The 72,089-nt window shown below is 37.6% G+C and overlaps 2 protein-coding genes and 1 pseudogene across 2 annotated transcripts; 1 reads left to right on the forward strand and 2 right to left on the reverse strand.

The window, feature by feature from the left end:
- The first annotated feature begins 23,584 nt into the window (after window positions 1-23,584).
- Window positions 23,585-36,182, forward strand: LOC110912394 (annotated as a pseudogene).
- Window positions 36,183-48,819: 12,637 nt separating this feature from the next.
- LOC110910285 (myb-related protein 305) lies at window positions 48,820-50,091 on the reverse strand. The gene is made up of 3 exons (XM_022154978.2): window positions 49,956-50,091; window positions 49,343-49,472; window positions 48,820-49,241 (listed from the first exon to the last, which is right to left on the reverse strand). The coding sequence occupies exons 1-3, from the start codon at window positions 50,089-50,091 to the stop codon at window positions 48,824-48,826; spliced, it is 684 nt and encodes a 227-aa protein (XP_022010670.1). The 3' UTR covers window positions 48,820-48,823.
- Window positions 50,092-69,065: 18,974 nt separating this feature from the next.
- On the reverse strand, window positions 69,066-70,906 carry LOC110914153. Its single transcript, XM_022158967.1, has 3 exons — window positions 70,292-70,906; window positions 69,998-70,115; window positions 69,066-69,856 (listed from the first exon to the last, which is right to left on the reverse strand). The coding sequence occupies exons 1-3, from the start codon at window positions 70,904-70,906 to the stop codon at window positions 69,066-69,068; spliced, it is 1,524 nt and encodes a 507-aa protein (XP_022014659.1).
- Window positions 70,907-72,089: the final 1,183 nt, after the last annotated feature.

Consider the following 72,089-nt stretch of genomic DNA (forward strand, 5'->3'; position numbering starts at 1 on the left):
AATCACCTCCAATCACCTTCTAACTCATTCATTATAAATACCCACCTTCCCCAACCCATTTGACACTTTCACAACTCTCTAATCTTCACAAAATCACTCTCAATCTGCAGTAAATCTGAGTTTTTGGACAGATTCTTGTACCTTCACTAAAGTGAGTGTAACTTGCTTATTTCTTAGCTAAATCACTTGATTCTTCTTCCTATTGCTTTGTTATGTCCTTGGGTTTGAATCCTTGGTTTTTCCTTGGAAGAATCATGCTTGGATTTGCCCTAAAATGGACTAAAACTTTCTGTTTTGTTATTTATTAATCAACAACTTGTTACTTCTTATCCAACTTGTGTCTAACACATCTCACACCAATGTCCTAATGCTTACAACCTCTCCTATGGTTGGGTAAGCTTAAAAACATGGTTGAGACATTCAAATATCAGAGGATTAAACCTCATAACATTGTGTTTTGTCTAGGGTTTCAACCCACAAATCGTGTCAAACATAGTTTTGATATATGAGTGATTATGGAACAACTTGGGTTGTTCCAAACATAAAATCCTCACATGGTTTGATGATTTCTAATAGATAGTTTACTTTACTTACTTGTAATGACCTTAGTTCATGACCCTCCTTGGTTGTTTTACATCAAGTGTAGTGGTGAACATCTAAGGGGTCCCTAAACGGAAGCATGTTCTTCCTACCCCGTACATGACATTCATGAATGACTCGAGGTGCCTAAACGAAGATTTTAATCTTCTACCTCCTACTTGAATTATTGGACTTAATAATATGTAATACTTAAATATATATACACACCCATTCGAACCTTTAATATTAAACTTGTGTTTATATGTTAAAGTAGTAGAATGACATCTAAGACTTAACACTCCAAGTATGATTCTAATGGGCTTACTACCCATGAAATACAATATAACCCTAGTGGTTACGTAGTGTCATATAAGAGTATAAGTCAAGGATGATTATTTTGATACCCTACTTTATGCTATTTTTAACTCCAATTTATAATCTTCCGTAAACGCCAAACTCACACACCTACGTTTCCTCGTGTAGAAGGACTAGGTGCTCCAAGCTAAATCATCCACCAAACTTACTCTCGGAACTTCCAAGTCAAGACTTGTAAACCGTGAGTATACTCGTACTTCCCCCTTTTTACTTTTACCACTTTTGGGGTGTAACATGTTTACCTATTGAAAAACTTACACATGAACACTTTGTTAAACACATGAACGTTCCTATAACATGCTTGTATACGTGATGGCTTGATACTTTAAACTTGGGTTATTCTTATGTGTTGAACTTATCATTAACTTCGTACGAGCCAAACCTTGACATATGTAGCGCTATAGGATTAACGACCCGCCCGTAAACTTGAGGTTATGTCTTGAGCATATTGCGTTTTCTTGGTTTGATATGTTAGACACATGCCATATTTAATGTTTATCTTGAATCATATGCTTGCCATGAGGAATTGTTCACACTTTTTATCTTATGCTATGTACGTACCAAACTTGTATACTCGCCTTTGCTTTTGCATTGAATTGTATTTTTAAACATGTTACAGGTTGATGATGATGAAATGAAAACGGATTGCAAAGATGCCTAGATACTCACTTAGACGTTTAGGTTTAAAGTGTTGTATCAATTTTGTTTATGTTATGTTGAACAATGTTGTTATTTGCTTTTCTTGTAATATTTTGACAATTTATTTTGGAAATGAAATTTGGATTATTAAATTATTGTCACAAATAGCGTTATGATGTCTCGAGCAATCTTCACACTTCGTCTCATCCCGATGTTTCCGCCATTGGTTGGGGTGTGACAGATTGGTATCAGAGCCATAACTATAGGGAATTAGGAAAATTGCCATGCTTTTGCCCTAGTCTATAGTTTTAGGAACTTTGTCTCTTATTTGTTGTTTAAAACATTTGTGCTCTATCTTACATGCTTCCTAGCTACACTTCTTGTTAATAAATTTATGTGCCTTTCCTAAGGCTAACACGAATACACTTATGCTATTTTATACTCTTGTAACATCAACGAGACAACTTTACCAAAATAGGCGTGAAACCCACAATTTGGTAAACGACTCTCACTCTACCTTTAATCTATTTTTGCACGAAATTTCACCATTAAGCTAGGAGTGACATCCACAACTTAATGGTAATTTCCATTTCAACTCTAGTGGACCCTTGTCAAAGTATCAAAATTTTATTTTGGCCGACAAGTACCAACCACCTGTAGGGTACGAAATCGTCAAGTTAGGGGTGAAACCCACATCTTGTCGATTAAGTCCCATTCCTTGATTTTCATTCTCGCCAAAGTCCCGAATGTTCCAATCATTTAGAGATGTGTAGTAACCGGAAGGGTAAGATACCGTTAATCGCTTCTCGACGAGAGTATCTTACTTATAGGCCAAAGCACAATATCTCTAAATCGAAAGGACTTTCGACCCACTTTGGAATTGTCGACGTTCCTCTACCCGGAACACTCCTATGTTTTATTGAGCCTCTCTTTTATGTAACTCAATTTATATGTGATTTTATACTTGAACGTTCTTTCATTTCGAAATGTCGTATTAATCATTTCGCACGTTATCGCAATCACAAACAATAATAATTCCTCGTGAACAAACTAAATTTACGATGCTTTCGTTTATTCATGATATACTATGTGACTATGCTATATGAAACGTTTAAACTTTTATGCCATGTAAATCAAATTGAACCTTTTATGCTATGTAAGTCAAGTTGAACTTTTATACTATGCAAATCAACTTGAATCTTTACACTATGTGACCCTTTATGCCATGTGATCAATTTCAATTTCTTAAACAAACATTATGACCAAGTCTCATCTACTCCCTCTTTTCAAATTCGAATTATTTTTTTTGAAATTTCATTTCCTACGCATATATCGTATAAATACTTTATCATACATTTATACATTATTTACATGCATGATTTCACATAATCTTATTTATACCCCTTGAAACAATAAATGGAGACATATCATCAAGGTGGGAGTGATTTCCTTACCTTGACGATTAACTCCGTTTCTTTTCTCATCTTACAACGACCTCGCCAAAGTATTAGGGGTGATTCCCTTACTTAGGTGATCGTTACCAATATTTTCCTTAATAGACTATATTACGTAAACATGATCACGTTTATATCTAAATCGTTTATCATTAGGCAAAATCTCTATTTATTTCAGCATGCATTGTTTATATGAACGAATTCCTTATCCTACGATATATATATATTTTTTTTATATAGCTCACACACACGAAATTCTTAACCTTTACCATAAACGCTTATTTCTCGATTTTCAAAATTTACAACCTAGTTGGTTTAACAAACCATTGCCCACGAAATTTTGTATTCAACGTAACTATTGAAAAAGGCTCATCTTATATCCTTAAACTAGAGATCTTCTATTTTCAATTTGGAATCAAACCAACTTTTCCCGGCACACCTATAAAATACTACCAATGTTATTCAATCATTTACTAAAATTTCTTTCAAAATCAGTGAAATGTCTTATTAAAAACGCTTTTTCAACAATCACTAAGATCGTATACCAAAATCCTTCTCTTACGAATCAACGTTGTCACAAAAATGTCAAATTCGAATTTCTTCTTTAATACAAGATCATTTAAAACGATGCAAACTTATTTACTTCTAGAACCTTTTCAACCATTATTCAATACGTCAATTTAAAATGTGTGGGCAAGGAAACTTCATAAGAACCAACCATCTTCAACGAATATAAATCCTTTTTAAAGCAAGAGTAGCATTCCCTTTTCTTTCACAAAGTATAACACGCATAACCAATAAATGTTTTATGCTCTCTTTACATTTACGAACTAGATTCTATATGTCATGTCAACTCAATCTATTTTGATTTTAATTAAACGTCACGCTTTGCTCAAAACAACTATATATGTATATCATTTTATGTGCTTAGGTTTATATCTCGTGACAATTACACTTATACCCCCATTTTTACCTTCATACTCAAAACTTCTTGGCCTTTCTTTTCATGTTTAAATTCGTATATTACGATTCATATCATAAACAAAATCATTACGTATTACACTCATATCCATATTCGTATTTCTACACCTTATGTCTACACCTATATTTATATTTTCACCTTTATGCTTATTTTCATAATCATATACATATTCATACGTTTTATATTATACTTGTGTTCCCAAATCATACATTTACGCTATACTTATATCCAAGTTTATATTCATGTAATACAATTATACTTACACTCACAATTACGTTGCGCTAATATTCATATTCGTGTTTATACTCATATATCCTACTTGTACCTGTACCTATACAACTATGCTTAAACTTATATTCACATCCATATATTTTCCTCATACCAATACAATTATGTTTGTACTTAAATAAATAGTTATACTTGCATTTATACAATTTATGATAGACTCATACTTATATATATACTCTCATTTATACGATTTACGTTTATGCTCACGCTCATTCGTTTATGCTCAAAATTGTACTCGCATATATACTCATACTTTTACTCATACTCCTGGCATGCGTTTTATTTAAACTTATACTAGACTCATGCTTTTACACAAAATTTATACCTTCGCACTATACGCGGGCGAAACCCGAGGGATTCGCTTACGTTATTATACTATTTGAAACACAAGCGTGCTTATATGCCATGCCTCTATGCACGCAATCTTATTTTTAGAATTTATTTATACCTTAATTCATACGCAACTAGTACAAGTTATGCGGATCATGTGACGATCAATGTAATCACGGGTGCACACGGGATTATAGTGATAGTCGTATGAGAACCATAGAGTGTACTATTGTGTATGGTAAGACACGGAACGTAACATGACACCGAATACGAAACGGACGTCACATGGTCAAGACATGGTGGATACGCCGCTGGTACTTCCTATATATAAGTGTTTTCACCATGTTACCAAACTCTCGTAAAACGTGCCATGAGAAATTCAGTGTTTTGAAGACCCTTTTTGGACCTTATTACCAAAACTTTTTCAAACCTTCCGTCTTCCTAAATTTCGGGACGAAATTTCCTAAAGGAGGGGAGACTGTAACGCCCTGCGTTTTCATAATTTCCCTATTTAGAAACCATTGCTTGGATTTCTATTTTTGGAAACTTTGTATTCTTGTAATCGTTCCTTTCTTGGTAATCATTATCAAACCGAGACTTGGATCATTAATGAAGCTTGTATTTTGTTACATTTATGTTAAACACACTCTATGTATGCTCGTATGTTCGATTTGGTGAATCAATCGATGTTTAATCGTTATTCTTGGAAACTATGTGCGAAACTTGTAATTAATCTAAACTTATGCATTGAACGCCTTTTGAACGAGAACGATACTTGGTTATGACATTTATACGCTTAAACATACTTTGGTTATGATCATCATGCTTAACTACACCTTATACTATGCTTTTATATCAAAACAAGTCCCCAAACTCTCAAGTTTGCACCTAAAAGCATCAAACTCAAAACTTCAGGGGCTAAATTGTAATAAAACGAAAGTCTGGAGATCAAGGGCGCCGCGTGACGCGAGGCTCCTTGGCGTCACGCGAGCCCCTGTTTTCGGCAGACTTGTGTTTCTTTCAAATTTTGCACGAAATCCCAAGTTCTAATCTCACCCAATCACCTTTAATCCACCTCTAATCACCTCCAATCACCTTCTAACTCATTCATTATAAATACCCACCTTCCCCAACCCATTTGACACTTTCACAACTCTCTAATCTTCACAAAATCACTCTCAATCTGCAGTAAATCTGAGTTTTTGGACAGATTCTTGTACCTTCACTAAAGTGAGTGTAACTTGCTTATTTCTTAGCTAAATCACTTGATTCTTCTTCCTATTGCTTTGTTATGTCCTTGGGTTTGAATCCTTGGTTTTTCCTTGGAAGAATCATGCTTGGATTTGCCCTAAAATGGACTAAAACTTTCTGTTTTGTTATTTATTAATCAACAACTTGTTACTTCTTATCCAACTTGTGTCTAACACATCTCACACCAATGTCCTAATGCTTACAACCTCTCCTATGGTTGGGTAAGCTTAAAAACATGGTTGAGACATTCAAATATCAGAGGATTAAACCTCATAACATTGTGTTTTGTCTAGGGTTTCAACCCACAAATCGTGTCAAACATAGTTTTGATATATGAGTGATTATGGAACAACTTGGGTTGTTCCAAACATAAAATCCTCACATGGTTTGATGATTTCTAATAGATAGTTTACTTTACTTACTTGTAATGACCTTAGTTCATGACCCTCCTTGGTTGTTTTACATCAAGTGTAGTGGTGAACATCTAAGGGGTCCCTAAACGGAAGCATGTTCTTCCTACCCCGTACATGACATTCATGAATGACTCGAGGTGCCTAAACGAAGATTTTAATCTTCTACCTCCTACTTGAATTATTGGACTTAATAATATGTAATACTTAAATATATATACACACCCATTCGAACCTTTAATATTAAACTTCTGTTTATATGTTAAAGTAGTAGAATGACATCTAAGACTTAACACTCCAAGTATGATTCTAATGGGCTTACTACCCATGAAATACAATATAACCCTAGTGGTTACGTAGTGTCATATAAGAGTATAAGTCAAGGATGATTATTTTGATACCCTACTTTATGCTATTTTTAACTCCAATTTATAATCTTCCGTAAACGCCAAACTCACACACCTACGTTTCCTCGTGTAGAAGGACTAGGTGCTCCAAGCTAAATCATCCACCAAACTTACTCTCGGAACTTCCAAGTCAAGACTTGTAAACCGTGAGTATACTCGTACTTCCCCCTTTTTACTTTTACCACTTTTGGGGTGTAACATGTTTACCTATTGAAAAACTTACACATGAACACTTTGTTAAACACATGAACGTTCCTATAACATGCTTGTATACGTGATGGCTTGATACTTTAAACTTGGGTTATTCTTATGTGTTGAACTTATCATTAACTTCGTACGAGCCAAACCTTGACATATGTAGCGCTATAGGATTAACGACCCGCCCGTAAACTTGAGGTTATGTCTTGAGCATATTGCGTTTTCTTGGTTTGATATGTTAGACACATGCCATATTTAATGTTTATCTTGAATCATATGCTTGCCATGAGGAATTGTTCACACTTTTTATCTTATGCTATGTACGTACCAAACTTGTATACTCGCCTTTGCTTTTGCATTGAATTGTATTTTTAAACATGTTACAGGTTGATGATGATGAAATGAAAACGGATAGCAAAGATGCCTAGATACTCACTTAGACGTTTAGGTTTAAAGTGTTGTATCAATTTTGTTTATGTTATGTTGAACAATGTTGTTATTTGCTTTTCTTGTAATATTTTGACAATTTATTTTGGAAATGAAATTTGGATTATTAAATTATTGTTACAAATAGCGTTATGATGTCTCGAGCAATCTTCACACTTCGTCTCATCCCGATGTTTCCGCCATTGGTTGGGGTGTGACACCGAGCTTCTGTTCAGGCTATAAATAGAGGTGCTTGGCTCATTTGCAAACCATCCCTTGGCACACCACCTCTCTCACACTTCACCCACACTCCACCACCACCACCACCACCACCACAACACCATCATCCATCATAGAGTGTGTGAGTAGTCTCGGGATCCAAGATTGATCATAAGAGTTCTTGACAATCAAAGGCTATGTTTGCCTAAGTCTCTTACATCACTTGGTGAAGACAAGCATTTAGTGTAATACTTTTTATTTTTAATCTTTTCGCACTTTTTATTTGTTTATGTATTAATGACTTTAATAACTAGTTTCTTATGTTGAAGGTGAATCTTCCTTATCATTTGTCCGTGGTGTCTTGGCATTATTTTACTGTCTATATAAAATAAAAGATTTTCACCATTCATATCTCCACGGTCTATATGGAGATATGTTGGCTACCTGGTCGGGGGTTAAGGGAATGGTTTGGTAAGAGTCTTGCCTTGTTCAGTGTATAGATCCTACAAGGACCTGGGTCAAATTTAGTAGGACCTCCTTCAATACCCAATGGTATTGGATGGCGGGGGTCCAAACTCTTTGATCCCCTCATATGTAAGCTACTATTAAAACTTTAACCCGACTACTTAGGACTGTATCCCTGCTGACTCAGACTACTTAGCCGAGGGTAACGTCACCTTCAAAAGAGGGGCCTACCATATTACGCATTAATAACTTAATTAATTATCTTTCAATAATCTGACCCTTTAGGATTGTATCCTTGCTGACTCAAACTACTGGGTTGAGGGTAACGTCACCTTCAAAAGAGGGGCCTACTACAATAACTAAGATAATCTCTTAAAAAGTGCAAAAGTGCGGAAATTGTTGGTGCAGTTGTCTGTCGACTTCATCTTAGTTCGAGTCTTAGTTTAGAACTGATTGTACAGTGCACGTAAAACGAAAAAGAGTGAATTAGAAGTGATTCCGCTTGAAATGACACTAGGTCATGTTCAAGCGAAATCACATAAGTTTCTAATTCCGCTCCAAATGCTTTGTTCTGATTTCGCTCGAAACAAATGTTGAGATTCCGCTTGAAGTGAACATGTCATGTTCAAGTGGAATCAGACTTTATATATATAGGATAGTCCGAGCGGAATCAAGTAATTAGTTCAGTTGTTGTTTTCCGACGCCGAGGTGCTGTCGAGGTGTCTCCGAGTCTGTAAAAGCTTTCTGATCAATACAAGAGACAATTAATAGTGAAATCAAGCTAAACAAAGACGGAATCAATGAATTCCGCCTCTGATTCTGTCTGACCACTCTTCGGGTCGACTCGTTAGGTCGTTTCACGATCCTACAGAAATAATCAAAGGTTACACTAAAGGCGAGTCGGATCCAAGTGATTCATCTTGTCTATCTGTTTTTGTTTTTATTTTCAACATTTTAGTTTTTATTTTCTAGTTTAAAACCTTTTTTCCAAATTTTTGGTTTAATTAGACGTCGAGGATAAACTGGTATTAAAAGCTCTTGTGTCCTTGGACGACCTCGGTATCTTACCAACACTATACTACGCTCACGATGGGTGCACTTGCCCATATGTGTGTTTGGTGTTAGTAAATATCGTGTTTTATAAATTTAAAATTTGACTAAAGTGGTTAAAAAAAGCTAAAAATATATATAAAAATATAGCACACCACACACGCATCAACACTCCTTGTGGGTAAAACCCTTCTTAAAACAAAATGTTTGTGAGGTTTTAACCTCTGATTAATCATTTCTCAGCCTTGTTTTTAAGCCCAACTAACCATTCAATTGATTATGAGCATTAGGGCATAGGTTTGAGATGAGTTAGACTCAAGTTCAACTAAGATTAACAAGTTTAAATGAAAAAAGAAACAAACAGTCCACTTTGGAGCCTTTTTGTAACACCCCAAAAACGAGTTTGGTAATCAAGCCACGTTAATAGTGACGACGGGTAAAATACCGTTAGTGGTAAAAATTAACCCGGTAAATATTAGGTTTTTAAATAAATTATCCTAATATTAAATAAAAGTTATACAAAGGCTTATGGATAAATAAAGTGTTTAAAAGGCCCGAGTTGACGGGACCTAAAATAAACTTAATCATAAATATTCCCGAACCCGCTAAGCTAACTAGGAATGTTTGACCCGGTTAATAAGAGGGAATATGGATTGTAAATAAGTAGGTTATAACCTACTTAATAATTAACGAAACAAGAGGGACCAAAGTTAGATATTTGGAAAAGTTTAGTTAATTAAAACAAATAATAAAACACAACACACACACTAAGAGTGTGTGTGTGTGCGTACGACCAGGGGAAGCTCCCCATGGAGCCAAACCCTAACCTTCAATAAATCTACCAAATTGAAGGTCAATCCAAGACCCAAATCGATGCATGAACGCGTAGAAACGATCACCAAGTCATGGGGATCACAAGGTATGTCATAAAACCTAGATTGGTTGAAGTTGAAATTCGAGACAAGTAGGTTACTTGCAAATAAATTCATGGATTATGATCCAATGATGAAATTAGGAATGATTTTATGTCTAGGAGTAAACCCTAGACATTTACTTGTTAAATTGAGGTTCACAATTGTGAATTTCATGATATTCCATTTATGTGTTAAATGGGTTTTGTAGAAGTAAGATGAACCCTAGAATTATGACTATTAAAATGGTGTTAATTGATTTCCATGAGATGAATCTGAGAATGGTATGCATGCTAGACATAATAGAAATGAAATTATGTTTATGTTTATGTTTAGTAGAAATAACTAGTTATGAACTAGTTGTAAAATGTGTAAAAACAATGTATGCACATTAGGTGTTTGTTAAAATGCCTAAATGAAAACTAAAGTGTTGAAATTAGAGTGAAAATGTGCAATGAATAAGTTGATAAGTCGATTGACTTTAAAAAGTCAAATCGACCAAGTGTATGATCGGATGGTAAATTCGATATAAGAAGAGTAGGATGGAATAGTCGTAAATGATTATGACTAACCTAACCATCTTACAATTAAAATGATAGTTTGACGCTTGGCAAGCTAGGTGAAGGCTTGGGGAAGGAAGCGGGTCAAACGAAGCAAGAATGACGGAAAAGCATAATTCGGATGCAAGGTAAGTGTAGCTTACACTAGTCTTATATTTCAGAATATTCTCTTATCGTATTAGTTACGAATAAGATAAATACAAAATCGAGGTATGATGTTCCGGCGTGTAGATGTACGGAACAAGATAGTCGAGCATAATAAGAAACCATGTTGATGGTTTAAAAGGAGTTAAATCGGTAATTCGATCTTTTTATGACAAATGGAAAAAAATGAACTTTTGGAATGGTTACCTTACAGGGTAAACCAAAACAAACAATAAGGGTAAAACGGTAAACTGGTCATGCGTTGACCATAACTATTGGTTTTGAAAGACACGGTAGGACGTAAGCCATGATAGACTAAAAATCGTTAAGAAACGATTAATAAGTGAAATGACCGCACGGTGTAAACCAGAGCGAGTCATGTAGATGAGATGGTAATAAATATCATCTCGCCAACAAAATCGGTCACTTAGACCAAATGGGTCAAAAGGTGAAGGTATCACCTTTTGACAATAACGACTAATGATTATTGTCGAGTTATATTATTTCAGGAGTAAATGTCAAATGGATATTCGCAACGCGAAGAATTTGCAATTATAAAAGCAAGGTATTAAAAACGGGTCAATATATTGGTCCGCGCCAGGTACGTGAAATAGTGTAACACTCATTTAGAACATGTGGTTCAATGAGTGTTAAAAGTAGTCAACATAGACATTTGGTTACTTGATAAGTAAACCGAATGTTTTGTTATAATGAACATTGCGTTTGGAAAGCTTAATGACTTTTCAAACAATATCATAAGTTAAAAGAGGGTTTATGGGTCAAATATACTTTCAAAAGTCCTTCATCGTAAATGATTGGCTAAATGGACTAAAACGCCCTTATAAGCTAATTTCGACAAACGACCTTTAAAGGTAGTTTTGAAACGAGTTTTATGATCAAATAAATAATTGGAATAAGTGTAAGAAGCGAAAGATGTAAATCTTCGGTCAAATGACTCTATATGAATCTTTGTCGTAAATTAGCAATCCGACGAGAAAAAAAAAACTCGGATTATATAGATCACCTCATTAAGTCCACCACAAATATAGTTGTGGTGGAAGATTACTTGATAAGAAATGTTGTATAATAACGCTAGAAACGAATGAAAGCGTTTCATGCTCAAAATATGTCTAAATACCCTTAACGGGTCAAAATACGCAAATGAGCATAAACGGGTTTATGATACGTAAGAGACCCGTGACTTAAACCTAATATGATAGGAATTATTGAAATTATGAATATCATGAGAATAAGGATCAAATAAACATGTTTGTTTGATAAAATCGCGAACGGGTCAAAATTTGGTAAAAATGGTAATAAGCCGAAGACTTAAAAGTCTTAAATTTTGTTAATCCGGATGTTGGATTTTGACTCCATATAATGAAGGGTCAAATTACAATCATATAGGAAGAAACGGTGGGTCAAACGGATAAGCGGATTGAAAGATACGAAAGTTTTCGTGTCAATAAACGGCAAAATGGAAAGCTGAAATGCAGAGGCTACCGTAACTTACGGTGCCACCGTAAGTTACGGTGGAGCTGGAAAGTTTTAGGGCAGCCCCCTACTGGTTTACGGTAGGGGCATGTCAAACCAGGAGCCACCATAACTTACGGTGCCACCGTAAGTTACGGTGGAGGCCAGTTGGAAATCTTTGTTTTTAGATCAAGAGTTTAACGTTGGGATTCTTTTTCCTTCCACTATCATTACCGGATTTGTTTAGACACATTTTAAATCCCCGTATGACTAAAGCATTTCATGTTTATGAAATGTAGGTACATTTAGAATGCCGGAAGACGACCAAGCTCATCGAAGAACCGAACACGATATAGATTCATGCTTCCGCACTTGGTCACGTTGTAAATTTTTAAACGACGAATTTGCTCACGTTATGTTGAATGACTTATGATTGTAAAAGTTTTAATAAACCCGTATTTCCAAATGTTTATGTAATCGTAATTACATGATTGTTTTTCGTAAAATATACGTTAAACCTTGAATAATAAGAACGGGTGTTACAAGTTGGTATCAGAGCCTTGGTTTAAGAGATTCGAGTATGGTGGGGAGGAACCATGCTTGGACTTAAACCTTATGCTCTTGACAAGTAATAGTGTTCGGTTCGAGGCTTGATCGCAAATCCGGTAAGTGCATGTATGCTAATGGTCTAGCGTATTAAAGTGTTGTAGACAACAAATAGGGTTACCGTGTAATACACGTTACCCCAATTAAATGATTGATATAGTTAACAAAAATACGCGTGTTGACGTGTATAGTAGAAAAAGCCTTGTATTATAATACAGGCGATTATTGAAGTTGATATTACTGACTTTTATGAATATCTTGATTGAAGGACACTTGCATTTAAAGATGACAAGAGTTGAACAAATTAAGGATATGATAGAGGAACGGTCCGAAGTATGACGATAGGAGCATGCTCACTAAGGACTAAATCGCGTAACGACCGCGAACAAGGTTAATGGCAAGAAACACCCGTCGGGGCAAGCATTACCAGGTGCGTGTTTTTAAATATAATCGCACAATTAGCAATATGCAACAAACATGTAGAGAATGATCGTTGCATAGGTAAATTAGAAACTTGGAAAAACCTGAACAAAAATACATATCCAGGATATAATTTCCAAGAAAAATGAATAGAGGCGTTACTTACATAGGGCGTGATGTGAAAACTATAAAAAGGTCGTGTATGTCATGTGTTAAATCGCTTACTCTGGCCAAGTAAGTAGTGGCATATGATACCACGAGTTTCTTATAGCGGACACATTTACATTCGATGTAGTAAGGGCGGAGTGAATGGGACTAATTAAAAAGTACCCAAATGAATCAGATAAGCAAAATGTTTGATAATAATGTAAACGCACAACCGAGTGACGGAAGCGTATTACATCAGGATAATGAGCCCGAATGAAGGGACAAAGAAGCATGTAAAATGATTTAGACAAGTATTGGGAGGGAGTGTACTTACACTCGAACCCAGAAAACGCAAGCATGTAAAATGATTTAGACAAGTATTGGGAGGGAGTGTACTTACACTCGAACCCAGAAAACGCAAGCATGTAAAATGATTTAGACAAGTATTGGGAGGGAGTGTACTTACACTCGAACCCAGAAAACACAAGCATGAAAAGTGATTTAGACAAGTATTGGGAGGGAGTGTACTTACACTCGAACCCAGAAAACGCAAGCATGTAAAATGATTTAGACAAGCATTGGGAGGGAGTGTACTTACACTCGAACCCGGAAAATGCAAATATGTCCCTTAACGGGTCGTTTTTGTAAAACGTCAAACTTAAAGACAAAGTCGGAATATAAAAATGAAGCGAGGTCTTAATGCATACGGGGAGGGTTGCAATAATAACGACTTCGGTAAAACACCCGGTGGATGGGTAAGAATTAAACACATGCGTAAACCAAGAGACGTGAACGCGGGTTGAAAAAATAAAAGTCACTTGGATTACGAGTTATGACTATAAAATCTCGTATATAGAAATTGCGAGTAAATATGTTCAACTATTCGAAGTCGAATGGGTTGAATAAAGTATAAAGTTGATTGTTTGTAAGTGATGGATTTCACATTAATAGGTCAAACATGTTGAATACAATATAACGCCGAATGGCACAAATGAGCGCTAGCCAGATGAAGGTAGCGTTAAATGCAGGAGAATAATGAGCCCGGTAATGGGATATAACCAAATAAGAATAAATTATGGACTGTCAATATCCTGGTATGGATAATTGACAAAAGTTAAAGAGAAGATCCTAAAACTAAAACTTCGGTTTTAGTAAGAAATAATGTTTTTACCAACATAAATTCTGATAGGAATTTAAATAGTAAGCATGAAAGATACAAGTCTTGACACTGATAGGCGCAAGACGATATATTCGAAAAGTGATATTTTAGAAAATGAAATTTTGATATAAATTAAACATGATGTAACACAATCACGGTCAAGAAATGTAATATGAAGTAGAATCACATTATAACCAAGCAAGCGGTAAAAGTAACTGGACTAATAAGTCTAATTAGTGAGACCCGTCAAGGTCATTTAAATAAATTTGGTTTGCTTGTAAGCGGTGGATTCGGTATAAATGAACCGAATAAATAAAATTGAAAACAAAAGAAATCGTTGCGAAAAGTGACAAATTTCATTAAAGACCTTAAATGGGCCAAAGTAACGGATTCATAAAGCATTCGAGAATATATGAAAGCGATGGGAATCGCTAATTTAACTAAACTAGTGGAAATAACGAGATTACGTTGTTTCGAGGTGCACTATGATGTATGAGATACGTATACAATTAGTAACCAGAAAGATGTTACCATATTTTTCTGGTAATACTAACAACCAGTTAAAGTCGGAGTAATGCTTAAAAGATTACTCAGGTCAAATGCATTGAGTTTAAAACTCGATGAGCTAGGTAAGAAAGGTTTCGAGGACGAAACCTCTTTAAGGGGGGTAGACTTGTAACACCCCAAAAACGAGTTTGGTAATCAAGCCACGTTAATAGTGACGACGGGTAAAATACCGTTAGTGGTAAAAATTAACCCGGTAAATATTAGGTTTTTAAATAAATTATCCTAATATTAAATAAAAGTTATACAAAGGCTTATGGATAAATAAAGTGTTTAAAAGGCCCGAGTTGACGGGACCTAAAATAAACTTAATCATAAATATTCCCGAACCCGCTAAGCTAACTAGGAATGTTTGACCCGGTTAATAAGAGGGAATATGGATTGTAAATAAGTAGGTTATAACCTACTTAATAATTAACGAAACAAGAGGGACCAAAGTTAGATATTTGGAAAAGTTTAGTTAAGTAAAACAAATAATAAAACACAACACACACACTAAGAGTGTGTGTGTGTGCGTACGACCAGGGGAAGCTCCCCATGGAGCCAAACCCTAACCTTCAACAAATCTACCAAATTGAAGGTCAATCCAAGACCCAAATCGATGCATGAACGCGTAGAAACGATCACCAAGTCATGGGGATCACAAGGTCTGTCATAAAACCTAGATTGGTTGAAGTTGAAATTCGAGACAAGTAGGTTACTTGCAAATAAATTCATGGATTATGATCCAATGATGAAATTAGGAATGATTTTATGTCTAGGAGTAAACCCTAGACATTTACTTGTTGAATTGAGGTTCACAATTGTGAATTTCATGATATTCCATTTATGTGTTAAATGGGTTTTGTAGAAGTAAGATGAACCCTAGAATTATGACTATTAAAATGGTGTTAATTGATTTCCATGAGATGAATCTGAGAATGGTATGCATGCTAGACATAATAGAATTGAAATTATGTTTATGTTTATGTTTAGTAGAAATAACTAGTTATGAACTAGTTGTAAAATGTGTAAAAACAATGTATGCACATTAGGTGTTTGTTAAAATGCCTAAATGAAAACTAAAGTGTTGAAATTAGAGTGAAAATGTGCAATGAATAAGTTGATAAGTCGATTGACTTTAAAAAGTCAAATCAACCAAGTGTATGATCGGATGGTAAATTCGATATAAGAAGAGTAGGATGGAATAGTCGTAAATGATTATGACTAACCTAACCATCTTACAATTAAAATGATAGTTTGACGCTTGGCAAGCTAGGTGAAGGCTTGGGGAAGGATACGGGTCAAACGAAGCAAGAATGACGGAAAAGCATAATTCGGATGCAAGGTAAGTGTAGCTTACACTAGTCTTATATTTCAGAATATTCTTTTATCGTATTAGTTACGAATAAGATAAATACAAAATCGAGGTATGATGTTCCGGCGTGTAGACGTACGGAACAAGATAGTCGAGCATAATAAGAAACCATGTTGATGGTTTAAAAGGAGTTAAATCGGTAATTCGATCTTTTTATGACAAATGGAAAAAAATGAACTTTTGGAATGGTTACCTTATAGGGTAAACCAAAACAAACAATAAGGGTAAAACGGTAAATTGGTCATGCGTTGACCATAACTATTGGTTTTGAAAGACAAGGTAGGACGTAAGCCATGATAGACTAAAAATCGTTAAGAAACGATTAATAAGTGAAATGACCGCACGGTGTAAACCAGAGCGAGTCATGTAGATGAGATGGTAATAAATATCATCTCGCCAACAAAATCGGTCACTTAGACCAAATGGGTCAAAAGGTGAAGGTATCACCTTTTGACAATAACGACTAATGATTATTGTCGAGTTATATTATTTCAGGAGTAAATGTCAAATAGATATTCGCAACGCTAAGAATTTGCAATTATAAAAGCAAGGTATTAAAAACGGGTCAATATATTGGTCCGCGCCAGGTACGTGAAATAGTGTAACACTCATTTAGAACATGTGGTTCAAGGAGTGTTAAAAGTAGTCAACACAGACATTTGGTTACTTGATAAGTAAACCGAATGTTTTGTTATAATGAACATTGCGTTTGGAAAGCTTAATGACTTTTCAAACAATATCATAAGTTAAAAGAGGGTTTATGGGTCAAATATACTTTCAAAAGTCCTTCATCGTAAATGATTGGCTAAATGGACTAAAACGCCCTTATAAGCTAATTTCGACAAACGACCTTTAAAGGTAGTTTTGAAACGAGTTTTATGATCAAATAAATAATTGGAATAAGTGTAAGAAGCGAAAGATGTAAATCTTCGGTCAAATGACTCTATATGAATCTTTGTCGTAAATTAGCAATCCGACGAGAAAAAAAAATCGGATTATATAGATCACCTCATTAAGTCCACCACAAATATAGTTGTGGTGGAAGATTACTTGATAAGAAATGTTGTATAATAACGCTAGAAACGAATGAGAGCGTTTCATGCTCAAAATATGTCTAAATACCCTTAACGGGTTAAAATACGCAAATGAGCATAAATGGGTTTATGATACGTAAGAGACCCGTGACTTAAACCTAATATGATAGGAATTATTGAAATTATGAATATCATGAGAATAAGGATCAAATAAACATGTTTGTTTGATAAAATCGCGAACGGGTCAAAATTTGGTAAAAATGGTAATAAGCCGAAGACTTAAAAGTCTTAAATTTTGTTAATCCGGATGTTGGATTTTGACTCCATATAATGAAGGGTCAAATTTCAATCATGTAGGAAGAAACGGTGGGTCAAACGGATAAGCGGATTGAAAGATACGAAAGTTTTCGTGTCAATAAACGGCAAAATGGAAAGCTGGAATGCAGAGTCCACCGGCCACCGTAAGTTACGGTGGAGCTGGAAAGTTTTACGGCAGCCCCCTACTGGTTTACGGTAGGGGCATGTCAAACCAGGAGCCACCGTAACTTACGGTGCCACCGTAAGTTACGGTGGAGGCCAGTTGGAAATCTTTGTTTTTAGATCAAGAGTTTAACGTTGGGATTCTTTTTCCTTCCACTATCATTACCGGATTTGTTTAGACACATTTTAAATCCCCGTATGACTAAAGCATTTCATGTTTATGAAATGTAGGTACATTTAGAATGCCGGAAGACGACCAAGCTCATCGAAGAACCGAACACGATATAGATTCATGCTTCCGCACTTGGTCACGTTGTAAATTTTTGAACGAAGAATTTGCTCACGTTATGTTGAATGACTTATGATTGTAAAAGTTTTAATAAACCCGTATTTCCAAATGTTTATGTAATCGTAATTACATGATTGTTTTTCGTAAAATATACGTTAAACCTTGAATAATAAGAACGGGTGTTACACTTTTTGGTGACATTCCAGAGCTTGTTTTCCATGGAAAACCTCTGGAAATGTTCCTAAGGTTGTTCCAAGCAAGTGGGAAGAAGAATGGATGAAAAGCGTTAAGTATTGAGTGAGTTATGCTCACTTTTGTAAGAAGGTATGAATCTGTTCGAACTTCAGATTAGCAGCAAGATATGAACTGATTTGAGAGTGTTTTAGACAAGTTGCAAAGTGGAAAATGTGAGGATTAGGTGTGGGATTTATAGGAGTGTTGGGTTAGGTTATGGTTGGGTATTTAATGGCAAAAATGAGTTTAAAACTCAAATAACACACCAAATTGCGCCAAAAATCGCGTCTGATCAATGGATTTCAAGTTGGGCTGCTCTCGCGGGCCGCGAAGCCCAAACCCATTTCTCTCGCGGGTCATGACTCTCCCCAGGTGGGCTGAAGTTTATTTTTTACAATTTAGCCCCTTAACTTCCAAGTTACGAAGTTTTGAGTGTATTTTAGGGTATTTTAGGTACAAGAAACATGTCTAAGGGTATGGAATGTAATTGTTTCATAACACTAACATAAAACGAGCATAAACACGTACATTGTCGTAAATAAGTATCGAAATTGTATAAGTTTAGCATATGGTTTACAAGTTTGCACGTTTGACATGTTTAGCACCAAGTATGAATAAAGTGTCACATGAATAATGTTTTTGAACATATGAACATGTACAAGATGTATATAACACAAATGTAACGAAAATACTAATTTCATTATGATTCAAGTCTCGGATTTTACATCGATTACAACGAACGAACGATTACAAGAATACAAAGTTACCAAAAATAGAATAACAAACGAAGGTACGAAATAGCAGGGCGTTACACCCTCCCTACTACTCCACCTTCCCTGACATACCTGGTACAACCCCCACGGCCACCCCAACCCACATAGCCACAACCACACCCCAGTTGAACCCATGTCTTCACCCACCTCCCAACCTCCATCTCCTCCACCCAGCCCTTGTCCATCCAACCTTCGCCAAAATCCAAAACCTACAACCCGCTATGATCCTTCAGCCTACCACACTTCTACTCATCCTTCTGAACCTTTGGAACCGTCCTCTTTTACTATTGCCAACAGATCTCCGAAGTGGCGTTAAGCCATGGCTGAAGAGTTTGATGCACTTGTTAAAAATGGAACATGGTCTCTTGTGCCTTAGGTTCCCAATACTAATATTATTGATTCAAAGTGGGTTTACAGGATTAAAAAGGATGCAAATGGGCAGGTTACTAGGTACAAAGCACGTCTTGTTGCAAAGAGATTCAATCAAAAACCAGATATCAATTATCAAGAAACATTTAGCCCGGTTGTCAAGGCTACTACTATTCGGGTACTTTTGTCTCTTGCAGTTACAAATCAATGGCCAATTCGACGGTTAGACGTTCAAAATGCCTTTCTCCATGGTGATTTAAAAGAAACTGTCTATCTTCGCCAACCACATGGTTTTGTTGATACATCCAGACCTGATCATGTTTGTTTACTACACAAGTCACTATATGGTCTCAAACAGGCACCACGAGCATGGTTTGAACGCATCTCTACCATGTTACATCATCTCGGTTTTATTGGCTCTAAAACTGGCCCATCTTTATTTATCCTCAAGAAACCGGGTACCTTGGTGTATGTTCTTGTTTATGTGGACGATATTATTGTTACAGGAAATAATCCAGCAACCATTACTGACATCATCAGCAGGTTGGGAACTGCGTTTACAGTTAAAGACCTCGACACTTTGCATTATTTTTTGGGAATTGAAATTATACCTACTGAGAAGAATCTCATTCTTTCTCAGCGAAAGTATATTTGTGATTTAATCAACACAGCAGGTTTAGCTGAATGCAAACCTGTTCCATCTCCTATGAGTAGCTCATAATCCGTGGCTATTTTTGACAGCCCTTTGCTTGTTGATCCTACCAAATATCACCAATCTGTCGGTGCTCTTCAATATGCCACTCTTTCCTGACCCGGCATAACCTTTGCAGTCAATAAAGTGTGTCAGTTCATGCACTCTCCCACAGAAAATCACTGGTCAGCTGTCAAATGAATCTTACGATATCTTCAAGGTACATCTAACTACGGTCTTTTCATTCGCCAGAACTCTGATTCTACTCTTTAGGCATTTACTGATGTCAACTGGCAAACTACCTTGTAAGCTTATTCTGATGCTGACTGGGCCGACTGTCCTAATGACCGTCGGTCCATGGGGGGATTTGCCATCTACCTAGGTTCCAATCTTATCTCGTGGAATGCTTGCAAACAAAGAACGGTCTCACGGTCTTCAATCGAATCAGAGTATAAAGCACTGGCTGAAAAAGTTGCAGAAATAACTTGGCTACAAGCTCTCTTAAATGAACTTGGTGTTATCTCCAAAGTCTCTCCTACACTTTGGTGTGATAATCTAGGTGCAACATATCTCTCTACCAATCCTATTTTTCATGCCCGCACTAAACATGTTGAAGTCGATTATCACTTTGTTCGCGAACAAGTTACCCAAGGGAAATTGGCAGTCCGGTTTATCTCTATACATGATCAGATTGCAGATATTTTTACAAAGCCTCTGCCATCACAAAGGTTCCTGCTGTTAAGGTCCAAGTTGCAGGTCGTTCCCTGCCCTCAACTTGCGGGGGGATGTTAGACAATATATTTTAGATTTTATTTTTATATTTACTATTCTTAAGGGTATCTAAGTGTAATATCTTTTCCTATATATAGGACACCTTGTAATTGTTTTATTTAATAATAACAAACATTATTCTGTGTTAATACACCGATATGCCATTTTGCTTGAACTCATTAGCTTTGACATGGAAATCGAATGTTTGTAGCTTGTCTTTGCCACTTCTATAGGTGACAACCAGAGCCTCCCACAGGGCTATGGCCGTAGGTAACTCAGTTAGATTGCTTGAAATGGCCGGTTCGATATTCTGAATCAGCCATGAGAACACGATGAGATCATCCTGTTCCCATTGATCATATTTGTCATCGGCCGGATCTGGTGGTTCCGCGTAGGGCTATTCACGAGCCGAACCGAACTGATCAGACCTTTGCTCGTGCTTTGTTCGTTTACAAACCGATCCGAACCGAGCATTTTTTCAACCGACCCAAAGTCGAGCGAGCGTCTTTCGATCCGAGCATTTTTGAACGAACGTCAAGCGAGTATCGAGCGCCACAGAATAAACAAGGAAAGTGACGATGGGAGTGCTAGTTATTAGAATAAAGTGCAGTTTTCGTCCCTGATGTTTCGTCCAATAGAACACAAGTAACAATTTAACAAATAACAAGGAATACAAAAACACTCAACTAGTTCTATCGAGATTAACTAAGCGGGAAGATAAATCATCGACCGATTGAAACAAACCCTTGTTATATCAGAAGTTTGAAACTGAATGAATCAATTGAAACAAAACCCTAGCGAGTTAGCGTCTTGGCGAGTGGCGATGGAGAAATCGAATAACGATGGCCAATGGGGGTTTTTGATTAGGGTCTTGCACTTCTGAATCAAATGGTGGGTTGAGACTTGACTATTGAACGCTTCACATTTTAGTATTTGAATTTTTGACTCAGTTACTCAAATGGACATTTAAGTATTGGATAATGAACTATTGGTATTGGATTTCAATTCTAAGTACTTAAATGAGCTCTATTTGGATCTTGAACCAAACATTGTTAATGTTGGTCTCTAGTCATTTCATTAAAAATGATATACACACAAACACAAATATATATATATATATATGTGTGTAGGGTAGGGTTCCAGCGTGAACAACCTCCCAAGAGTGAACTGCGTGAACAAATATGGACCTTGATTTCCTTTTTAGTTGCTAAGGGTAGGATAGTAATTATATAAAAAATTAGATTTAAATCATTATTTTAATAATTGAATTAAGTTACATCTTTCCTAATTTAAGTTCATTATCCACATTATGTTTATTTATTAATAAGATAATTATCAAAACAAACAACAAATCACAAGATTTCAATTTTAATTTTTATTTCAGATTTCATCACCATAATTCAAATTTTGATTTTTAAGATTCACGTAACCTTCATATTTCAACGGTACACACATGTGTACTTGGATATAAATAGAACAGTACACATGTGTACTCAGCATCGTACATATGTGTACAGTAATTCACAGGTGTACATCAATATTCAATACAAAAAAAATTCTGAGATATCACAAAAACAGACGATATACACATGTGTACATCGCATTAAAAAGAGGGCAAAATCAAAATACACATGTGTACATCGCATTTAAACAAATAATTATTTTAATAATTGAATTAAGTTACATCTTTCCTAATCCTTGATTTGATTTGTGAGAGATTTATGCAATCAATTTATAAGGATAATTGATTACTTGATTTGTGAGAGATTTATGCAATCAATTTAAGATTGAAATTACACATATACCCTTTTTGTATTTAATTAAATGGAAAAAATTAACCAAATAATTACCATCATGCCACTCACTCTAATATCAAGATTATAAAAATCAAGGGCCCAGATCAGTTCATGCAGTTCACTCTTGGGATGTTGTTCACGTTTGAACCTAATCCTGTGTGTGTGTGTATATATATATATATATATATATATATATATATATATATATTAAAAAATAAATCGAGCCAACCGAGTCGAACCAAACTGAGCGGACCTTTGCTCGTGCTCGATTCGTTTACAAACCGAACCGATCCGAACCGAGCATTTTTTTAATCGAGCTGAATCGAACGAGCAAATTCCGAGCATTTTCCGAGTGAGCATTGAACGAGCGTCGAGCGCTGAGAAATTTGAACAGCCCTAGTTCCACGATTAAGTGGTTTAGCAAAGCTTTTGATTTTCCGCCTATGGCGACTCGTATCATGCGAGCCCACAGGGCGTAGTTATGACTGTTGAGGTTTAAGCTGAGTTTAAGGCTATCGGAAAGGTTTTGTTTGGAATTTTTGGTTTGAGAATTGATAAATTCTTGAAAAGATTGGTTATTTGGATAGAAAGATCATTACCGTCTTCACCAGACATAGTAAAATGATCCAAGATAAAATGTGAGCAGCACAAAGGATTGATCAGTGCTTTGATACCATATTATCCGAGAGAGTAAGACAAAAAAAAAGAGAGAGGATTCTTGTTGACCCTTAACTTGCTCTCCAAGTTATCCCCCTTTCTAACAATTACAACTGTATGGTCTTCGGACACAACCAGGCTCCTGAGGCTGGGTTCCCACCAGAAAATTTCTTCCCAAGCTTGTGCTTGCTGGGGAAAATAACCCTAACAATTTGCATTACTCTAGAATTCATTTTACAGAAAATCTTACATAACGGTGAAGATGAACGGCGACATCGAAGAACTGAGCCGTATCGCCACCGAACAACACCGTGAGTTCATGGCTGCACTAGCCGTCGTCTCCGACCAGGAACTAGCGTACCGTCTTCAACTCGTAGAAGCCATGGTTGCATCTATTGCTTCTCAATCTCCACAACCAACACCTACGACCTCCATTAACGACAGTGGCGTAAACCTCCAAACCCTAGAGATTGAGAAACTCGAAACGCAATTCAAAGACACCCTCATTATTGAAACCGAAACGAAGCGTCCGTACGGCGAGGGTTCTTCAGCTTCTTCTAAGAGTGAAGATGATTCAGAGGTATTTAGGGTTTACATTAAGGGTTTGTTGAGTGAGGAGAGGGTTTTTGGTCCTAGTTCTTCGAATAATTCTTCGTATAAAACAGTGACAGTGCCTGGGATTGGTGCGGCGATATGCGATTCGAAGGATGAGATTATTTATGAGATGAAGATGCCTTTGGAGTTGATTGATAGGGTTAGAACAGATTTAGAGGAAAAGAAGCTAAAGAGAAAGATAATTTCACCAAATCTGTTACTATTATTCCTTCATACGTTTAACATAAATAGATATGCAAGTTACAATCATACCCCTTGCATAATAGAAAATAACAAAAATACCCACAAACTAGAAATCAAAGTTTAGATATTAAAAACATAAAGAAATAACGTAACAATACTCCCTCCTTAACCCACTTTTTGTCCTCAAAAAGTGATTCAAGGAACCTTGTCTTCATCCTCTTCCGTTGCTTGTTTTTCATCATCTACCACTTCAAGTATGTAGAGTTGTTTTTCTTACACTTGTGCCCCGGAACGAACGTTTCGGTACACCAGAAACATTCCCCCCTTGCCCTTTTTTGCTCAAGTTCATCACTCGTCAAACGCCTCGATCTAAGGATTCCTGGTGTAGAACTTGATGGCTCGGTTGTTGGACTTGGCAGCAAGGGTAGTTTTGAACCATTAACGGGAGGTGTTATTTTGACATCTTCGGGTTGCAGCCCATCCTCCACAGCGTTGAAACGCTTCATCAAGCATGTGTTGTTCATAGTTTGAATTCTTGCTAACCCATACGCCTCACGTAGTGTTTGAGGCTTGAACATCTTTACCGGCCCTTTTATTTCCGGCTTCAAACCCTTCAAATATAGGCTAACAGCATAAGGTTCGCTAACGGTAACCTTGTTAAGCAAGCGATCAAAACCTGAATTATATTCTTGTAGACCCTTGGCGTTATCAGTAAGTTGAACGAGAGATGCAATCTCTTCCATAGGGTCTTCAAACATTGCATCAGAAAAACGGGCAGAGATCGAACGAACATAGTTCGCCCATGGGGCCTCGGCAACCGTGGCATTACGGGTCTTCAAGTAGGCACGGTGCCATTGGAGGGCATCACCTTCTAAGTGAACCGCAACACAACGTAATTTCGAGTCATCAGGAGTGTCATCCATCGAAAAAAAATGTTCGCAGCGATAGACCCACCCCTCAACATCGTCCCCCGAAAATTTAGGGAAGTCGATCTTACCGATTCGGAATGGTTTGGATGTTCGTGAGTCACCATCTGGGCCGGAGAAGGACTCGAAGGAACTGCCTGATGATTGAACTCCCTTGTCATGGACAGCCTTCAAGATTTCTTCCTGTTGCTTCGATGATTGCTCCTGTTGTTTCATCAAAGCGGCTAAGGCAGTTTGGATATCAGCGATCTCCTTATCGTGGGATTTGAGGGTGTTGTCGACTTCTTGGTTGCGGGTCATGGCGGCGGCGGCAAGGTGTTCCGATCAGGAGTCGGAACCGCTCTGATACCCTTGATAGGGTTAGAACAGATTTAGAGGAAAAGAAGCTAAAGAGAAAGATAATTTCACCAAATCTGTTACTATTATTCCTTCATACGTTTAACATAAATAGATATGCAAGTTACAATCATACCCCTTGCATAATAGAAAATAACAAAAATACCCTCAAACTAGAAATCAAAGTTTAGATACTAAAAACATAAATAAATAACGTAACATTGATTGAAGGTGAGCGGATTTGCAGGCAGCGTGTGGAGGGGCAGGCGTTGATTGAGGCTTTGAAGACTGCAGCCGATTTGGAACTCAAGAGAATTGTAGTGTTTTGTGATTATTATCCGCTGTATCAGTTTGTGAGTTGATTCTTCCTTCTATTACATAATAATGTTAATTGTACCAAATGTGATCATCATACATTGCATTTATATGTGAAAATTGATTCTCCCCAGTATTAGATAATCAATTTTAACGTTATTTCGTGAAATTAATGTTAAAAGAGGGGATGATTAATCGGCAGTTGTCTCAATTGCCAAGTGTTATGTGCCTTATGTCCAAGGCTTGATGCAAAACTACTATCGAGCCGGGGGTTTCACTGGAAGCAGCCTCTCTATTCCTACGGGGTAGAGGTAAGGCTGTCTACATCTTACCCTCCACAGACCCTACCTTAGCTTTGCTATTGGTGTGATTTACTGAGTATGATGATGATGATGATGATGATGATGATGATGATGATGATGATGATGATGACAATATGTGACCATCATACAATGCAAATTTATTATTATCCGCTCCATCAATTTGTGAGTTGATTCTCTCCTCTATTAGGTGTTTAGATAATCATGTCGTTCGTACTATATGTGATCATCATACAATGCATTAATATGTGAGTTGTTTTTATAGTTAAATGTCTATATCAACTGTGTGTTGGCATGTTCAGGTTAGTGGGCGGTGGCCGCCAAAACAACAAAAGACTATAGACATTTTGCATCATGTGAATCTCCTTTGGAATAGTTTCACATACTGTAGGCTCTACCTTGTTGATCGTAAGGATATCAATTTTGCGTTTAAGCTTGCGAGAGAAGCAATAAGTTCTCAGATAAGCAAGGTGGTCTCAACTCAAGAAAAGCTTGAAAAATGTGTAATATGCTTAGATGATAAATCTATCGACCAATTCTTGTCAACTGAAGGTTGTACACACCGATGCTGCTATTCTTAGTGAAGCGACACGTAGAGGTGAAATTGCTTAATGGTGTGTTACCAAAATGCCCTCATGAAGGTTGCGGGTGTTGGTGCACTTGTGTCTGTACTTTGTCTGTATTCAGTCACGATGTAAACGATGTTCCTTAGTCTTGTAAGTTTGACCAAGTCAACCGTCCTCCTGGTTTGACTTGGCCAAACAGTTAGTATATGGTTGTATTTTGTCTGTCTCGAAGGATAAGACATCGAAGGATGATATAGATCCTTCGATGTGCTCGAAAGTTAACCTTCGATAGTTAACTTTCAATAGATGCTGTTGGACCTCGAAGGATATACCATCCTTCGAGGTATATGTGTATCCTTCGAGAGCTGGATGCTCGAAAGATGATCTATCGAGCAGTCCACTTGATCTTTCGGACAGACCTGTTGGGTTTGGGTATAAATACCCATGCAATGTGTTCACTTAGTCAGACTTGAGAGACTTGCACAGAAGGAGAGCTTTCTGTGAACACACACACACTTTGAGAGTTTGCAATACAGATTTGTAAACATTGAGCTTGTAACCGAACCCTTCATTCGTATTAATACAAGTAGTGTTAATCGGTGAACCTTGTGTGTTGTGCTTTATACTTGTCTCATCCCGGTTTGCTTACTAGCTTGGATTCCGCACTCGCTAGTAGGTTTGTATAACAAGGTTTAGGTTCGTCATCCTCCGACAAGGGACCTACAAGTGGTATCAGAGCTAAGGCTCTTTACCTTGTTTAAAACCGGGTTTTTGTTCAAGTTTTGGGTTAGTTTTCGTCAAATCTGGAAAACTAACAGTCGCTGTGTTCTTGATGATCTTATCGTCTTCATATTTCGAAAGATAAAGTTCATCTTTTTCTTCATACTTCGAAGGATCATTAAGAACCTCGAAAGATCAAAATAGTATTTCGAAGGATCATCTTTTCCAGTCAACTGTTTCGAAAGGTCAAACCTGATTTCGAAAGGTCATCCTTTTATTATTCGAAAGATCATTCTTTTTCGAAAGGTCATTTGTTTGAATAGAAAGGTCAACTTGTTGTTTTCGAAAGATCAAGATATTTTGTAGGAAACCTCTACAAATCTCGAAAGATCAGATATTTATTCTTTTTCTTTTCGAAGGGTCATAACAACAATTTCGAAAGATAAATCAAAATTTTCGAAGGATCATCTAACAACAGCTTCGAAGGATCCGATAGATCAACATTATCCTTATAACTTCGAAAGATAAAGATATTTTGTTGATTGTTAGGCACCGCCCCAATAGACCAATAAATTTTGTTGGTTGTTGTTTGTGATCACCACCCAAGGCACCGCCCACGTTCACAGATCAGATTGAAAGATATTTTGTTGATTGTTAGGCACCACCCCAAGTGACCAATAAGCTTGGTTGTTTGTTGTTGGTATTCACGGCCCAAGGCACCGCCCCCACTAAGAATATAAAGTTTCCAACAGATTATTGTGCTTCAATTAAAATCATGTGCCCAAAGCACCGACATTTTGTTGTTTTGTTGTGCACCGCCTAACTGTAACACGTGTAACCGCCATTTTGTTGGTTGTTGTGCACCGCCCAAGAAAATAAAGGGACCTACAAGTGGTAGTATAACAAGGGAACAAATCAGATTATTTTGCTCGCCAGCACACCGATCTTTCGAGACCAGTTTGGTGTTTGTCTTTCGTGTGATCCTTCGGTTGATCCTTCGATAATTTAATCCTTCGTCAATCATCTTTGAAGCTATTGATATAAAATTTATTTTTCTTATCAAAGATGAATCCGAGTTGGTGGGGAACTCCGGCTCCAGACAGTGGAAAATATACAAGTTCGGGTTCCACTCCCTCATGGTGGGGTACACCGGCTCCAGACGATGGAAAATACACGAATACAAGTTTATCTCCATCATGGGCCGAATCTCCCACACCACCTCGAATTACTGCAGAAATGTGGGCATCAGTTACCAATCAAAGGCAAAGTGAACCGAAAATAACAACAGATTGGTTTGGCAATCCAATACAAGTTCCTGTAAAGCTGGCTCCGACCACAGACTTGTATGGAAATCCATTACCCCCAGTTGGTTTACAACACCATCGTTCTACTGTAGAACCATCATCTCTTGATCCAAAGAACAGTTGTCAGACAAAATCGGCGTTGTATACTGAAATTGTCAAAGATGCAAGCAATGGTGAATCCTCGGGAAATGATAACAGTTCTGAACGTGATAGAAGTTCAGATGAAGATGTTTCAACTTCAGTTAAGGGTGATACAACTTCAAGTTCGAGCGAGGATGGATCTAAATGTGAATCATCAAGGGAGGTTATTAATTCTGATGCAGAAAGGCCAACACCTGAGAGTGATTCCAGTCAGGTATGTGCCGATAAACCCACTGTTGTAGATTGTGATAATTGTGCTAGATTAAGGGTTAAGTGTGCTGATCTAGAAGCAAACATGTCTGAGTTGCAAGGCAAACATGATGCTTTACAAGCTAGTTTGTTTGACTTGCAAGACAAACATGTTTCATTGAATGCCAAGTGGTGTGAATTGCAAAGTAAGCACGAGGCTTTGCAAGAAAAGTATGATGTGACATTTATTCACAACCAGAAGTTGACCGTGGATCTTTCAAAGTGCACTGAAGCCAACATGTTTTATGAGAACCATGAAAAAGAGTTTAAATCGGTAATTGAGAACCTGAAGAAAGATAAAACCGAATTAACAAAAATGGTTTCCAGAAAACAAACTGATATTAACTTGTATATATCTCGGCTTGAGATAATGCAAAAGGAGATGGCTTGTGTCAAAACTGAAAGTGATGCGATCCAGCTTAAGCTAGACAGTTATTTGAGCTCTAGCTATGTGTTGGATCACATCATTGACGTTCAGAAAGAAAAACGGGATGTCACATGCATAGGTTACAAAAAATGTCCACCACCTGTGAGACACAATTATGATGCATTGCCTGACGAGGAGGATAGAGTGTTCTTTGAACCATCTGTTCCTCTAGATGTAAAGGAGTTTGCAGCAGGACTCGGATACAAGAAAGATGTATCACCAGATTCAGATACTTCAGCAGATACATGTGTGTCTTCTGCTGAACTGAATCAGGATCCTCCAGTCATCATTGAGGATGTTGATTCTTCTGATGATGAATCTGATGATACCATCCCAGCAAAGTCTGATGCGGAAGTCAAAGATGGGGACATACCTCTCGAGAATTACATTCTATGTGATCCTCCTGCAAAACCCGCTAAGACTGTTGCAATCGAGTCCTCGTCTGCACAAGAGTCGGAGGGTGTGAACTTGCTGTACACTCTTGTTGGTGATGATAAAATCTACTCTGACAAAGATTTTCCGATTAAGAATGTTAATCAATCATTAATCAATGAAGTCTCTCAAAATTCGACAAGTAAGTTTTTGGGAAAGACAGGATCACGTGTTACAGTTACACAGTGTCCTCCTATTCCAAAAGCTGAAATTCGAAAACAATATGGCAATCAGAAATTACCAACAGAGAAGAGGCAGCCAAATCACACCAAACCTAAAGGAAAAGCACCGACTCAGGGTCAGAAGAAACAGACCCAAAAGAAAAACAAGAATGTGAACTTTGTGAAATCTAAGGGAACGGACAAAATCGAGACTTTTGAGAACAAATCTAACTTAGATTTTGTTAAACAAGCAACAGTGTTGAAAAGAAATGATCCAAACTTTTCAAAACCTAGTACCTCGAGATCACAAAGTTCATCATCGTCGGCAAGACGATCACATGATGCTTCGGGGATTGTTGAACGAAGATATTATTTTGAGTGTGGAACAATTGGACATATCATTCGAAATTGTCCATATCTTCATAAGTTGAAAGCAAAGGTTGATGATCCCCGTGAACAAAATCATACCGCCCAAGAGAATAGAAAAGGCAAACAGGGCGAAAACAAGAAAAAGGATCGGAAGATAAACTTCGTGAAATCAAGAGGGACTGATAAAATTGATACTTTCAAAAACAAATCCAACAAGGATTCTGTTAAACAAAGTAAAATTTTGAAAAGAAACAGTCAAAACAACTATACACAACACACAAACGGTTGTGATGTAGGACCAAGTACCTCAAGATCACGAAGTTCATCATCCGGCTATTGCAGTTATGATACTCCGAGGTTTGTTGAGCGGAGATCATGCTTTGAATGCTGTGAGTATGGACACATCATTAAGAATTGTCCATATCTCACCAAGAGAAAGTCAAAAATTGATGCCCCCCATGGTAACAATTACCATAAAAGATCTGTTTCACCAAAACAGGACCCTCGTCTTGTTAAACAACGAGAAAAGAAACAGAAAAAGAAACAAAGAAAAGAAGTTGAAAAGGTTTTAAAACCGGAGGTCATCCAAACAAAATCTGTTAAATCAGATGTTAAACATGAAAAACAGAAACAAATTTGGATACCAAAACCGGTAATTGTTTCAGGGGGAGCTACATCAATTCCGAATCATCGGGAAATGGATGTTACAATTCTCGATGATGACGGACGACCCAAGTCTGTGAAGGCTTGGGTCCCCCTCTCCAACTAATCTCTGAATGAGTGTGCAGGATGTTCCAGGAGGAACTATTGATAGTCTTAGGATTGTTGATAGTGGAGCGTCCATGCACAAGATTGGCGACATAAGGCTCCGAAATATTGTTATATCTAGGAGAATGTTGTTGTCATTGATGGAGAGGAAGGAAAAAGAAAAGAAGACAAAAATGTCTGATGAAAGAATGTGGTTGAATGAAGCTGCAAAATTCGATCAAATGAAGAACGTGCCAAAATTTGGTTGTTATGGTTCTTGATCGGGTACTCAGGAAAGATTCGAATAAAATGTACGCACTAGAAGCACGTCTGAAGTTCACAATCAGCAAGATAAACGTGCAGTGTACATTTCTTCGCGGTGTGATTGAAGAAAATGTGTTTGTTGAACGAACTACACCGGATGTGCAAATGTCTTGGCGTGGATTGAACAACCACACACTACTTCTCAAGAGGAAGACAAAGACCTTCGCTGGTGCAATGTGGAAGACCAGCCGGAACCAAAGGTTTTTGATCATGTTGCTGTGAAGAGATTCTCCAGTAGCTACAAAATCGACTTTGAAATCCACACCGGGTGGATATCCAGTTTGGGAGAGTGCTCAAATTCCTTGCAATGCACGAAACAGTTGCAGGATACGGTTTTTAAAATTTCTAATCTCTCCTATGCTTGTCGATATTTAAGCTGCTTTATGAATTATTATCATCTCATACAGCACTCTTTGGCCTGACACGTTGATCTCGAATATCACCTCACACGTGATTGTTTCTTTATGAAACTCGTCAATGTTGTCATGGTCCACACCGATGACCAACGTGCCGACCTTTTTACCAAAGCATTTGACAAATCAAGATTTGACTTTTTATTATTGGTAAACGACATTAAGGTCAAGCAAGAGTAAAACCAACATCGGAAAATCATTTTTGTAAATATCTTTGTGTGTTTTAAATTTGTCTTAGTTTATTGATTTTAGGGGGAGTAAATCCAAAAATCTGAAAATCCAAAAACATCGCAAAATTTCAAAAACACAAAAACAATAGAAAATCAAAAATGAGTTTCCTGGCAAGCAAAAGAGAAAATGATAGTACATCAGTGGTCTATCCAAACCTCTTTAAACCTTAAATGAAAAACGATAAGCAGCTCTATATAAGATGTATCGGTAGGCTCACAATCTTTTTAAAGTGTGCAGGATGATATAAATCTTAAATCGACTGAAGACCAGGTGGGAACCATTCATTGGCATATGGTCTTAGTACCGAAATTTCGTTTGATAGATTGCCGAGGTTCTGAGATATTCGGTCTTTATGCTGCTTATCATCTGGGTATCATGGTTGTATCTTTTACCGAAAAATAACGGGGACGCAAGTCTAGATCTTCCATGATACTATACATACGTGTACATATTACATACTGCATTCGACCTCAAATAAGTGATAAAATATCACATTTATCCGGGTGTCAAGTTCGTCTCTCTGCTGTACGGAAGTACTGACCTGTTCACGGACTTGCACCTGTGCCCTCATGCATATGAAAATCAAGTTCCTCATCAATAAGTGATTTTATCACATAGGGCTTGTTTTCAAATCAAAATAAGTGAGTATCTCACAATTTATACGGTCAAACAGATGATAATCGGTATACTCACCGGTAAGATGAACTCTCGTGCATACCTTGATACGGGAATGTGTCGTGATGTGGATGAACACCGGTCGGTAAGTATAAATCATACCTTAACGTATCCCCTCGCCATGATTACATCTGATAAGTTGAGCTTAGTTGGACAACAATACCGATAATTGTTATAGGATGCTTATCTTAATGTTAATTAATTGAACAACAAGAGTGTTTTGGCATGACCGTACACTGATATGATTCTCTTACCCTCGAAACTCGCAAAAAGAATGTTTGTATATATTTATTTATTTACTGCTTAACTTTTATTGTTTTCTTTTAAACAGTTTCGTCGTTTGGTGCATATCAGCACGACATTAGCGGTGATGTCGTTTGATAACACTCAAAGGATTTTAAATTGTTGTCTTTTAATTTCAAAAATACCAAAAACATTTTAGGTGAGTTTTAATAGAAACTTTATAAAAGCCAAAAAGATTTTATTTCTACTTTATTTTCAATCGTACGATGTTGGAGCTCGAGTCTTCGTTACCTGAAACCTGACTGAAAACCGAATTGACTAAATCTTCATAAACGGTCAAAATTTGCAGATTTTGAAAGTTAGAATTTAAAATTGATAAATTTATTAAACTTTCAAACTGTCGGACGGTGTTTGATAGTGACATGGTCATCAGTGTGTCATTTGTTTATGTTAACTATATTCCAAGCAGTGTTCTCATTATGCGTTTAGATTTCTTGCATGTGCAGATTCTAAAGGCTGGGAGAACATGGTCGATGACAAAGCTTTGGAACGAAGACACGACATGAAGGCACTCAAAAGATGAAGATGATCGAGTTGCCGCTGGCCATCATCAACACCACAAGGATCTCACTTCATAAAGATCAAGTTTTTCACGAGCATAACTCAAGAGGGAGCTTATGTTAAGGGGGAGTTTGTCAACACACTTCCTACATGATAAGGGTAGTTTGTTGATACACTCTCTGCTTTCAATACGTGAAGACTTTGAAGATCCTCCGACATTGAAGACTTGAAAGGACATCAGAGTTTTGAGAACTCGAAGACCAAAGACCATCGAAGTTCGAGACGAGTCTACAACTATAGAAGATAAAGACAAAGCTACAGCCAAGGGGGAGTTTGTTGGTGCACTTGTGTCTGTACTTTGTCTGTATTCAGTCACGATGTAAACGATGTTCCTTAGTCTTGTAAGTTTGACCAAGTCAACCGTCCTCCTGGTTTGACTTGGCCAAACAGTTAGTATATGGTTGTATTTTGTCTGTCTCGAAGGATAAGACATCGAAGGATGATATAGATCCTTCGATGTGCTCGAAAGTTAACCTTCGATAGTTAACTTTCAATAGATGCTGTTGGACCTCGAAGGATATACCATCCTTCGAGGTATATGTGTATCCTTCGAGAGCTGGATGCTCGAAAGATGATCTATCGAGCAGTCCACTTGATCTTTCGGACAGACCTGCTGGGTTTGGGTATAAATACCCATGCAATGTGTTCACTTAGTCAGACTTGAGAGACTTGCACAGAAGGAGAGCTTTCTGTGAACACACACACACTTTGAGAGTTTGCAATACAGATTTGTAAACATTGAGCTTGTAACCGAACCCTTCATTCGTATTAATACAAGTAGTGTTAATCGGTGAACCTTGTGTGTTGTGCTTTATACTTGTCTCATCCCGGTTTGCTTACTAGCTTGGATTCCGCACTCGCTAGTAGGTTTGTATAACAAGGTTTAGGTTCGTCATCCTCCGACAAGGGACCTACAGCGGGACTGAATTGAGAATTGAAAGTTGTGAGAAGTTTTTGACCCCGAAGTTTACTGAGATGATGAGACAACGGATGAAAGAAGATTCAATTCCAGTGACAGAAAAAGTTTATTGTCCTTATCCTAAATGTTCTACATTGATGTCAACAACTGAAGCTCATAAGCATCCTAGATTGGTTAATGGATTCGGAGCTAGAACATGTTACAAATGTCATGGTAATTTCTGCGTTTATTGCAGGGTTCCGTGGCATGAAAATATGACATGTGAAGAGTACAAAAGAAGAAACCTAACATCACTTGTGGAAGATCCAAAGCTTAAAAATCTGGCAGCAAGGAATTTGTGGCGGCAGTGTATAAAATGCAAACATATGATAGAATTAGCAGCTGGTTGCTATCACATGACATGCAGGTACATTATTTTCACCAGTTTTACTGTAATTTACGTGGTTTTGCTGTAATTTCTGGTAAAGTTACATGAAATAATATTGACTGGTATATTAAATCGAACAAAGAGCGACGAAAATTTGTATAGTACTAGAGATTTAACCATTCTCAGCATTCATTAAGTGTGGCTCTCTTGTAATGTCCTGCCTTCATGGTTGTGTTTTTCAGACTTATACATAATTATAACTCGAGTCTAATAACAGACTATTAAACCTTGTTTAATATGTCACATGTCGGGTATTCGCTACATGCTACCCATCACCCATCAGGTTTGCGGGTATACCTTGCATAATAAACAGATTTGAAAGATGTTTGTGGGTAATTAAATTGTTTTTGAATAATCAGGTTATACTCCAATCTACATAAACATAACGGAATTCTGACGTCAGTCAGTGAGTTAACGTGTTACCTGACGAGTGAACATTGAGGACCATAGTTTTATTTATGAGAAGTTGGCCCGAAATTTAATTTACTCTTATTTTTACATGAGGGAAATATAAATTTGTGTATCCTCTGCTTTTTTTAATCAAATTTTGAATTATTTATTTATTTTTTCCAAACAGTAAAATTGTTAGTTTTCAAATTAACAATATATTTTCTTATTTCCAGATATTATTATTATTATTAACTGCTTTAGGTTTGTTTATTTTGCAGATGTGGATATGAATTTTGCTACACGTGTGGAGCAAAATGGAAGAACAAGAAGGCAACATGCAAGTGTCCTCTTTGGGATGAAGAAAACATCATAGATATTGAGGAAGAAGATGACGTTTTTGATCATTTAGAGGTGGAGTATATCGAGCATGAAACTTTTCTTTGGAATGAGTATGATAGGTATTGGTAAATTGACTCGTTAATTCAAGGGTGTTTTGTTTATAATTTTGTTAAACCAATTAACAACTCATCATTTTGATTGGAAGTGGATGGTACATCTATCTAGTTGAAAACAAAAATACTCTTCTTAAAAATATCTTACAGGATGACATATTGTGTGGAGTGATTTCCCATTTTTGGGTGCATATTCTCATCCCTTATTTCGCTTATCCTACTATTAAACACCATGCATATACCATAAAAATAAAATACACTTCACCCCTGAAAACATATCCCCACCATTCATGGGGGGCTTTGATGGTGTGTGGAGAGGACCTTCGCACAAGGTCTGCGATTTCGAGTGGCATGCGATTTAAAAAAAATTCCGATACGTATATGTTATTTTTTTCTAAATAGTAAACACATACCACTTCCATCATAGGCCTATTTACAAATCATATTTTATGGTTTAGAATTTAACCCACTTGGAATTAGGTTTATTGAACTCAATACTATTTTTTTTAAATAATAACAAAAAATATAACGGAATGACACATTTTTTCAAGGTCGAACAGGGTATGTGAATTCGTAGAGACCTCTCTGCCACCATTCACCTCACCCCTGCAACCCCAACCCCTGACGCCGTACAACCTCCTCGGTTCATAACCATCAACCATCCCCTACGATGACAAGTCTTACCCACTTGCAATTTAACCCTCACTGCACTACTCAACCGTTCTCAGCCATCCTTAACCTTTAACCATCATTGAACCTTCATAACCACAATCCTCCGTCGAAACCCTAACCCACTGTTCTCCACCACTCAAAACCCCCATCTCCATCGTTTGATTTTAGAAAACCCACCATTCTCTCTCTCAAGAACACTATAGGTGCCCCCATCTCCACCCACACCACCGGATCTGTAATCCAACCACTAATTTGGGTTTTTGGTTTGTTTTGCTTTGAATCAACGTTTTAGGATTTTTATTTGGGGGTGTTTAAGAGTATCTGAATGCTACTGTTCCCGAGTTTCATTAAATAAAAGAAAAGATTTGGAAGGAAATAATTTTTAGTTGTGTTCCAAAGTTTCATTAAAGGAGAGAAAAGAAGAGAAAATGAGAGATTTTTTTGTCTAAAATTAATCATTCCAATTTGGAAAGAACCGGAGAGAAAAAGAAAATGAAAGAATCCTTTCTTTTCTCTATTTAATTTAACTCGGTAACACAGTATTAGTATTCTAAAAGGTGCTTAAAAGGTTTATTCTTTTAATAACTCAGCATCATTTACTTTAATCATTTACCAAGCCGCCCGTTTAACCATTTGTTTGACTTAGGGCATGTTTGACTAAGCTTTTTGAAACAACTTATTCATTTATTGGCTTTTTAAAAAATCATAATCTCTAAAATGATGTTTGGCAATGACGACGTATGTGAGGGGAAAAGGCCAATAAGTCACTTCATACTGACTTTTTCAAAAAGCCATTAAGTTGTTCCAAAAAGCTTAGCCAAACATGCCCTTAGTTTATATTCGAGCTTTTTTGTTGAACTAGTAACTAGTAATATGATCCGCAGGCGATGCGTCGCGGGCCCGTTGCAAATATCAAATTGATTAGTTTATGTGTTCTGTGATGCGTTAATCATATGAAAACGCACGTTTCCACATATTTGATTTAACTCAATGTAAGCTATATAAGCATTGCGGTTGGATCAAAACGAAAAGTAAATCAAATTTACATTGTACAAGCATAACATATTATATGTGACTTGACTCATATATATGAAAAATACAAAAAAAAAACATAAAACGTGTATAAAGGAAAATCCGACATGTGTAATTAAAAGAGATTAATTAGAGCTTTTAAAAAGTAAAAAAAAAAAAAAAACACATTGGGTAAACATGAGAGTTTTACAAAGTGGAAGGACCAAAGTCATGAGGTGTAATACATAACATAATATTACATTTATCCGTTGCGATGTGGTCGAAACGTAAAGTAACTTTAATTCATAATGTCGAATGAAATGTAGTTTATTTGACCCCACTCGGTTTGGAGCAAAATTTATGTCGAAATATAAACCAGCTGAAAACGTTTATAAAATAAGTATGAAAACGTATTTTATTTAACCTGACTCATTTTCAAAAACTTTTATATTAAAATATAGAACAACGTGGATTTACATAACTACGTACCTAAAAATACATACACAATAATGGGCTTATTTAACTAAGTTTTGTATATCATAATGTATCATATCATGTATCTTATCCCATTTGAAATTCTCGAAGTAAAATCCAGAAATAATGGAGGGGCTTTTCATAAAAAATCAACCAACATTTAACTTTAAGATTATGTATAATATGATAGCTATATTACATAATGACTCTTATGGTACCTCTATATTTTGTTTCAGTCCACTTCTACCACTTCTGGTGCAAGTAGTATAGCTAAAAAAGTTCAACGTTTTTTGGTCTCATAGTGGGGAAGTTGTATCACATATGGTCAAAGCATTTCATGATCATGATGTTTTGGTCTCAACCTTTCAGGAATTGGATGGTGTCAAAATCTTCGTTTAAAAAATCGTGCCTTAAGCGTGCTTAAGCGCAAAAAATGGATGAAATTACAAAATGACAAAATTTCAAAATTTTTGGATTCAGATACGAAAAAAAACCTTTTGACGAAAGTTACAAAAGTGGTAAACATAAGGAAAAAAATAACATTTACTCCAATAAATATGTAAATAACTAGAGCTAAAAATCTATACTATATATAATATGCATATTCGAAGGACAAAATAGTCATTTACCCAAATCTCTTTAAAACAAGGGTTCCCATGTTTGATGCGCTTTGTTTCCCCCTCTAATTTTCAAATTTCAAACTATCCTAATACACGTGAAGTTCCCCCCTCCCTTCACACAACTTCTAATTTTCAAATTTCAAACTACCCTAATACACGTGAGTGGAGAGAGAAAGCAAGATGGAAAACCTTAATCTGTTCCACGGTGCTCTGCGCCCATTGCTGATTGCTCTCACTTTGTCCTTTGGGTAGAAAGAAAACGCACTAATGGCTGTGATGGTTGTGGTGTCCGGCTATTGGGGTAGAAAGAAAACCTCTCTTCTTTCTCCTTTCATCACTCATTTATTCTTCAATTTTTGTATCCACATTACTCGGTGTTCCCCTTCAAAGATAACCCATGTGAAAAAACCTAATTTCAAAATCGAAGCCAAGAACATGTTTACGGGGTTTTTTTATAAGCTCCCCTCTTTGAATCTTTGTGAGGTTTTGAGATGCCTGGACCAGGCCCAAGGCCTTATGAGTGTGTCGGAAGAGCATGGCATAGTGATAGACCTCAATCGATGAGAGATTTTTTCTCACTTATTCAAGAAATTTTTACGTTTTGTTGACTCTCTGAATCCCTTCGTCTCTGTCTCTAACTTTCTCATTAATGGGTGTTTTCATCTTTTTTATGTTGTATTTTTGTAATGGGTATTGTGTTCTTGTAGGGGTGTGAATGTTGCATAACACATGAACCAGGGGGAACAATGAATGGGTAGAGAAGCTTTCAATTTTTGTTCTTAAAGCTATCGAAACCATGTATTTTAAATCAAATCTGGAGGTCCCAATTGACAAACCAACATATTATGAATAAGAAAACTAACTTAAGTACTATACAATATATCACGAGACGACTAATAAACTAACGGTAATGAGTATCCAATTGTAAATCGCCACCACCGCCGCATCGCGCAGGTAGCCGACTAGTGTGTGTGTGTGTGTGTGTGTGTGTGTATAATAAGTAATAACGTGATAAAAACCTGAGTTAGACGTGTTTTGCTTGTCGTAAGTTATTTATCATTTAAACTATAATAATAATAATAATAATAATAATAATAATAATAATAATAATAATAATAATAATAATAATAATAATAATAATAATAATAATAATTCTAAGATATGTAACCCTTTCAGATCATTAGGGTCAAAAGGACGAGTTGTCATCAATATCAACTACAAGGATTTATTTTTTTTTCTAAAACCGATCTAAGATCGGGCTATCATCAGATGAGAGTCCGAGACACAGCCGTCTCTAAGACTGCCTTCCGAACTCGGTACGACCATTACAAGTTTCCTTGTCATGTCGTTCGGGTTAACCGATGCACTTGCGGTTTTCATGGATCTTATGAACCGTGTGTGCAAACCCTACCTCGAAAATTTGTCATCGTCTTCATAGACGATATTCTGATCTACTTTAAGAACAAGGAGGAGCAGACGGAGCATTAACGCCTTATCTTGGAGCTACCGAGGAACGAGCACTTTATGCAAAACTATCGAAATGTGACTTCTGGATCCAGGAAGTGCATTTCCTTGGGCATGTAGTCAATGAAGCTGGAATACATGTTGACCCAGCCAAAATCGAATCCATCCAAAATTGGCCTACGCCTAAAATGCCAACTAAAATCTGCCAATTCCTTGGCCTACCGGGTTATTATCGTAGATTTATCGAGGGATTATCCAAGATTGCCAAACCTCTCACTACTCTGACACAGAAGGGTACCACTTATAAGTGGGGTGATACCCAGGAGTCTGCTATCCAGTTGTTAAAACAAGAATTATGTAGTGCACCTATCTTATCCCTACTAGAAGGTACTGAAGATTTTGTCGTGTATTGTGACACATCTACCCAAGGTCTCAGTTGCGTTCTGATGCAATGCGAGAAAGTAATTGCCTACGCATCTTGTCAGCTCAAGGTTCACGAAAAGAACTACACTACCTACGATTTGGAATTGGGAGCCGTAGTTTTTGCCCTCAAAATCTGGAGATGCTACTTATATGGTACTAAGTGTACGATCTACACCAACCACATGAGTCTTCAGCATATTCTTGACTAAAATGAGCTCAACATGCGGCAGCGTCGTTGGGTTGAACTCATGAATGAATACGACTGTGCGATCAAGTATCATCTGGGTAAGACTAATGTGGTAGTCGATACCCTCAGTCAGAAAGAAACCAGACCCAAGCGAGTTCGAGCATTGCAACTCACCATTCATTCTAACCTCTTGTATCAGATATGTGCCGCATAAACCGAAGCATTGAAGGAGGAAAACCTTCAAGCTGAGTCCATGCGAGGCATGCAAAAGAAACTTGAAACCAAATTGGACGGTGTTCGCTATTTCATGGAGTGAATATGGGTTCCACTACACGGAAAATTTGAGGGATCTCGTTAGGGATGAAGCTCACAAATCTCGCTACTCTATTCACTCATGCTCTGATAAGATGTATCACAACCTGAAGACCCTGTACTGGTGGGGGAATATGAAAGCTAACATAGCCACCTACGTAAGCAAGTGCTTGACCTGTGCTATGGTCAAGATAGAATACAAAAAGCCATCAGGGTTACTACAACAACTAGAGCTACCAATGTGGAAATGGGAGCAAATTTCCATGGATCTCATTACCGGTTTACCCAGGACTCGGAGCGGGAACAACACTATTTGGGTGATTGTGGACCGTCTAACCAAGTCAGCTCACTTCCTAGCAATCAAAGAAACAGACAAGTATGACAAACTTGCCAACATCTGCATGAAGGAAGTAGTCTCTCGGCATGGAGTGCCAATCTCTGTTATCTCCGATCATGACCCCCGTTTAGCATCGCATATGTGGCAGTCTATGCATAAATCTCTCCGCACACGCTTGGACATGAGCCTGCTTACCATCCTCAAACCGATGGTCAAACCAAGTGCACCATTCAAACTCTAGAAGACATGTTGCGAGCATGTGTCATTGATTCCGGTAACGGTTGGGAAAGACACCTACCTCTGGCAGAATTCTCTTATAACAGTAGTTACCACACCAGTATTTAGGCTACACCATTCAAAGCATTGTACAGACAGAAATGCCGATCACCTCTTTGTTGGGCTGAAGTTGGAGACAATCAAATCATTGGCCCTGAACTCGTGCTTGAAACTTCGGAGAAGATTGTTAAAGTCAGAAACCGGACGGCGGTAGCTCGCGACCGTCAGAAAAGCTACGCTGGTAAGCATAGGAAATCGTTGGAACTCAAAGCGTGGCCAAGAGTCACTTGGGAACGGGAAGATCAGATGATGTGCAAGCATCCTCAGTTATTCAAGAATAATGCCAAATCAACTTAGGGATGATGTGACACCCATGAAAACGCTCAACCGCACTAGCTTCTTAAGTGACTGCTTGCAAAATTTTGGGACAAAATTTCTTTCAACTTGGGGATGATGTGATAACTCGTATTTCGACGTTAGCGTCGTCTAAATTCGTGATCTTAAATTACGTGTCATTACGTTTCACGCTCAGTTTTTTTAGTTTTTTTTTAACGCCAAATTTCTTTTTATTCCTGTCGTCTGTGGGACTTGAACCCAAGACCTCCCTCTCCCAAGGTGTTTAAAGGCATTGCCTTTGACAATGGACCACCACCCCATTGGTACGTTTCACGCTCAGTTACACGTTAGTTTTATTTGTTATATGTTAAACAGGATTATTGTGTCTATGCTAATATACTTTAGATGTTTCTTTCTTTTACTCGAAACTCGAAACTCGTGGCCCACAATAAAACCCGAACACACCGCACCCCATACATGTTTATTTGCGGTTTATGCTAGCCCAACCCGAACATCCCCTTGCAGCCCACACAAACCCAACCGCCACCTTCTTTATTCTCGGCCCAAACAACCTCCCCAAGCCCAAATCGCACAAGCCCAACCCCCTTGTGTTTCACGTATGCATGTATGTGTGCGTACAGTGTGTGTGTGTGTGTGTTTCAAAAAAATAAGTAAACCCTAGCTCCCTTTGGAGAGATCGACGGCAACAAGGACCCCCCACCGTCGCGATTCTCTCATCTCTCAGTGCTCTCTCTCTCACTCGCTCTATCTCTTTCGCATCTCTCTCTCCCTCTCTCTCTCTCTCGGTTAGTGGTTATTATTGTTTTAGTTTGAAATTCTTTTAATACATGGCTGCACTTTTACATTTTGATTGATCCGTGATGTTATGAGAATGCTTTGATCTCGGACTTGCTAGAAATTGTGTTTAATGTGGAATTGGTCGTATAAGTATGTGATTAGTAACTAGGGTTTGCGGATTGAAAGTTGTTGATTGGTGATAGTATGTAATGATCATGTACGATTTATATTCAGTTATCTCGGCTGTGATTATGTTTAATTAATGGTTTTGAGGTGTTACGGTCAATGTTGCAGAAATCGGCCTAAGCGGCTGATTAATCGGCGCCTAGGTGCTAGTCGGTGGGTTACTGCCTAAATTTATGCTAGTCGGTCAAAAAAAATCGGTTATGGTCAAAATCAGTCAAAGTCGGTGAAAATCGGTCAAAGTCGGAGAAAATCGGACTAATCGATCTCATGGTTTTTGACCCAATAAACCCAAATTTTGAAGCCTAGCCCATGGTTTAAAGCCCAAAATTTAATTATAACCTATTTTAACATTTAAGTTTAGGTATTTTAGCATTTAATCCCCTCTATCTTTCACTGGTTTACATATGGTTCCTAAACTTTTAAATTTATTAATAAAATGTATAAAGTTATCTCCTAAACTTGTAAATTTATTAACAAAAAGTATAAAGTTATCTATATATATATATATATATATATATATATATAGGGTAAGGTTCATGCGAGAACCACCCTTATTGCGAGAACCGCGAGAAACAATGTGAACACAAAATAAAATCTAAAAAAAATCAAAAAAGCACTCAAAAATTTTTTTTTATTTTTTTTAATATTTTTTAACAAAAAATTCGCTATATTTCGTTCCATAAAAAAAAAAAAAAAAAACTTTTTTTTTCGAGTAACAGTTATCCATGCACATGTGCATATGTATCATTACTTCAACAAATTCGGTAATACATTATCAGGAATAAACAATTGCACTTTAATTTACAATACCATTAGTAATACACTACTTTTTACATTACCAATATTCAAAATGCACATGTGCATAATTAGGTATAACCATGATATAACGTGTTTTGGTACAAAAAGTTTGTGATTTTGAATGGAGAAGTAGACCCATATACATGTTTTTTGGTTAGTTATATCTAGTGGTTGATGGTTTGGTTATAGTTGTCAATTTTTTATGTAATATGTTGATTGGATGGTATAAATGGTGTTTACATACATGTAATAAAGTGAAAATATTGTTAATGGTATTGTATTATGGATGGTAGGAGGTAATGGTATTGTATTATGGATGGTAGGAGGTAATGGTAGTGTATTATGGATGGTATGATAGATGAAAGGGAAAGTGTATTCAAAGTGGTGTTCCAAAACACCTTATTTCATGTTGATACATATAATGCACATGTGCATTTCTAATATTGGTAATGTAAAAAGTAGTGTATTACATATGGTAGTGTAAATGAAAGTGCAATTGTCTAATATATGTAATGAATTACGGAATTTGTCAAAGAAATGACAGAAATGCACATGTGCATGCTTGTGTATTATGGATGGAATGATAGATGAAAGAGAAAGTAGTGTACCAAAACACCTTATTTCCTGTTGATACATATAGATGCACATGTGCATTTCTAACATTGGTAATGTAAAAGATAGTGTATTACACGTAGTAGTGTAAATGAAAGTGCAATTGACTATTATTTGTAATGAATTACGGAATTTGACAAAGAAACGACACATATGCACATGTGCATGGATAACTGTTACTCGAATTTTTTTTTTTTGAAATTTTTTTTATTTTTTTTATTAACAAAATATAGCGATTTTTTCAAAAAAAATAGTAAAAAAATAAAAAAAAAATTTTTTGGGTGTTTTTTAGATTTTTTTAGGAATTACTGTTTGTGTTCACACTGGTTCTCGCGTTTCTCGCAATAAGGGGTGGTTCCTAACGGATCTTTGTCCTATATATATATATATATATATATATATATATAGGGGCTGGTTAATGTACAAATGCACTTATCGTACATTACGTACGCTACAATCTCAGCCGTTAGATCATCTTCCCGCATTGAAAATCGTATGTTGTTTTTTTGTAACAATTTCGCATGTTGGTTTTTTAACATGCGATTTCTTCAAAATTACCACATGCGAAATTGTTACAAAAACCAACATGCTATTTCATCAAAATTATCACATGCGAAATTGAATTACCACATGCGAAATTGTTAAAAAAAACAACCTGCTATTTCATCAAAATTATCACATGCGAAATTGAATTACCACATGCGAAATTGTTACAAAAAAACAACCTTCTATTTCATCAAAATTATCACATGCGAAATTGAATTAACACATGCGAAATTGTTACAAAAAAACAACCTTCTATTTCTTGAGACCAAAATGTAGTATTTTAAAATACGCTTGAAATGGCACTGGAATCACAATTTTTGGACGTCGTTTGATATTTTAAACGAATTATTTCGTTTTAGTGGTCAAAGCCGCATTTTTCTGCAGATTTTGTGTGTTGTGTTTTACGTCATATCTCGGTGAATACTTGGAGTTTGGTCATGAAATTTATACAGTAGGTATCCTTAGGTGTCGGTATCTCCAAGTGGAATCGGGTCAAACGGGTAATCGAGGATTTTTAAATAAATATTTCTGTAAGCTGCAGTCAGAAAGTGACGGATCTGGCCACTGCATAGTAGAAGACTTTTCTAAACTTTTCGGTAAAGATATGAGCCTAAAAAATTTAACACATTGACAACCTCACTGAGGGGTACGTCCCATAAAAAGATCATAATTTTTGCAACATCGTAAGTATGGTAAACGAGCTTCCTAAAACATCCTAATTTTAGTGAATTTGCTATGCATGATTGATAAACTTATAAGAGTCGAAAGTGTTATTTTAAGTGCACGTAGTTGGTTAGTGATTGTGTAAATGATATATGACATGTCGTAGGTTATTTTATGAACATGTGCATGAAAACCACACGGTAAAATATCTTGTGACAACTTGTTTGCGTGCTATGTGTGCTAGATGAGTGTAGAACTTATGAACTTTGCATAAACACACTAATAAACCTATGGGTATCATAATAGGTCATGGTTGACCACATCAACTTATAATGCAGTTAAGTCTTACCGAACAAAACTACGGTGAGTTCACAACCCTTTACTAAAAGCATGTGTCCCTGGTTTGGGACAACACACTTATTTCCCTAGTTTGGGAAACACATACGGTACCCCTGGTTTGGGGCTACACGCACGTTCCTTGATTAGAACCACTGAAACATACTATACACTGGATGTGGAGTAGTACACTTGTACTAAATGAAAAACTCTATCCTGAAAGTCCATGCACATTATACCGATTAGCTTGTCGGGTTGGCAGACAGGGTATTAGTTGATAGTGCTATTAGGTCTGACAAACCTCGCACCGTGCTGGGAACCGGGCGTGAACTATTGACCTTTCCTATTACATCAATGCGGATAGAAATTGATGGAGGGCAAAAAACTTACTACGTCAATTTTCGGTATCTGCAGAGTTTAGTTATGTGATGAGGGTTAGCTACCCGAGTCATACTTAAAACGCTTTTACATGTGAACTTACGCTCTACGCTTAACTAAAACTGTAAACCCACCAACTTAATGTTGACACACTACTGCATGCTTTGAAGGTCGTTAGGTGCAGCATGGGAGCTTGCAGTATTTGGAGTGTCGTGGCTGCAATAAACTAGTGATGTTAATTTTTATTAAACAATGTGGTTTAACTATTGTCTTGATTTTTTACATTTTTGCTTCCGCTGTTGATTTGAACTGTGTTTTGGAATTTTAAAACCTAATCACTAAACGTGTTGATTGTGATGAATTTTAATAACTTTAATAATTGTTGAACATGATTACTGACTTGATCTTGGTCAGTCGCGCGCTTCGCGGTAAAACTCCGCATGTGGATTTTGAGGGTGTGACACTATGCATAATATATGGTTAATGATTTGTGTAAATCATGTTAATCATAGTGTTTTAATGATTTGAGGAGAAATCTCCTATGTTAGAGAGAAATGTGGTTGCTTCGAATGGATTTGTGGGGAGGCGCAAATCCTAGAGCACTTGCAAAACCAAGAAAGTTTCCAGGACCATTATTGGACAAGGCAATGAGAGGATGGCCCGACTAAGGAGAGTATTGGGTGAAGTGTATTGTCGTTTACACAAATAGGGGGTTGTTTAAGGACATCACGCCTACAAAACCCTAGTAGACTAAGTATGCTTCCGAAACGAAGGTTCAAAGACTACACTTACCTATCCTACAATACTCGACAGTCGAGGTTTCATCGGGGAATTTTCTGTGTTTTAATCAATCTCCATTCATGTGGGGGATTGTTAGAAATTTTGGTGAAAATGGTTGTTCCAGTAAAAGTAAAACTACTGGACACCATTAATAGTGTTTATACGTGTGTTATATAAATAATTATTCGTGGTTTGTGTTCTCTGTTGTGAGTGCATCATAATGTAACAAACTATGTCCAAAATGGAGCTAAGATAAATGAGATATCAAAGATTTAAGTTGTATGGTTGGAACAACCAAAGATTAGAAAAGTGGATTGAGCTTGGTCAACTAGTCCCACATAGATTGAATGATAAAACTTAAAGTGTTTTGCAAGGAGAAGCACTCATTGTATATTGTTTACCTTTAGGCAAACACTAGTGGGGACCTTAAAACACTAACTCGCACACGCGTGACGTGGGTGTTGGGCGCAATGTGGTGCTTTGATGACGCATTTTGCACTTCGCAACGCCGCTTGAGAGTTGCCTTTGTATTTTTTTCCATGTGCGCGTGGTTAGATACACGGCACATGGCGCGAGGTCCTTGGGGGCATGGCTTGTTTCATAGGCTATGGCAAATGGTGCAGAGGGTGCGCGGGTTTGGAAGGTGCATGGCTAGGTGCCGTCCTAGTATGCGTAGCGACTTCCAATTGGCACGTGGAGGCACTAGTCCAAATGGCACGTGGCACAAGGAGGCGTGTCTCAGTAGAAGCGTGGCGCAAGTTCGGCTAAGGCTCGCCTACATGCGCGCTCGACTAGTCAAACCAGCCTACATACTAGTGATTTAATGTCTAACTGTGTCAACTCGTTTAACTCTTGTCATGAATGAAAATGACAATTTTTGACCAACCGCCAAAATCCATTTATGAAGAGATTAAACTCGGTTTTAATTACAAGATTAATTACCTTGTTTATGACATATTAAATTTGGTTTAAGAGTTCTTCATTGGTGTGATTATAAGAATGACATGGTGGGTCATTCTAACTAGGAGGAGAAATACACACAATAAACCATCCTTGCTCCACAGAAAATTTAGAGAGGAACACTATAAAAATTGTCTTACAACACAACTTCACATTTTCCTACTTTTACGAACAACAAATTATATCCGGTACTATCTCGAGCGCAAGAGCCATCTCCGACAGTACAACTACTGCTTCGGTTGTATCATAGAAACAAACTCGTTGGTCTTAGAAGAGGTGCAAAATCTATTTTAAGGGCCCTGTGTCAAACACGATTGTCAACAAAAAAAAAACCTTCAACGTCTTTAGTATGTTCTTTGTAGTAGTTAAGTAGCAAGGTTGAAGACTCAACATGACGTATTTTCGAATCAAGGATACTATCAGGATGCTTGTTGAAGTACCCATAGAAGACGCGGTGAATCAAGTTTGGTATATAAATTGTATTTTATACGTTCTTTTTATTTTGTTTTGTAACTGGTATTGTATTATAGAATTTCCCACGAATAACGAGAGTATCGTTATTAATTATTTTGTTATTATTTTTAATAAAAATGAACCTACTTCCTAGACAACGATCATAAAATGTTATCTGTGCTACGAGTCAAAAACAGGGACCAAATGATTGTTCCATCACAGCTTGGTTTGGATAATCATGATCCAGATTCCACATGAAGTCATCCCATAAGCCATCTTCTGATATGATTTCCCACCACCTTGCAACATCTTGAGCCATCATACACGGGTTTTGTTGCTGCTGCCAGTCAGTAACCATCGAGCCTGTGCCAGCAGTAGTTTCTTGCATTGTGGCTGGTGTTGGATGCACTTCTGATTCACATGATGATGTGGAATAGTTCATTGTTCCTTGAACTTGTAGGTCTTGGTTGTAGTTAAACTGAGCTTCATATTTTTGCTTGTTTTCGTTCTGCAACGGCTTTCCTTTCTTCTTGAAATGGGTTCGCCAGTAGTTCTTTATTTCATTGTCTGTTCTTCCTGGTAAGTATCTAGCTATTTTGGACCATCTGTATGAAAATATATATGGTTTAGATGTCACAAAATGAGTTAATCTAAGTTAGGTACTAGGTAGGTAGTAGAGCCAGTGGACTGTGGAGACATGAGTTACCTGTTTCCCCATAAAGCATGAAGTTCGATAATGATCCCTTCCTCTTGAGGCGATAATTGGCTTTTCTTAAGGCCTGGCCTTAAGTAGTTCACCCATCGTAACCTACAACTCTTCGCGTTCCTCTTTAATCCTAGCAACCAATGACAAAATCAAGATCTATGCAGATATAAAGGACTACTTAAGGGAGCCAGCTAAGTAGGCTCGAAGTTAAATGATTCAGCTCAGCCCCACTCGTTTAATGTTAACGAGCTGAAATTTGGGTTATGCCAGCTCGTCCGTTTATTGAAATTTTGAAAATTTTGTTTTTCTCGAAAATATGGATGGATATAACAATGAAAATCTTATTCCATGTGTACAATTGTTTTCCTATAAAAGTTAGGCTTCTTAAATGGTCTACTTGATCTGAATGAGCCAAACGAGCAAATCGGCTAGAGCTAATGATCAGCCAAAATATAAACAAACAAGCTAGGCTCAACTCGTTTATATACAAGGTAATCTTGAGCTATTTTCAAACGAGTTACAAGCTACGAGCTATTTGAACAGCTCAAAGAGAGGATATACGCATGTGTACACTCTCGTATGAAATCCTACATGGGCCACTTCGTAATCATACCTGAGCAACCAGCTACCGAGCTCCATCTTCCCTCCCCGTGCAATGCAACATATTCCATAAGCAACTTATCCTCCATGGGTGTCCAAGGTCCCTTCCTCCAACCTTTCTCCATCACTCTCCACCCCATGCCTTCCATTTCTACTCTTTCTTCCACTTATCGGTCTCCGGTTCACACAACACAACTTGCACTTTTAACTTGAAACACCCCCTTTATATATATATCAGCAGATTCAGACCCCCTTTAAGAGATAGTGACCGGCCTCAAAATCTTTAGTATGACAATTACAAATCTGATCAGGGATCTTATACTTTATTAATTAATTATAGTATCTCTCAAATCATGTCTCCCCAAGTGTAGAACGACAAAACATTCCTTATATGATGACTACTTAGACTAGATGAAGTCATATTTTCAATGACAACACATATTAATCTAAAAAAGAGCACTGTCTTATTAGTTATTACTAAAACATTAAAAACATATACATAGTGGTTGTTTTTGTCTTCTTGAAAACGACATGTGTCCAATCCCTTCATAACATATGTTGATCTTTGTTTGTCCGCGTAGAAGAAGGTTCTGGTTACTATTTTTCAGGTGGTGGAATGTTATTATGTAAAAGACGATTAGTCAGCTAGCGGACACGTGTTATGGTACATGCATGGTTTGTTCTTAATTATCATGTACTATATATTTAGGCATTTGTTAATGGTGTAACTCATTTGTTTAAGTGATGATATGCCAATTTGGACAGTGATGTGTAACACCAAAACTATATACTAATCAAAAGCTTTCCTGATGTAGAATGGGTATTACTATTATATTATATTATTATATGATCTGATGTTGTTTACGTCAAAGGGGGAATGAATTTGGTCTGTTTCTTTTTTAAGAACAAAAGAACCGATTGGAATGTGTGTGTACGTGGATGTGCGAGATATTAATGATTGTTGTTGAAAAGTTCTCAAACGATCTCCTTGTGTTTTAGGTACACAAGATATTACACACCATCAGAAAGTATATTGTATTGTATGTAGTAAATTAGTTATTAAAATAAACTAGTATTAAGTCCCCGCGTTGCGGCGGGGGCGTAAAACCGTAAAAAATTGCATTAATGTCACACCATCACCAGCAACCACCAACATTGAAGTTGCGGTGTGTTAATGCGGAGAAATTAGACCGAAACGTAAAACATAGAAAATAATAATTAAGTAGATTTAGGAACCGCACTTTGCGACAAAACCTATCAAACAGGAAAAGATTGACGATGTAAAAACCTTGAACCACATACGCACCGTTGCACCATGTTAACTCGCAAAATTTAGAGCATAGTGTAAAACAAAACGTAATGTTGGTGCACTTGTGTCTGTACTTTGTCTGTATTCGGTCTGTATGTAACGATGTCCTGATTTGGGTTGTAAGTTGACCAAGTCAACCATCCTCCGGTTTGACTTGGACAACAGTTTGTATATTGAAAGATGTTCTGATCGAAGGATAGCTTCTCGAAGGATTCTGTTGATCCTTCGAGGTGCACGAAAGATATAGTTCGACTGTTAGACCTCGAAGGATGATCCTTCGAGGTCAATGCTGATGATTCGAACAACTTATCCTCGATAGATGATCCTTCGGACCATCTATCGGATCCTTCGATCTGGCATCATGGGCTGGGTATATATATACCCATGCAGTGTATGTGTGAGTCAGTTCTGCCATTTGCAGATCCGAGAGATAGAAAGCCTTGAGAGCATTCTGTCCAAAACTCACACACACACACTTTGAGAGTTTACAAGTTAGATTTGTAAACATTGTGCTTGTAACCGAAACCTTCATTTGCATTAATACAACTAGTGTTAATCGGTGAAACTTTTGTGTGTTTGTGTTTATACTTGTCTCATCCCGGTTTGCCTACTAGCTTGGATTCCGCACTCGCTAGTGGGTTAGTATAACAAGGTTTAGGTTTGTTCTCGATCCTCCGAGAGGGACCTACAAGTGGTATCAGAGCCTCGCTCTTTACCTTGTTTAAAACCGGTTTGTTCAAGTGTTTGGTGTGTTTGGACACTTGGTTTAGCACCCGTTTTTGTGGTTTTTCTTGCACTTGTAAGCTGAAAAACGGTTCCTAAACCTTCGGGAGTGTTCTAGGTTGGGTTGGGTAACTTGAAAACTTGTTTTTAAGTGATTTTAAATTTTCCGGCCATATTCCGGTTAAACTTCCGGTGACTGGCTTGGGGATAAGGTTGATCATTTTTGGCAAAATTTTCAAAGTTGGTGGTGAAAGGACAGCCTGCACATACCATCTTGCCGAAAGTTGACTTACCAACCTGTCACCTTTTCACCAACCTTTCACATCAGATCAGTTTGTGTCAGAACCTCTCGAAAGATATCTTTCGACATCGAAAGACTATCCTTCGACATCTGTCGATCAAGGAAGGCTCGAAAGATTGTTATCCTTCGACCCATCCTTCGAAGTCTGAATCATATCCTTCGAGAAAGGAATCTAATCGAAAGACAAGTGTCCGAAAGATAAGGATTTAGCTCGAAAGATAAGGATCTTTCAAAGGAGAATCCTTCGAGCTCTTGAATCTTTCGAAATCATTGTTCGAGACTCAACAGTAATCTTTCGAGTACTGTTGATCCTTCGAACAATAATTGATCTTTCGATTGTGGTCATTTTATTGTTAACAAGTTTCTGTGATTTCAGATCCTTCGACCAGGATCCTTCGGCTGTGATCTTTCGGATTATTCTTACTTAGCATTTATTTTGCTTATCTATCATGAATCCTAGTTGGTGGAATCCAGCTCCAGATAATGGTGAATATACAAGATCAAATGTCACTCCCTCATGGTGGGGTACATCGGCTCCAGACGATGGAAAATACACGAATACAAGGTCATCTCCTTTATGGGCTGAATCGCCGGTATCAACTTCTTCTCAGGGAAATCAATGGGCTTTGGTATCGAATCAAACTCCGAGCATTCAAAGTATTCTACTAAGCGAAAGTGAAACAGGAAGTTTGAATCGACCTCCAAAGTTGATGCATTTGAATGAATATCCAGGATGGGTTGAGAGATTTAAAACATATGTTCTTGGTCAAAATACGGAACTGTGGATACGTTTCACCACAGATTTCGATCAAGCCATAGAGGTTGCTGCTTCAGATTCTGCTACGTTTGCTGATCTTCCAGAAGATAAAAAGAAAACCTATGATCTGGAAAAGAAGGCATACGCCATTCTCACTCAGGCGTTGAGCAAGGATATCTACCATCAGTTTGTCAGCTTCAAGACAACAAAGAAGTTGTGGGATGGATTGAAAAACAGAGGAGTGGGAAATGCAGCAACACGTCAAATGCGTCATGATCTTCTCAAGAAAGAATTCGAAGGTTTCACTTGTATGGATAAGGAGTCCTTGGGAGATATGACAAGCCGATTTTATCATCTGCTTACGGAATTGGATAATTATAGTGTAGTGACAACTCAAGCTGAAGTTGTGAAGAAGTTTGCTGATGCTTTGCCTCCTCAATGGAGTAGTTTCTTGGAGATCCTGAAGTACAACGGAGTGTTGAGAACCACTAATATCAACGAATTCGTGCAACTCTTGGAAAACAAGGATCAGGAGGAAACATTGAAGGCGAAGAGAGTTCCATTGCCACAGAATCCAGAAATGTACTGTGGAACTTCCAATTCTTCGTCTGCAAGAACCGGTCCACATGCTCCACTTCAGACAGCGTTTGTCACAAGCACAGATTGTTTTGGCAACCCAATACAAGTTCCTGTTAAGCCACCTCCCACCACAGACATGTATGGAAATCCAATCCAACCACCTCCACCTCCTCATGCTCAACAACAACAACGTGCATGTTATGGAGGAACATCATCTGCTGGTCAACAATCAAAGTCAAGTACAGTGCAGCTCGACACGTCAAGCTTCTCTAAAATCAGTGTAGAAGTAGCTAAGGAACACATGGAGCTGCTTAACACTGTAGTGAGCGCGTACTGTGGGTTGATAGAAGGTCAGATTGGCAACATTAATCTGACACAAGAAGATTACAGGCAGATTGATAAAGAGGAGATGGACTTGATGGACATCAAGTGGGCCTTTGCGAGTGCTGTGAGAAGAGCAAAGGATTGGATGGAGAGTACTGGAAGAACCAGCTTGGAAAGTAAGCGAGACACCAAGTATGGGTTCGATAAGCAGGCCGTTAAATGCTTCAACTGTGGTGAAAGGGGTCACTTTAAACGGGAATGCACCAAGCCAGCCCAGCACGGGAATCAAAACCCCTTCAGAAACCAAGGCAACCGGCAGAACAGAAACAATGATCGTACCATGGTACCCGTCAACAACCAAACCAACCGGGCACTTGCGGTTCAGGTGGATGAAGGTTGTGACTGGTCAATCCAGTTGGGTGGTGATGCTCCTGATGGAACAGCATGTTTTGCTCAGATTGTGAAGGAGCTAGTTCACACCAGTGGTGGAGAATCTTCTGCCAGTGGTGGTGAATCGTCTGAAGATGAAGACTCTTCTGGGTACAGTAGAAGTGTTGATGAAGAATCATCCAATTCTGGTGATGATCATGTGGGTGAGACATCGAATGCAGCAATCGATGCAGATATTGATGAACTCTTGGAGGAAGCTGCAGCAGAAACTCAAAGAAGATCTATTCTGGTGGATCAAGCTGCCTATATTTCGTCTTCTCTCCATTCAGCCTTTATGGCTAATGTCGACGGTTCATCAAGTCAGGTATGTGTCGATGAACCCACTGCTGTTAATTGTGATGAATGTGCTAGGTTGCATGCTAGAAGTGCTGATCTGGAGAAAAGTATGTCTGAGTTGCAAGGCAAACATGATGCTTTACAAGCTAGTTTGTTTGACTTGCAAGACAAACATACTACTGTGAATGAGAATTTGAGTGACTTGCAAAGTAAGCATGACGCTTTGCAAGAAAAATATGATGTGACCTTTCTCCACAATCAGAAATTGACTGTGGATCTCTCAAAATGCACAGAAGCCAACATGTTTCATGAAAACCATGAAAAAGAATTTAAGTCAATGATTGAAACATTAAAGAAAGATAAAACTGAATTGACAAAAATGGTTTCAAGAAAACAGACGGACATTAATTTGTATATCTCTCGTCTTGAAACAATGCAAAAAGAGATGGCTTGTGTGAAAACCGAAAGTGATGCGATCCAACTCAAGCTAGACAGTTATTTGAGCTCTAGCTATGTGTTAGATCACATCATTGATGTTCAGAAGGAAAAGAGAGATGTCACATGCATAGGCTACAAGAAGTGTCCACCACCAGTGAGACATAATTATGACGCCATGCCTGATGAAGAGGACAGGGTATTCTTTGAACCTTCTGTGCCTCTAGATGTTAAGGAGTTTGCTGCAGGACTCGGATACCAAAAGGAAGTATCCTCAGATTCAGATGTGTCAGCAGATACATTTGTGAGTGCTGAACAGAATCAAGATCCTCCAGTTGTGATTGAGGATGCTGATTCGTCTGATGATGAATCTGATGATACTGTCCCAGCAAAGTCTGATGCGGTAGTCAAAAATGAGGACATACCTCTTGAGAATCACATTCTATGTGATCCCCCTGTACAACCCGCTAAGACTATTGCAACTGAGTCCTCATCTGCAGAAGAGCCGGAGAGTGTGAATTTGCTGTACACTCTAGTTGGTGATGATAAAATTTACTCAGACAAAGATTTTCCCATTAAGAATGTTAATCAATCCTTAATCTGCAAAGTCTTTGAGAATTCGACGAGTAAGTTCTTGGGAAAGGCAGGACCTAAAGTTACAGTTACACAGTGTCCTCCTATTCCAAAGGCTGAAATTCGAAAACAATTTGGTAACAAGAAATTACCAACAGTGCCAACACAGCAAAATCACACCAAACCCAAAGGTAAAACACCGGCTCAAGCTAACAAGAAGCCGAACCAAAAGAAGAAGAAAAAGGTTAACTTTGTGAAATCGACGGGAACGGACAAAATTGAAAAGTTTGAAAATCAATCTAACTTAGATTTTGTCAAGAAAGCTATTGTCGAGAAAAGAAATGAACCAAGCAGTTCAAAACCTAGTACCTCGGGTTCACAAAGTTCAACATCATCGGCTAGACGATCACATGATTCTTCGGGGTTTGTAGAACGAAGATCATGTTTTGAATGTGGAACCATTGGACATATTATTCGTAATTGTCCATATCTTCATAAACAAAAAGGAAAGGTTGATGATCCCCGTGGCAAGACTGACCGTAAGCCAACTGTTTCCACAAAACAAGATCCCCGACTTGTAAAAGAAAGGGAAAAGAAACAGAAACGCCAACAGGTCAAGAAGATTGAAAAAGCAATTAAAACTGATGTGGTTCAAAAACAATCTGTTGATGTAAAACCAGAAAATTCTACAACTTCGAACAATCAAGAAGTTAAAATTTTAAAGAAAGACACTGGTAAAACAAAACAGACATGGAAACCTAAATCGGTTACTGAATCAGGGGGACCATCACAATTCACCAACCATCAAAGACAAGAAGTTATTGTCATTGATGAAAATGGGAGACCCAAGACCACAATGGCTTGGGTCCCCATCTCCAACTAATTCATTTGAGTTCATGTGCAGGGTGCTTCAGGAGGAACTATCAGTAGTCATTGGATTGTTGATAGTGGGGCATCCAGGCACATGACAGGCGACATGAAGCTTCTCTACGACGTTAAATCTATTAGAGGAGGTTATGTTGCTTTTGCTGGAGATAAAGGTGGATATATTACGGGTGAAGGAATGATATCTAACGGGATTGTCAGCTTTGACAAGATCAATTTTGTGCAACAACTTGATCACAATCTTCTTAGTGTTTCTCAAATCTGTGACAAGCAGTTCTCAGTACACTTTGATGCAAATGGATGTTATGTGCTGAAACCCGGCTTCAAAATTCCAAAAGAATGGATTCTCCTGTCGGCTCCAAGGATAAATGATTTGTACGTCCTTGACATGAGCCAGGCTATTACTACGTCTGCACAAGCAACTTGTTTCGTTTCCAAAGCCACAGAAAAAGACACTATCTCTTGGCACAGACGAATGGGTCACATTCACTTACGAAAAATGAATCATTTGGTTTCAAATGAATTGGTGAATGGTGTTCCCCTCAAAAATTTCCATCTTCAAGACGTCTGTGTTTCGTGCCAGAAAGGAAAGCAAACAAAGAAGAAGCACCCTACAAAGAAGATCAACACGGTGGCAGTTCCTCTTGAACGCTTGCACATGGATTTGTTCGGTCCTGTCAAGCACAAGAGTATTCGAGGTGATCAATACTGCCTCGTGGTTACTGATGATTATTCAAGATTTTCTTGGGTTGCGTTCATGGCACACAAGAGTGAAACCTTTGGCATTATCAAAAACTTGATCATTCAGATTGAGAATTTGTATAAGTTGAAGGTTAGGCGGATACGTAGCGACAATGGTACTGAATTTAAAAATCATTCCATGGCGGAGTTCTGCACTTCAAAGGGTATTCTTCATGAGTTTAGTGCAGCTTATACTCCTCAACAGAATGGTGTCGCTGAACGTAAGAACCGCACATTGATCGAGACTGCTAGGACAATGTTGGTAGAGTCGCAGCTACCCATTCCATTCTGGACTGAAGCTGTGGCCTCTGCATGTTACACATTGAACAGAGTCCTTACAGTCAAAAGACACAACAAGACCTGCTTTGAGCTTCTTCAAAAACGGAAACCAGATTTGTCTTATCTAGAACCGTTTGGAGCTCCATGCACAATCATCGATCCTAATGGAAAGTTTGGGGCAAGAGCAATTGATGGATACTTTCTTGGGTATGCCACCCCTAACTTACGAGTCTGGAATCTAGAGACTAAAAGGGTCGAGGAATGGTCTGAGGTCAGAGTACAAAGGCACACTTTGCCAGTCAAAAATCCGGGTCAACCTTGGATGTTTGAGTACGATGACTTTTTCAATTCGATCAATGTTGAAGCCGTTGAAGAAAATGCTGCGGCTAGGATGTTTTTCGAGAGTGACAATGCAACAGTTTCACCGGTGGTTCGTCCAATTCTTGTTAATCAAGAACCATCTTCTTCGGTGAACAATAATACTCTCAACAATGAGGATTTTCATGATGCAAACGAATTGAACGAATCTTCAGAGGATGATGAATTTCTAGATGCAGATCAAGAAGCTCCTACAACAGCAGTTCATGGTACTTCAGAGGGTACTCCTCCAGTGGATGCCCATAGAACAGCTGAGGCTACTGCATCATCCTCTTCGTCAATTCCGGGCCTTGAATTGGTTGTTGATCTAAACCTCAACAACCTGGGTATAAATGTTCCAGTTCCAGATAATCCAGAAACAAGGATTCATAATACCCATCCTCAACAAAACATCATTGGAAATGTGCAAAGTGGCGTTCAAACAAGAAACATGTTGCGAAACAACAACAATGCAGGCTTGTATGCAGCTATTCGAGAATCCGGGCAACAAAACGACTGGTCCTTCGCGTGTTATGTCTCACAGGAAGAACCAAGAACATGGAAAGAAGCCTTGAAAGATAATGCTTGGGTTGAAGCAATGCAGGAAGAGCTGCAACAATTCCAGAAGCTGGGTGTCTGGAAACTCGTAGAGAAACCTGCTGGATACAAGAAGATTGGTACCCGTTGGGTGTTTAAATGCAAAAAGGATGACCGCGGAGTTGTTATCCGAAACAAAGCTCGTTTAGTCGTTCAAGGTTTTCGTCAGATTGAAGGGATCGACTACAACGAAGTCTATGCACCAGTGGCACGTCTCGAAGCAATTCGAATCTTTCTAGCCTATGCGTCTTTCAAAGGATTCAAGGTTTATCAGATGGACGTGAAAAGTGCATTCTTACATGGTGTGGTTGAAGAAGAGGTGTATGTCGAACAGCCTCCAGGTTTTGAAGATCCTATCCATCCCGATCGGGTTTGGTTGCTCAACAAAGCTCTTTATGGTCTTCATCAAGCACCGCGAGCTTGGTATGCAACCTTATCTCACTATCTGCTGGAGAACGGTTTTCGTAGAGGTCTTATCGACTGTACTCTTTTCATCAAGGAACAAGATGGAGATCTTCTTCTGGTACAGGTATACGTTGATGACATTATTTTTGGTTCTACTAATGATGTCTTGTGTAGGGAATTCGAGCGCATTATGCAGGATAAATTCGAGATGAGTGCTATGGGGGAAATGACTTTCTTCTTGGGCCTACAAGTACAACAAACGGAGTCTGGGATATTCATCCATCAGACTAAATATGTTGGTGACATCTTGAGCCGGTTCCAGATGTCTGATGCAACGCCCATTGGTACCCCATTGCCAACTAATCACGGAATTACTCCAGATTTGAAGGGAGAAGCTGTTAGTCCCTCAAACTATCGCGCTATGATCGGATCTCTTATGTACCTCACAGCATCAAGGCCAGACATAATGTACCCAACATGCCTGCTTGCCAGATATCAAGTTAACCCGAAGGCCTCACATCTTGCTGCTGTTAAAAGGATTTTTCGTTATTTGAAGGCGTACCCTGACACCGGTCTGTGGTACCCTAGGGATAATAACTTTAAATTGGTAGCTTTCAGTGATTCTGATTTTGGCGGATGCAAAATCGACGGTAAATCCACAACGGCTGGATGTCAGTTCTTAGGAAATCGCCTAGTTACATGGCAGTGCAAGAAGCAGACGTGTGTCGCTACATCAACATGCGAAGCTGAATACATTGCTGCCTCAAGTTGTTGCTCCCAAGTTCTTTGGATCCAACAACAAATGCGGGACTACGGTTTTGAATTCCTAACTACTCCTATTTACGTTGATAATTCTGCTGCTTTAGATATCACTAGAAATCCTGTGCAGCATTCAAAGACCAAACACATCGAAATCAAATATCACTTCATACGTGATTGCTTTGAGAAAAGGCTAATCGATGTTGTTAAGGTCCACACCGATGACCAACGTGCCGACTTATTTACCAAAGCTTTTGACAAATCAAGATTTGACTTTTTATTATTGGTAAACGGCATTAAGGTCAAGCAAGAGTAAAACCAACATCGGAAAATCATTTTTGTAAATACCTTTGTGTTTTAAATTTGTCTTCGTTTATTGATTTTAGGGGGAGTAAATCCAAAAAATCTGAAAATCCAAAAACATCGAAAAATTTCAAAAACACAAAAACAATAGAAAAACAAAAATGAGTTTCCTGGCGAGCAAAAGAGAAAATGATAGTACATCAGTGGTCTATCCAAACCTCTTTAAACCTTAAATGAAAAACGATAAGCAGCTCTATATAAGATGTATCGGTAGGCTCACAATCATTTTAAAATGTGCAGGGTGATATAAATCTTAATCGACTGAAGACCAGGTGGGAACCATTCATTGGCATATGGTCTTAGTACCGAAATTTCGTTTGATAGATTGCCGAGGTTCTGAGATATTCGGTCTTTATGCTGCTTATCATCTGGGTATCATGGTTGTATCTTTTACCGAAAAATAACGGGGACGCAAGTCTAGATCTTCCATGATACTATACATACGTGTACATATTACATACTGCATTCGACCTCAATAAGTGATAAACAATCACATGTCCATCAAATAAGTGATAAAATATCACATTTATCCGGGTGTCAAGTTCGTCTCTCTGTTGTACGGAAGTACTGACCTGTTCACGGACTTGCACCTGTGCCCTCATGCATATGAAAATCAAGTTCCTCATCAATAAGTGATTATATCACATAGGACTTGTTTTCAAATCAAAATAAGTGAGTATCTCACAGCTTATACGGTCAAACAGATGATAATCGGTATACTCACCGGTAAGATGAACACTCGTGCATACCTTGATACGGGAATGTGTCGTGATGTGGATGAACACCGGTCGGTAAGTATAAATCATACCTTAACGTATCCCCTCGCCATGATTACATCTGATAAGTTGAGTTTAAGTGGACAACAATACCGATAATTGTTATAGGATGTTTATCTTAATGTTAACTAACTGAACAACAAGAGTGTTTTGGCATGACCGTACACTGATATGATTCTCTTACCCTCGAAACTCGCAAAAAGAATGTCTGTAAATATTTATGTACTGCTTAACTTTTATTATTTCTTTTAAACAGTTTCGTCGTTTGGTGCATATCAGCACGACATTAGCGGTGATGTCGTTTGATAACACTCAAAGGATTTTAAATTGTTGTCTTTTAATTTCAAAAACACGCCTAAAATCCGTGTTTTAATATAAACTTTATAAAAGCCAAAAAGATTTTATTTCTACTTTATTTTCGATCGTACGATGTTGGAACTCGAGTCTTCGTTGCCTGAAACGTGAACGAAAACCAAAGTGACTAAATCTTCATAAACGGTCGAAATTTGCAGATTTTGAAAGTTAGAATTTAAAATTGATAAATTTGTTAAACTTTCAAACTGTCGGACGGTGTTTGATTGTGACATGGTCATACGTGTGTCATTTGTTTATGCTAACTATATTCCAAGCAGTTGTTCTCATTACGCGTTTAGATTTCTTGCATGTGCAGATTCTAAAGGCTAGGAGAACATGGTCGATGACAAGCTCTGGAATGAAGACACGACGAGAAGGCGCTCAAAAGATGAAGATGATCGAGTTGCCGCTGGCCATCATCAACACCACAAGGATCTCACTTCATAAAGATAAAGTCTTTTCACGAGCATAACTCAAGGGGGAGCTTATGTTAAGGGGGAGTTTGTCAACACACTTCCTATATGATACGGGTAGTTTGTTGATACACTCTCTGCTTTCAAGACGTGAAGACTTTGAAGATCCTCCGACATTGAAGACTTGAAAGGACATCAGGGTTTTGGAACTCGAAGACCAAAGACCGTCGAAGTTCAAGTCGAGTCTACACTTTTAGAAGATCAAGACAAAGCTACAGCCAAGGGGGAGTTTGTTGGTGCACTTGTGTCTGTACTTTGTCTGTATTCGGTCTGTATGTAACGATGTCCTGATTTGGGTTGTAAGTTGACCAAGTCAACCATCCTCCGGTTTGACTTGGACAACAGTTTGTATATTGAAAGATGTTCTGATCGAAGGATAGCTTCTCGAAGGATTCTGTTGATCCTTCGAGGTGCACGAAAGATATAGTTCGACTGTTAGACCTCGAAGGATGATCCTTCGAGGTCAATGCTGATGATTCGAACAACTTATCCTCGATAGATGATCCTTCGGACCATCTATCGGATCCTTCGATCTGGCATCATGGGCTGGGTATATATATACCCATGCAGTGTATGTGTGAGTCAGTTCTGCCATTTGCACATCCGAGAGATAGAAAGCCTTGAGAGCATTCTGTCCAAAACTCACACACACACACTTTGAGAGTTTACAAGTTAGATTTGTAAACATTGTGCTTGTAACCGAAACCTTCATTTGCATTAATACAACTAGTGTTAATCGGTGAAACTTTTGTGTGTTTGTGTTTATACTTGTCTCATCCCGGTTTGCCTACTAGCTTGGATTCCGCACTCGCTAGTGGGTTAGTATAACAAGGTTTAGGTTTGTTCTCGATCCTCCGAGAGGGACCTACACGTAAAAACGTTGAACCACAGACGTATGTTACGCCGTGTTAACTAGTAAAATTTAGAATGAAACGTAATACGGAAGTTTTGAGGAGTATATAAAGTATAGGGTAGTAAAGTTGAAAGTAAAAAAGTTTTGAGTTTAAATTGAAAAAGATGAAAATTTTTGGTTGAAAGTAAAAAAATCAAAAACTTATTGGTTAAAAGTGTAATGATAAATTTTTTTTTTTGAAAAACCCCCAAAGCAAAAGTACAACACTTCTATCCACTAACATGATGCTAATTTATAATATGTAAATAAAGTGATGACTAGGCAGGCAAGTATGTGACAATTTTTGAGGTTATACATTATAAAATTAAACGGAAAGTTTTGTTGGGTTGTGATAAGATATATGGCTAGTTATTTTAGATGACGGTTCACCATGAGCAAACAACTATTCAGACAACGGATTGGACTAGACATTGGCTAAATTTTGGTAATAAAAACTCTTGTATCTTTGTACGATCTCAGCTTTTTATCGTCATTATACTACACTAACGATGGGTGCACCTGCTCTCGTGTATCATACTGAGTGCTCAGATCTTATTGTGTTACAAATCTAAGGCTTGGAATCGTGAAACTAAAATCAATTAATATTTATATAACACGCCAATTCACTCCAACACGTGTTGGATTTGGTCGACATTCCAAGAAAGGTGGATATGACAACTAAGAACCTCACTGAAGACATACAAGCCACTGAAGAAGTCAAACAGAAGATGGAAGGGTCAAACGACAAGTACAAGGCAACTGCAGAGAAACACAGGCGGGTCATAACCTTAGAAGTTGGTGATAATGTCATAGTTTATCTCCGCAAGGAACATTTTTCGGTAGACACGTAAAACAAGCTACAACAAAAGGCGTATGGCCCATACTTAATGATGCTTATGTTGTTGACCTTTCCAGAAACCATATCTATCTTTAAGACATTCAATGTGTTCGACATCTACAAGCATTACCCATCGGAGGAGCCTGCTGATTATCTTGATCAGAACTCGAGATTCAGTTCTTTTCAAGTAAGGGGGATGATGAGGAGTTGTTACAAGAATTAGCGGACTCTTAGTTGGACCATTTGGACATTGGTAAATGGGGAATAAAAGGCCCAACTTCAAACGGGCATAACTTGGGCTACGGTTGGAGTTATAAGGCCATGACTAGCGAACGAAAAGGTCTTGACGAGTCGGATCAAGGGGTTCGTTTACATGGAGTGCCAAGATACATAACATCTGATAAGGATAGCATATTCCAGACTCATTTTTGGCTAACCTTATGGAGGCGATTTGGCACAGAGCTCAACTTCAATAGTACTACCTACCCACATCTGATGGTCAAAACAAGGCGATCAATCACACACTTGAAAATATGATTATCGTTTGTATGAGCAGAAACTAGAGATGTGGGATGGCGTTCTTGCCGAAGCAGAATTGGTTAGGATCTGAGTTTGACTGTTGTGAAAGTTAAGAAGGAAATAATGAATGAAGATAAAAATATGCTGCAGAATAGTAAACTTTTAATCACAACAATAGAAAGATTGTTTTCATCATCATGCATTTTGTAAAAGATTGCAATTACAAGACCTTAGTGATTTTATACTGATATGTTCGTCAAAGTGACTTGGATTATAACTTATGTTTAAGTTCTTAGAAGTCAATAGTGAAGCCTTGGAGATTAAAGGCAAACGAGTTTTGATCCTAATGGATGAAGCTAATTATGGTTTTGAGACTTTCCTAAAACCGAGGTTTTGGAAAGATAATTAAATTCTCATTATCATGTCTAAATTATATTGTGAATGTTTGTAGGAGATAGTGCATTATCTCTTAAGGCCGTGGAGAATTAGAATGATGCATCTTCGGTTCATATGCTAGAGCATTGTGGTCTAAAGCATGCTTAATCAATATATGTGATGACATAAGAATGAATTTTGTGCTTAAGCAAAACTATAATTGTAACTTTACTTCAGTCCAAAGGGATAACTTGAGAGGACCGACTAAATAGATCATTGATGATGATTCTATCTGGTAGCTTAGAAGCTATTACAAACAATATTAATCTGGGTATAGTAATATAATTTGATGATCGTAATGTCAAAAAGATAAAAATATTTGCTATCTTATCAAGGGTGTCTAAAAGTCATTACTCATACTTATTCAAAGTGCAAGCAATGTGGGGGGGGGGATGCCATTTAAGAAACAACCCTCTAGGGTATGTAGAAATGGTAATTGGGAAGTTTTCTCAAACTCGAGAAGAAACTGAGAACCTTTCATCAGATCATTTGGATGTTATCCACTAAACACTTAAATGCGGGGGTGACTTGCATTTGATTATGGAAGATTTGGAAATAAGGTTTTTAATTATCCAAACAAATATTGCAAACAAATGACCAGGTGGAGTACACAATTGTTATATGGAGTCAATCGAATTGCTTGGACTTGAATGCCAGTTGGTTAGATTAAAATCTAGTAATATGTTAATTATGACATACCAAAGACTTGATGGAAACGTGTCTAGCCATGAATTTACTTTCATGTCATTTTAAGGACAATGTACATAACTAGATCCAAGGTGATATCACTAGTTATAAGTCCTACGAATCGACTAAAAGGGAAAACTGACTAGCGAGTCAAGAACATGTTAGAACAATTGATCTCAATTGGGAATTATCGTTGTTGACGTAGCGAAGTCAAGGATATATATTTTTTATCTAACAACCAGTAGTGGTTGATAAGAGATCAAGTTGTGGAATGATCCTAAAACCCATGAAAAAGGGGACATGGGGAAAACCTAACCTAGTTGACTAGAGATCCCAAGATCTAGGTTCAATAGTACAACTTAATCATGAACGAAAGGGCAGTCACTATGGGGGGCATAGCCAATATATGTTCATATATGAGCTAGTAGATATGTTTATATATCCCCTGGACTATAGAAGGGTGTTTAAAGACGTCACAGTCCATTTCTATAATATTCAGTGACATTGTTGTGAGGCATGCATAATATATGGTTAATGATTTGAGGATAAATCTCCTATGTTAGAGAGAAGTGTGGTTGCTTCGAATGGATTTGTGCGGAGGCGCAAATCCTAGAGCTCTTGCAGAACCAAGAAAGTGTTCCAGGACCATTATTGGACAAGACAGTGAGGGGATGGCCCGACTCAGGACAGTATTGGGTGAAGTGGATTGTATTTACACAAATGGAGGGTTGTTTAAGGACATACGTCTACAAAACCCTAGTAGACTAAGTATGCTTCCGAAAGGAAGGTTCAAAGGCAACACCTACCTATCCTGCAATACTCGATAGTAGTCGAGGTTTGTTTCATCGGGGAATTTTCTATGTTTTAATCGATCTCCATTCATGAGGGGAATTGTTGGAAATTTTAGTGAAAATATGTTTTTCACTAAATATTTTGGACACCATTAATAGTGTTTATATGTATGTTTATAAATAATTATTCGTGGGTTTGTGTTCTCTGTTGTCAGAGCATAATAATGGACCAAGCTATGTCCAAAATGGAGCTAAGATGAATAAGATATCAAGGCTTGAAGTTGTATGGTTGGAACAACCAAAGATTCGAAAAATGGATTGAGCTTGGTCAACTAATCCCACATAGGTTGAATGACAAAACTTAAATTGGTTTATAAGGAGGAGCACTCCTTGTATATTGTTTACCTTTAGGCAAACACTAGTGGGGACCCTAAAACCCTAACTCGCACATGTGTGGCGTGGGTGATGGGCGCAATGTAGTGCTTTGATGACGAAATTTACACTTCGCAACACCGCTTGAGTGTTGCCTTTGTATTTTTTTCCATGTGTGCGTGGTTAGATACACGGCATAAGGCGCGAGGTCCTTGGAGGTATGGCTTGTGTCATAGGCTAGGCTAGGCAAAGTGCATGGACAGGTGGTGTCCTGGTATGCGTAGCGACTTCCAATTAGCTCGTGGAGGCACTAGTCTGATGACTGTCGTAAGGGTCAATCAAAAACCTAATTAAACTACGTAGATAGCGTAAGTAGGGTATCGTATCCACGGGGAATTTGTGGTTAGCGTAAAAGAAATTAATTAAAACTAAACTATCTAAATTGGGGGTTTGTTTGTTTAATTGTAAAGAAAACACAGTTTGTCACGAAAAGTGTTATCAAGATGAGACGAAGTAACCTCCACCCGGAATCCCGAATACCCGTTTTAATATAAAAATCCGTTTTCTGATTCAAAACACCACATAGACATGGCCTCGGAATTAATGAATTTGATTAGTTAATAGGGATAGTTTTTAAGATTCACTATGCAACCTAATAACCCGTTTGTTTGTATCAACTACCCACCAATTTACTAACCCGCTAACAACGCAAGGAAGTTGCCAATACGCTTAATAAACGACAAGTAATTCAAACACAAGAAACGTTTACCAATAATCCAACACAAGTGGTCAAGCTGTACCAGTTTACAAGAATCAGAAAAAACAGAAAATTATATTAAACCGTGTAAAAGTTCATCCGGGCAGAAGTCACGAGAGGCTTAGCCGCGCATAACGATCTTCACAGCTTCGGTTGTCATCCCGGGTTGGTTAGATTCCATAGAATAATCTTGAGAGGACGGCTGAGGTTCGATGATGTCCGACGGCTGTGCATGGAATTATGAATAAATATCTTGAAAAGTGGTGCCCTTTCGTTCCTTCTATTTTTCGTTCAAGTGTTGGGCTGTGGATTTACTCATTCTCCAATCAGTCCAATGGATGCCCACCATATATGCAACTCTTTAATTTATTTTAGCCCATAATTCTATCATGCATCCTGTACACAAACCCAAAACAATAATTAAGATATCTCATCTATTTTAAATAATGTATGAATCTTTATTTATCTCTTTTTAGTATTTAACAACTCATATCTTGACTTTTCAATTAACGGATGTGTATGTTATTATTATTATTATTATAATCATTATTATAAGATCAATTTGTTTCATTACCACAAAATATAAAAACTAACCAAAGCAATATATTTTGAAACTGTATCAATGCATTTTTAGCATAATATATATCTAATAGTGTGTACTTAAAATGCACTGATCAAAATCCCCACACTTATCTTTTTTCGTCCCGAAAAAATTATTTGCAATGGAATCACAATCAAAACAAATCGCTTTCGATATATTCAATTATTTTATTAAAACACATCACATCACACGTTAACCAAGATTGTGAATATACGGTCCACTTAAACCCAACCGCCGGTTTCGGAGCCCTTATTTTCGATCTATTAAGTTCAAGTAATATACAGTCATCTGTGGATCCCACACTCAAAAGACTACGACTCCACCTATTCCCGTTTCAAGCTTATGAGATTAAAAGATTTATAATCTACCGCCTTATATAAAAAAACTCTTATGTTATTCCGATTAAACTTTATGATGGATGAATGGATGATATTGTGAGCTTACATGCTTTTGTATACGATCAGTTCAGCGGGCATACGCCATACGAGTCACCATCCCCATGGTTAATGCCATAAACTTCACGTGTTTTTTTTTTACATGTTCTCAGATGAATGGATGAAAATTTTTTTTTTCGGGCGCCACACTGTTTCGGATTCGTTTTCACAAAAAGAAACAGGTGTGCCAATTTAATCGGAAAAACTTATAAGCTTTTTATTTATAACGTACCTCTTATACTCTCTACAGTTTCAGTTTTGCTATAGCTCCTAAGGCGAGAACCCACAAGACTCCTAATTGAAGTATATTATATCGATCCTAAGAAACCTTTCAGCTAGCTGGGCCTACCCACATATCCTAAGTTAGACGTGTGATCGACTGTTTATTATCTCATATATATAATAATTAAATGCCAACGATCCAATTATACCTATCATTTTCCATTTATTGCAAAAACTTCTCGAAACATTTTTTTGGATTTTTGAAATTTTTTTAATTTTTCATTTTTTTTACACACGACTGACACAATTGACATGACTGACACGAGACACAAGACACACACTAGACGCTAGTCTCCCCTCCTCACACCTAATTCCTACATTGTCCTCAATGGAGCGAGAAACTACTGACCAAACAAACTGAAAATAAAAATAGAAACAAAAATACAACAACAAATGGAACAGACTCCCCTGATTTGACGCGGGTGAATCCTTTGAGCCTCGTTCCACCGCAACCGTATAGCATTTCGTTCGCGGCTGCTTCAACTCGGGACGCTTGTCTTGACATAACTCGAATCACTTTCGTCCAAATGGAGATTGAGTATGGACAAAAGCGATCGACACCTGCAAAACAAATCTCACAAGCTCCCAAAAACAGGTTAAACGGTTAATAACAAAGAGAAACGAGTGAAAACAGGTTCGACGAGCGACCAAACCTCCTCCGACTTCCCCACACTTGTCCGGTGCGAACACAAAAACACAAAAACAAAAACAGATGAAATAAAAACAAAACCTGGGTTGCCTCCCGGTCAGCGCTAAGTTTTTGTTAAGGTCTTCAGCCGGACCATACCCGGGTTGTCGGTTATGGTGGTCTCGTAGGATGCTTCCTTCCTTCAGCTCCTGAGTTTGTTCTATTCTCACCATCTGTTTCTTCCCATACCTGATCATACCATTTACAGGCTTCTCTGTAACAATCGAACTCAAGAACTTCCTTAGCATTTTTCCTTTTCCTTTTCTTTGACTTCTTCTTTGCTTTATCTTCAAGTACCCTGTCAGTCATAAAACATTCTTTCTTCTCTGTTTGATTCTCCTTTTCAGGAGATCCACATTTATCAGTTTTGTGATTAGGTGAATTAGAAAACAACTTTAAACTCATTTTCGTATCCCCAAACCTCATTCTGACCGTTCCCTCAGCACAATTGATAATAGCCTTTGTTGTAGCTAAGAACGGTCTGCCTAGAATAATAGTTGGTTGTGCATTCTTAGCATAATCGAGCACTAGGAAATCCAAGGGATAATAGAATTCACCAACTTTTACAATCACATTCTTTATAATCCCCCTAAGACCTATAGGAGTTTGATCAGCCAACACCACTGTGGTTTTAACTTTTTGTAGTGACCCAAAATCATACTGATCATATAAACTCCCTGGTAAAATACTCACACAAGACCCAAGATCTAACAAAGCCATGTCTAATTTAACATCACCAATTTGTATTGAAATAACAGGTGTTCCTGGATCTTGAGTTTTCGGGGGAGAGGTACCCATCAAAACAGCGTTCACACTAGCAGATAGATTAAGTTGTTTAGGAAATTTGTGACGTCGTTTATTGTTACTTAATTCTTCTAAACACTCAACATGATCAGGGCTCTCTTTAATTTGTTTAAGAAACGGTTTATTTATTTTTATTTTTTCAAAACTTTCCCACCTTTCACCCCTAGGTGGTGCCCGTTTACTTAAATTTTCGTTTGCGACTAAAGCTTCTGGAAATGGAACTTTTACTTTAAAATTACCAATTTCAGAAAGCTTGCCATTTGAACCATTTATAGATTTTGTAAAACTTTTAATTTCCTGATCATGTTCATTCTTACACTCAGACCCATTTATCTCATCTGCCACACCCTCAACACCCTGGGGTGAATGAGTTTCAACAATAGAAATTTCAGAAAAAGAAGGAGTACTTACCTCATCTATGTGGACACTCGTGTGAGAAGAATTGTGAGATGTATTTTCATGGAAATCAGTAAGAAGAGAAGCTGATCTTGATTTCTTCTGATGATAGCCACTTCTTCAACTAAATGTCCAACCTGCTGTGACAACGCCTTGACCTCCCTATCTCTGACCTCATTGCTTTTCTGAATATCTTTCAAAAACTCCATGATGGTGTCAAACTTTTCATTGATGGAGTTATCATCCGACTCATGTTGACCCGCTTGCTCATTCTCTTGAGTCTGCCAGTTGCTTTCATAGTTATCTTGATCTCTTGAGTCTGCCACTTCCTTCACCTCAATCACCAACTGAGCAACTTGCTTGTCTAATGCTTGATATGCCTTAGCTCGTAACTCTAGATCCTTCTTCATTTGTTTCAACATTTCCATTATCTCATCATTCGGACCTTCAGCTGGAACACTAGATCTTCCATAACTATTCTGTTGAGCATTATTAAACCTTTGCTCACCCAAACTGACTCTATTCTGACCTCTTTGAATAAACTGTTGAGGTGGAGGCGCAAAATCATTATACCCATCACATCCAAACTGGTCATAATACCCATCCACTTCACCTACATCATATCTAGCATATCGGTTTTGAGTCGGTGATTGTCTGTTTTGAAAATTCATTTGCTGATGCATTGGTCGGTTATGTTGCGAGAAATCAACACCCTCAAATTCATTAAACTCGGGCTGATAAGTTCGATCCATGCTTCAAAGACCTGCACAAGCACAAACAAAGCACCCGAGCGTAATATCGAACTAACAAAAATAATAAGAAAAAAAAATATTTTTGGGTTTTTGAGAATTTTTTTTTTAAGCAAGAACAACTAACTACTAACTAATTAACTAAAAAAACACTAAGCGCACTAATTCCCCGGCAACGGCGCCATTTTGATGACTGTCGTAAGGGTCAATCAAAAACCTAATTAAACTACGTAGATAGCGTAAGTAGGGTATCGTATCCACGGGGAATTTGTGGTTAGCGTAAAAGAAATTAATTAAAACTAAACTATCTAAATTGGGGGTTTGTTTGTTTAATTGTAAAGAAAACACAATTTGTCATGAAAAGTGTTATCAAGATGAGACGAAGTAACCTCCACCCGGAATCCCGAATACCCGTTTTAATATAAAAATCCGTTTTCTGATTCAAAACACCACATAGACATGGCCTCGGAATTAATGAATTTGATTAGTTAATAGGGATAGTTTTTAAGATTCACTATGCAACCTAATAACCCATTTGTTTGTATCAACTACCCACCAATTTACTAACCCGCTAACAACGCAAGGAAGTTACCAATACGCTTGATAAACGACAAGTAATTCAAACACAAGAAACGTTTACCAATAATCCAACACAAGTGGTCAAGCTGTACCAGTTTACAAGAATCAGAAAAAACAGAAAATTATATTAAACCGTGTAAAAGTTCATCCGGGCAGAAGTCACGAGAGGCTTAGCCGCGCATAACGATCTTCACAGCTTCGGTTGTCATCCCGGGTTGGTTAGATTCCATAGAATAATCTTGAGAGGACGGCTGAGGTTCGATGATGTCCGACGGTTGTGCATGGAATTATGAATAAATATCTTGAAAAGTGGTGCCCTTTCGTTCCTTCTATTTTTCGTTCAAGTGTTGGGCTGTGGATTTACTCATTCTCCAATCAGTCCAATGGATGCCCACCATATATGCAACTCTTTAATTTATTTTAGCCCATAATTCTATCATGCATCCTGTACACAAACCCAAAACAATAATTAAGATATCTCATCTATTTTAAATAATGTATGAATCTTTATTTATCTCTTTTTAGTATTTAACAACTCATATCTTGACTTTTCAATTAACGGATGTGTATGTTATTATTATTATTATAATCATTATTATAAGATCAA

The sequence above is a fragment of the Helianthus annuus genome, chromosome 15, assembly GCF_002127325.2.
Source record: "Helianthus annuus cultivar XRQ/B chromosome 15, HanXRQr2.0-SUNRISE, whole genome shotgun sequence".
In the NCBI taxonomy this organism is placed as follows: domain Eukaryota; kingdom Viridiplantae; phylum Streptophyta; class Magnoliopsida; order Asterales; family Asteraceae; genus Helianthus; species Helianthus annuus.

What these genes read in the sequence shown, in the direction of transcription:
- LOC110910285 (XM_022154978.2), bottom strand. Translation starts at nt 50,091, where the DNA reads ATGGAAGGCATGGGGTGGAGAGTGATGGAGAAAGGTTGGAGGAAGGGA. An exon ending in CTCGGTAGCTGGTTGCTCAG is followed by an intron (nt 49,473 to 49,955) that starts GTATGATTACGA and finishes ATTGGTTGCTAG; the next exon opens with GATTAAAGAGGAACGCGAAG. An exon ending in CATGCTTTATGGGGAAACAG is followed by an intron (nt 49,242 to 49,342) that starts GTAACTCATGTC and finishes ATTTTCATACAG; the next exon opens with ATGGTCCAAAATAGCTAGAT.
- LOC110914153 (XM_022158967.1), bottom strand. Translation starts at nt 70,906, where the DNA reads ATGGATCGAACTTATCAGCCCGAGTTTAATGAATTTGAGGGTGTTGAT. An exon ending in TCAAGGCGTTGTCACAGCAG is followed by an intron (nt 70,116 to 70,291) that starts GTTGGACATTTA and finishes CATTCACCCCAG; the next exon opens with GGTGTTGAGGGTGTGGCAGA. An exon ending in TGGCAAGCTTTCTGAAATTG is followed by an intron (nt 69,857 to 69,997) that starts GTAATTTTAAAG and finishes AACAAATTAAAG; the next exon opens with AGAGCCCTGATCATGTTGAG.